This window comes from Protopterus annectens, chromosome 13.part0 (genome assembly GCF_019279795.1).
Source record: "Protopterus annectens isolate FY-2018-M chromosome 13.part0, PAN1.0, whole genome shotgun sequence".
NCBI lineage: Eukaryota > Metazoa > Chordata > Ceratodontiformes > Protopteridae > Protopterus > Protopterus annectens.
The window spans coordinates 993,368,338-993,440,426 of NC_056747.1; the positions used below are offsets into that span (position 1 = coordinate 993,368,338).

General features: G+C 40.8%; 1 pseudogene; it reads left to right on the plus strand.

Moving 5' to 3' along the window:
* The first annotated feature begins 7,984 nt into the window (after positions 1-7,984).
* Positions 7,985-59,831, plus strand: LOC122788008 (annotated as a pseudogene).
* Positions 59,832-72,089: the final 12,258 nt, after the last annotated feature.

Here is a 72,089-nt window from a genome sequence, read left to right on the forward strand (position 1 = left end):
AAAGTGGTTTAATTTATGTAAGTCAAAAAATTCTCCAATTCCCTACAAGAACCCTTCCAAATTAGGCATATATCATCCTGGAATTGGAGATATAGCCTAATTTTTGGGAAATGACCTGAATGGAACACATACTTCTTCTGCCAGTATGCCATTACAACATTGGCGAAAACCCCCTCACATGGAGAGCCCATGGCCACCCCTCTGCTCTGTAAGTAATAATTCTTGTCAAAAGTAATAAAATTATTACTGAGGACCAGTTCTAAAAGTTCAGAGATTAAAGTAGTAGTGTCATGGGTTACCTTGTGTTCTAAAAGCATCTTGTTCACCCATTCCAACCCAATGTCTTGGTGAATGACTGTATAAAGGTCTTTGACATCAGTGGTCACCAAGGTGTCATTGACGGCATAGACAATTTCATTCACCTGTGCTAGGAAACTCCACAAATCCTTACAAATCTGTTGTTCCTTCTCTATAATTTTTTTAAGTTCATAGTCCAGATAATGGGCACAGGATGAAGTGTTGGAATCCCTACCGTCCACAAGTGGTCTCATGGGAGGGTTAAACAGACCCTTGTGAATTTTAGGGATGCCAAAGAACACAAGTACTCTAGGTGTAATAATAGTTTTTTACTTAATGCAAATATATTTTACATATTTTCAAATATTTGCTCATATTTAAAAAAAGCACAATTGGCTTAGTGGTAACTTGCTGTGGCAATGGTGTGCAGGACCCTTGGTTCAAGTCTTGCAAGATAGATGTAGTTTGTCATTTTTAAGCTATGTTCTCATGAGATGTTAAGCTATTGGAATTACATGCAGTTTTTTAACACCAAAATACGGTTTATAAAAATGCTTATTAGAAAAACGTTTTTAGCATTGGTTTTAGACTGTTTATATAAGTTGTTAAATTAATTTTACTGTATATTTACTCATAGTTTATTTATAAATTCAATAATTATAAGTAGTAGTAGGCAGATGCAGTTAGAATGAATAGGTGCTTGTGTTTTTATGTATATGCGATGGATTTTTAAGTTATATTAATATTAATGAGGTGTTTAACCAATCAACACTAAAGGAAGTTTATAAAGGAAGTGAACATGAAACTAACAGTTGTCTGATGAAGTTTAACACTTTGTTTAAACAAAAATGCTAACAGGATATCTCATTTTAAAGAATAAAGGATTTGTGTGACTTACCTGTTTTGAGATTGTCAGCCAGTACTGTTAAGGTGGATGACATCAGCAGGTGCTAACAGGGAGGCCAATGCTGAGTAGGACGCTAGTCGCAGGGCCATAAAATGATTGACCATTGCACAGATGTAGGCCAGATGGGCATGTCTGTACTGCTGTAAGGGCAATATCTACACACACACACAAGGTGGCTGATGTGAGATTAGTACCCCTACTTACCTACTATTACACATTATATCTCACAGTACTTATTGCACATGCCAACAGTTACATCTGGTATATATGTGGCTGCAGCCACAGTACTTGTGGGCTACGCAAGGTGGCCTTGTATTACACAGCATGTTTGGCCTGCAGAGTGAAACTGTTTATCCCATTATTGTATCTAGTGTCCCAGCAGTGGGCTACCTGTTAATACCCCTGCTATGTATGTACAGTTACCAGTTTCACTGTTTTTGGCTGGTTGCAGTTTGCTAGGTGCACAATTGACCAGTGACAATATGGCCTGTCTAAGTCCTGCTTACAAGCCATTGCACATTACACCACCTGCTCACCATTGCCTCTCTACAGGGTGACATTCCACAGGCACAAGGTTCTGTGGTTGGTGGATTATGTCATTATGTGGCCTTGGTCTGTTACCATTGAATGACTCTTGCATGTGTAGCTACATTTAACCTCTGCATACTGCGTGTAAGTTTGCACATCCGTACATCCCCACACACATATACACATTTATAGCTATTCTCTGAACATTCTACATTTGTTTGGCCAGTGATTAATCCTTCTTATATTTGGGTCTTTGTCCCATTAGTTTTCAAGGCATTGTCCAGATTTCCTGCTCTAAATGGTTGTAGATATAATGTACATGGGGTACATGATGTAACACCACACACAGGATGACCGTCCTCACACCTCTCACTGTACATCTTTTAGCAAGATGTCCAGCCTTCTGCCCCTAAGTCTGCTCTGTTCCTCATGCAGTTGTGTTTTCCAGTAATATAGTGCTAAATGGAGCCCACTGAATTGTTGTAAGTACTGACACAGTTAAGTGATGGCCTTTACATCCTGCTGCTACTCTGACTTGTTACAGCCTTCTGTTATACTAGCCACCTTCTATGTTACTCAGAACATGCATGATGTCTGTAGGTTTAGCCTTCAGTCTCTCCATTCTCTCTGGCTTTTTCCAGCTTTCTTGCAGTCACAGATTGGCATATTGACAGTCTGTGAGACTCCTACCATAGGAGTACCTCACATGCAAAAGTTATACTTGCAGCAAGTGTCAAACCATGAACATCATCACCCAAGCTAATGTACTTAGCCAACTGAGCCACACCAGTCACCACAAAGTGAGGTTTAATTCCTCACACTATCAACAGCAGACAGACATACACTTTGACCCTTGCATATGGTGGAAAATAGAACATGTAGCCAAGTTGTTTGAGACAGCCCTGGGATTGTGTGGTCTACTGATATATCCATGCAAAACATACTGTTACTGCAATTGTATGGCAAGAGTGATGTGTTTGGGGTAGGGGGCTCTAGCACTGATAGTCAGACATCTGTCCTATGACCCTGCTGTTTGGCATTTCCCTTGCATACGGCAGTGGGATTTGCTGCCTTGTGTCCTAATGCATATTATGGGGCAGTCAGTATTGGACAGAGTACCTGTTGTCCCACATAGCTGTTAGTTCTTTGCAAGTAGCCCAGTAGCCCACTCTATTCCTTACATACATGCAGCAGGTCCATACATATACTACCTTAGTCTAGTATCCTGTACAGTTGTTATAAAGGAGAGTGACTTACCTTGTGAATGCAGCAGTTGAGATACCTGTTTTGCAGGGCTGAATCTGTCTGATGCACAAAGTACACAGCCAATACATGATAAGGTACAGGTTGTGTGGTGTAGTTGGCATCCTTTTTACTATGTATGTGAGTTGGAGTAAGGTGTCAGTCCTTGGACCCTAGGTTGTCAGTGCATGTGCTATGCGTTGCCTCTTTATCAAGGCGAGAACATACTGGGCATGCCTATGTCTGCCTAGTTACAGCCTCAGGGGGTTCCTCCTCTGAGTCCCCCTGTGGGTGTGGCTGTACAGAGCTTGGCAGTGGAGGAGGAGCTGTGTGTCCCTTCCCTGTGATGATCCTGCCACAGCTGTTTTCACAGGGTCATATTGTGTAGCATGGCACATGCTGTGAACATCTGTGCCCATGTGGCTGGAGAGCACTGCAGGGCTACACCAGATATATCGAGGCACCGGAAACGTGACTTGAACAGCCCAAACACATGCTCGATGATGTTCCTAGTTTGTGCGTGTGCCTCATCATGGCATTTTTCAGTAGGTATGTGTACGTTTCTAATGGGTGTCATCATGCACGATTCAAATGTGTAGCCAGCATCCGCCAGTAGATGGCTGTACGGGATGACTCCCTGGCAAACATCTGATACAGCTGTAATGGGTGCCAGATATAGGAGTCATGATAACTGTCAGGGCTGCCAGCACACACATTCATGATAAAGCCCTGGGCATTGTACACAACCTGGCAGTTGATGGAGTAATACCCCTTTCCATTGACATAGACTCTACCCTCCTCACCGAGAGGTGTTTTGATGTGTACAAGTGTGCAGTCTATGGCACCCAGTACCTCAGGGTAGTGTGCTACATGGTAGAAGAGATGCATACTGCTGGCCCTCTTTTCAGGGGTGTGGGGTAAGTAAATGGGCTCACTGCCATGTGTTTGCATGGCAGCCAGGAACTGGTGGAGTATCCTGGATGATGATGCCTGTGACACCCTCATCATGTCCCCCATTGGTCTTTGAAAAGTACCTAGTATTCTAAGGGCTGCACATCTTTTTTCCACTGAGATGGGTTCCCCTCTGTTGGCTCTGGGTCTGAGTTGAGGGTGGCAAAGCTTGTTGTGTTCTTGTAGTATGTCCCTGTCCACCCTGTAGCGTTCTGCAGTATTCAGCTCTTGTAGCTTCTGGAAGGTTACCCTGAGCTGAAACACTCTTTTCTTCTTGGTCTAGACATATTGTCAGCAACAGCATCAACACTGACCTCAGCATCTCACACATACAGATGAAGCAGAGCAGCAGCAGCCCCTAGCATTCTGTCAGTTAAAATTCCCATGTCTGTATTTCAATGGTGGAGAGTATGGGGAAAAAATCAGATTGCAGGGTGTATGCATAATTTGTAGTGGTCTGCTGCAGCCTGTGAGATTGGCTAACTATGATGCATTCCACCTTCTAGGTACATCATTGAGGGGTTTGAATGGCCCAGTGTAAGTGGAACAGGATTCCTATTACCTCACCAAAAAGCCGTAATATCGAGTAGCTTCTCATTGAACCGGAAAAGTTGAAAGCTAAAAATAGCGAAAACGCGAATGAGCAAATTATTTCCCTGGAAAAGAAATCGCTTGGCCATCTTTGTGAGTTTGCCCTTTTCCCCACTGTAGTGTGATCTCATAGTTGGTATATTTAGTTAGGGGGATGATTTGGAGTGTGGGTGGTGTGCACCCCATTTTGTTATGTTTAGATTAGTGTGTAGTTGGTGATAGAGCGATTTCTTTCCCAGGGAAAGAATTCACTCATTCGTGTTGTCGATATTTTCAGCTTTTGGCTTTTCTGATTCAATGAAAAGCCATTCGATATTACAGCTTTTTGATAAGGTAGTATAGACCTGTGGAACAGGGGCATCAGCAATTTACACATGATTGGCTTTCACAAGCTATTTCCTTTTTTTTAACTGCCTTCTCTGCTAAGCACTGAGGAGCAGTGTGCATACCTGCAGTGCTGGTAATAAAAAACAGTTAAACAAAGCTTAGCAGCACTGGACTCATCCCCTTCTTAGCTGAGCTTCGTGCCTCGCAAACAGGTGCCACTGAGCGCCAATGTACTTAAACAGATACTGACACACCCCCTTTTGGTGTCAGCTAGCTCTACTGTGGACACCAACATGGTTCTGGGATTGTATAGATTTTATCTGAGGACACGGTAACCCATTTTTGTTATTCAGTAACCCCAGCTCATTTGCATACAGATCAGTGCAGACAACCTGGACACTACACTATTCCTGGGTCTGCCTCTTTTGCAGCCACAGAAATCTACCATTGTACTTACTCCATGCAAGGCCCTATAATGCATTATTTTCACATATTTATTTTTTTCTGTTTTTACACTTTTCAATGTATATTTTTTTCATAACGGCATGTTTGTGCGCTTCTGCGTGCCACACAAGCATAATATGGGTATTAAAAAAAAGCGTCTATATTATGCTGTCGAAAACTCAAACTGTCAATAGCGTAATAAATGAGACGAAAATGTCAAAACCCACGAACATCGAACACACACAAAAAACCCCCCACCCAAACACAACACAAATTGCTCTATGTAGGGGCGGGGGCAAGTCTGCCCTGCAACCCCCACACTCCCACTACTTAAATATACCAACTCCGAGATCGCACTATATTGCAATAAATGGAAATCTCCCCTTACGGAGATTTCTGTTTACACATGCGATGACTTTCGCTTTCGACATTTTGGTGCCGACAATATCAATTTCAATATTGTCGGCCTTCGACAGGGTGAAGTAGACCCCAAAAAATTATGTTAAATTATTTTGCGTTATGTTTTTGGACACACAGGGCATAGTTTTGCACTACTATTTAATTTCTGACCTTCTACATGAGCTTTTGCAGCCCTTATTCAATTCTTATTTTCTTGTACATGGATATTTTCCATGTACACTTCAGACACCAAAACGGGGTCTGCAGGACTGCCCATCTACTTGCTGGATCACTCCAGCACCCTCATTTGCATACAATTAAATTGAATTTGAGGTGATCTGCATGCCATGGACACTTCCATATTCGCACGCTTGTACACGCCCCTCTGCTCTGTTTACTGGATCGCACGGCTGCATTTTTCCTTGTAAGCTCTGTGCCACTATGCCTATACAGAAAATCACTCCATGTAGGGTTTATTGAATTCCCCCTTTAATATTTTAAGATCAGTTCCCCTGTAATGGAGAGGAATTCCCTGCTGTAGGATCATACCATAACAGAGGCAACGAGGGTGATCTGGATTGTCTGCATATGCAGCTTCTCTGTTTAATGAAAGCACATCTAGATGCCACAGTGGTTTGCATAGAATGTTCTGTACACCTGACCATTCTACGGTCATAGCATTCTAAATAGAAAATCCAAACTGGTCACAGATAATGACTTACCAACATCCAACTTTTACCTTGTCTGTCTGGATGATACCAGGCAGAATTATGGACTTAATGGATCCATATGGAGGGCTAAATTATCAGGGCATGGAAAATAACAAAACAAATAATAATAATAATAATAATAATAATAATAATAATAATAATAATAATAACAATATGAGCAGCATATTGTTTTCTTTATTACTGGACATCTATTGCACTATGTAACAAGACGTACTTATTTTCTCCTGTTGCTATATACTTGAAGCATACTTTTATATCTGTGAATCTGACAGTGGTCTATGTGTGGATCAGAACTGTTTATATACTGATGATTTGCTCTTTATGGTGCAGGTTATGGCAAAATATTCCATTGTTTCAGTCTAGCTTCCTGATTATTAATTAAATAAAAGAACATTGCATAAGGTTATATAAAAGATGTAAACAGACTTATTCCCTGAACTTTGTTCAACATATGTTATTTGCCTTAAGGATAATATTACAAAATCTTAGAATGTTAAAGGCTACTGAGTATTGTGACAATTGCACCTTGCCATTTCCCATGCTAGACTGTACATTTCATTTCAAAGAGGGATAAGCCAGTCAAATCTGGGTGAATTTATGAATATACCTCCAATTATCTAGGTCCCACTTGATGTATACACCCACAGAGACAGAGGCAAAAACACACACACACACACACACACACACACACACACACACACACACACACACGCACGCACGCACGCACGCACACACACATACACAGATTTAGCAGATTGTACTTGTGAATATTAGGTTTAAAACGGGTATATAAATGGAATGGTGAATTCTACAATTTATTCTCTTTTTTCAATTACTACTGTGGTCGCTTGTTTGTGTGTTTTTAATAAAGAAGATTTGACTTGAACTAGCTTGCGCTTCCCTGCTTTCATTAGTGGATTTATACTTTAGAAAGTTTTTAAAGAAAGTATTTCCACCACCTGTTATGAGGTGGGATATTTAGAGTATGCTTTTTATTAGTTGCCTGAACTCTAAGAATCTCTTAGGAATCTTAAATCTTCCACACAGAGAAGTTTCCTCATTGTTAGTTGTGAATATTACTTTAACATTTTTTTCTTACATCTCTCCTTATTTTTCATGACTTTATGTCTGCATTGGAATTCTTTACAATGAGCTAATCTGGGATATAGTTATTATACTTTAAATCTATAGAAACAATGTACAGCTTTGTGTCGATCAAAAAAAGTGCCTAAGGCATTGGGAGTCTCCTTTTGCTTTGCAATCAGCCTTAAGAAAAAAAAAAAAGACTCCAAACCTTAAGAAACAAAGCAATGAAATATGATACACTCCAGTTTAGTCAAGTCCCGTTTCCCATAAAAAGTAATCTAAGGATCCTGACCACACCTCCTTATGTACTGTGTATATCTATCTATCTATCTATATATATATATATATATATATATATATATATATATATATATATAGAGGGAATCTAAAACTCAGGTAGTGCACACTAATTGCAAGATCTGTCTTTGCTTGAGGCCAGAGTTCTTTCTGTACAGACGTGTCAGTTTTTGGCAGTGAAAACATGTCACTCCATTATGCAATGCCAAGGTAGTCTGGATCTGTTAGAGGTCCAGATAGTCTACAGATCTCTAAAATTTCCTCTACATCTGCCCCTATTGTCCACAAAGCTATTAGTATATATGCAGAACAGGTGGCTGAACTCTTGCTTCAGGGATAGCATATGGTAGCAGCAGCCTAGTATCATCATTCTTTGCTGGTCTGGGGTCTGCAGCAGTTGGTTTGGGTGGGCAGGTGCAGATTTTGGTAGTTTTACTGCAACCTTGGCCAGTGGGGTCTATATCACTTCGACGAAACAGCAGAAGTTCGAACACCATATGTTCGAAATTCTAACCTCGAAGTGCAAAACCATCGAAGGCTTAGAACAGCGATTTTTTTTCCTGGGAAAAAAAATCGCTGTTCCAAGAAACACACACACAACACAAGCACACCAAAAAAACAGCAATCCACACACATACACTTAAAGTCCTACATCTAACCCTACACTAAACTGTACATACACTACTATCTATCCACTTACCTTAACCCAAACCCTAACCCTAAGGTCCGTCACTATCGCACACTCACCTGACCCGTGCCCTAACCCTAACTCACCTATCCTGCCCTAACCCTAAAGTCTGTCAGTATTGCACACCCACCTCACCCGCGCCCTAACCCTAACTCACCTAACCCACGCCCTAACCCTAACGTCCACACAATCGCACACTTACCTGAACCTGACCCATAACTTTCCACCACAGTGCTGAAAATAGAGGAGCCACAGAAATGGCCCACCGAATTCTTTCCCTGGGAAATAATTTGGTGTTCCGCGGCTTTGCGATAATCAGTTTTCGAACTTCACAGTTCGAATATATGGTGTTCGAACTGCTGAAGTTTCGATGAACTGATAGGAACCTGGCCAGTGCAGGTGATGCTGGCTTGCTTTGTCGAAATGAAAAGGCAACCATGCAAAACCTGAATGACCATCTGGCTGCCTACCTGGACAAGGTGCATAACCTAGAGAAAGCAAATTTTGAACTGGAGCAAAAGATCAAAGACTATTACCTCAACCAATCTCAGGGTGGAGAAGCAACAGGCCGTGACTACAATCAATATTTAAAGATAATCTATGACCTGAAGGATAAGGTAAGATATGCGTTACTATGATATGGGTTGGCTGACTTTTTATGGCACTTGATGTTGGCAGACAATTTAATGTTACTGAACTGCCATTGATCAGTGCAAGACAGTTAACTGCTGTGTTGATTTGTGTATATTTTAACCTATTCTTGTAATTAACATGTAGTCATTCTGCTTTTAAAATGCACGTGTACTTAATTGTAAATCCACATGTAAATAATAAGAATTTTAATCATATGCATTATGCAGTTATTTGAAGGCATTCTGGTGTTGTTCATTTGAATTACTACAACTTCTGCATCCATTTGCTTTAGCCTGAGGTATGATTTGAACAAGTGCAAACATTCTACAAAGATTCCTTAAAGAGATGAGGCTGTCAGCAATACATAGCAAAAAGCTGTGAAATAAAATGCTTAGACTGCAGTGACTGAAGAATTTTAAAATGTGTTTGTTAGTAACAGGAAACAAACTTTTTGTGTCTCAACATTGTTGACTCATTTCTTAAGAAATAGATATACATTTTCATCACAGCACTTCTTTTATATTTTTGCTTATCTGGCATTATGTGTTTGGTGTGTGCTGAGAGAAAGAAAGTCCTCTGGCAAAAAAAAATCAGTTTTAAGGGTGTTGTACTTTTTTTTTTCCCAAACGTCTTTAATGAGGTTTGGAACAGACCGATTTGCCTAGGGACATCTTCAAGTGGGGCTACATAAATAGAGTAGTAGGAATTAGGAGGATAAGGGAAGGATAGGGTTAAATAGGAATGAGGCATGATTGGGAGGAAATGAGGTAAGGGTAGGGTGGGGCTTAAAGGGCTTTAAGCAAGTATAACTGGAGTAGGAGTCACATTTCTTGGCGTGAACTACACTTATGAATAATGGCAATGGTTAGGAAGGAGCAAAGGGCTTTAAATGGCACAAAAATTTCAGGTATCAGCATAAACATTTGTTATGTTAAACTGAACTTCATGAGGATGTTTTTTCAGGATTCTATATTTAATAGAAGTCGGATGTGTTTTGAACAGTAATATAGAGAGACTGGTGTACCATCGTCATGTTTTGGCGATCTATTTGCTTCATCCCTCTCAAGTTATTCTCTTTATTTAATGGTCCCTCATACAATTCTTGATTTACATGGTGTATCACTTGGGATAATAGGCAGTCAGTAAAGCCAGAAATTAGACTGGAGTGCCTTTAATGTCAAAAAAATATATAAATATGTTTTGCGAAATTTCTCTTAACAATTTAGATGAACTAGAGTAAGATTAGATTTTGTCCCTGGTTGGGCCGCTTTGGTTCTTGTATCTCTACTGGAAGGTACTTTGGGATAGGTGTGAAGTGGGTTGAAATGGGACCATTTTGGTATGTATTATACTTTCTGTGGTAGTTCCTCTGTACTGTGTTTGTTTACCTGGTCACGAGAGCAGTGGGAAAGCTTGTTTCTGGGCTGAGGTGGCAATAACGGCTGATGGAACTCGTTCATGGAGGAAGAGGTGGCAGGTACGCGTACCGGTCATAGGTCAAGATTTTGCAAATGGTCCAGGTTTTGCCCATGTCCAGATTTCTGTCTCATGTTTGGTCTGTTTCTCAAAAAATTTGTGATTTCTGGAAATGACTGGGATTGTATATGACGACTAAAGCCACTAAGTAGTGATTACATTTGAATTTCAGACTTTTGTCCTTTCAAAAAATGCATGCTGGAACATAATCTCTTATTCTTGCAGCTTTCTCAGTTTATAAGAGCTACATTTTAAAACCTGCCCCTGTCCTGGGTCTTTGTCCTCCATTCTCAGAGGCTTTGATGGTCGGATGGCACAGGGAAAAAAAATTGTTGGTGCGACGGTTCTCCTTGGACACAGGGCAGGCTCAGATTCCAAGAATGGGTTCATGAGTAGATGCCACAATCACTGATGTTTCTGATTTTTATCTAGTTGGAAATTGGGGCTTGATATTGTCGTTAAGGGGGAAGGTTGTCGCCTGGAAAGGTCAGCCAGGCAGGGCTTAGCTGTGCCATTTTGGACGTTCAGTTATTTTATTGCTAGTAAGTCGAGTTGGGGAGAGTCAGGATTTGGCCTCATATTTTGCTCAGATGATATATAAAAACAAATAATAAAAGTGTCAGAATAAGGAAGACACTAGATAACATTTGCTTGACTTGTATCCCTGTTTCTGGCACCTGTTGGCAGTGTGGCTGCGGATTAGTCAGGAGCAGATTGTGAGACTGTTTGTTTCACGGGTTGTCAGTTGCCTGCGAAGACTGTCAGCCAGGTGCGCATGCAGGGCCCAGATGCATGTTACTTGAGTTAGGTTGAAAAGCAATCTGGGTAACTATTATGGTGTGGCCTGTAGGTCCCCGTTTTGATGGACTGTGACTCTGCTGATCCATTAGTTGGAAGCTATACCTGCAGAGTGTTTGACAAGCAGAACAGAATAGGACAGGATAGCCAGACAGGGGTCTAAGGGATATGTTTTACAATAAATTTTAGGAGGTGTAACGGAGAAAGGTGGCTGCTTAGCAGTTTGGGATAATAACCCCATTTGAAATGCTGGTGAGAGTAGAATTTTTTCAATGCAGATTACTTATGTTTGGACGAAGTTGTTATTCCTTTGGAATTTGTATTTTGGTGCCTGCTGATGGAGGCAAAGATAGCATTGTCCCAGGGCTGTTTTGAGGATTGAGAAGTGGCTATGCGTATTGGCCATTGTTCGGTTATGCAGTGCGGTTTTAGTCGCTAGGTCAGGAGTTGATGGGAGCTTGTGTGAGTCCCTCTTGACAGGGGAATTTAACAAGTTGATTTGTGGTTGCCTGACTGTGTTTGGGTGTTGAAGGGCTGGGTAATGTACATGGTTAGGAAGATGTGTGCATGGAGGGCATTGATTTGGATTGCCTCGGTGGTCCTTGGCTCCTAAACAGTTGCTTACCTCTCAGCTGCACAGATTTTTATGAGTGGTCCAGATCCTGCCTCATAATTCTGGTCATTCCATACATCTGCTTTTCTGGTAAAATCCACCTTTCTAAGTAGTTGGTAGGTAGGATAGCAGGGACCAATTTTATAGTATACTTTTTTTTTGGCTCAGTCTGCCAGGAAGGTCCCAGTTAACCTAGTTCATAGGTTCATAGGTTAGTACTAAGCTAACTGCCCTTTCGAGCCATTTTAAGCTTAGCCAGTTATCCCTTGTGAGACTCAAACCCTGCACCTTGTGTTTGTAAGGCAAATACCTTAACCATTAGGCCACCCTCTCAACCCAAGTAAGATAAAACCTTCCACATCTTGTGCAGCACACATACCTACTCTCAGTATGCATGTCAGAAGCCAAACCTGTAACTTAGATGCTTGCATTTTAGGCAGTGTGAACAATAAGGCTGCAAATATATTTACAATGTCACTCAATATAGGGTAGAGGTAGTACCACCAAATTTCAGACAAGTGATCATATTTCTGGGACCACAGGGGTTATGAAGGAAGTATAAATGGAAACCCTTCAGCACAAATTATTTTATAGTGGCAGTATTCTTTAGGTTTTAGGTCTTAAATTGAATTTCATAGGTCACAGTAAACACAGTAACTGTTATTTGTAATATTTTGTTAACAACTTACAATATCTCAGCATTCAGTCGGGTTGCATGCATATTGTCAGTAGCATTTTCTTCAGCTAGCTGAGAACTTTCATATGAGACTAAGGAGTCTTGTCAGTGTTACTTGGTCATGGAGATATTTAGAAAATGTAAAAATTGTAGTTATATAAATTAATATCATAAAAACAACAGTTAAAGGGTCTGATGCCCATCTTTGTTTTGGGGTCATTGGGGTGGGGTTGCAGGGCTGGGCTGTATGCATGCAGGGAATGAATGTTGGTAAGACCTATACTTTAAATGAGTATGTACAGTTGTTCATTAAGGAGGGAAATGGAAAATATCAGATGTGAGAGGTAGGCATCTTAGCTGTATGCAGTCATGATTCGGTGTGGGGTATTTCTAACAGGAACCTATGAAACGGGAGGAACGGTTTATTTTTCTTTACCCTGCTTGTTTTCCTTCCATCGCTAGGATGAAGAATGTTGACAATTATAATGTGAAACATTTGGGTAAGAGGTGCAGCACTTAGTAAAGGCTCACTACAACATTAATTAGGAAAATCACAGATAGCTAAAATGTGATAATTTATTTATAGAAATAGTGGAATAATATTATTCACCCTATTGATGGCATTTAATTTATTCATATTGAGGTGATGGTTGACGTTAAAAGGGGGGCATAGTGATAAGGTGTTTGAGGCATAGTCACAAGAGACAGAGATAGATGTTCATCTTTATTAAATTTTGTACAGGCAAGTGGTTTAAATTTTTTCCATTTGCAGATCGTGGAAGTACGGAACTGGAGTGGGTATTGGTTGGTGACCTGAATGAAGGGGTCTGGAAAGAGGATGGAGGCTGCTTTGATGGATGTCCCAGTCTCTTGGGTGGTGTACTGTGACACCCATGCACTGGCCCAGTAATCAAGGAGCCTCAATCTTCACCACTAACACCAGTGAGGGGCATCAATATAGGGAAAGGATAATAAATACACACACAGTAAAGTACAATTTACTTTAAGAGCACACAGAGATCACGGTCAGTCTGGGGCTGGTTTCTCCCTTTCTTTCCAGGTGCATAATAAGACTCCCCACTGGCACAGCTATAGGGTCCAGATCTCAACCTAGTGGGCAAGCTAAAACCTCCAACACCCTCTCTGTCCATCCAGTGCTTTGTGTCCCTGCCCAAGTAGCTGACACACACACACACTTTGAGATAAGAGTTTATACAACCAAACAGACACTCCTGGGGAAGGCTGGCACAGGTTCTCCAGCTGTGCCCCTTTTACCTAGACTATATGGTAGAAATCACTGCCACCACCCAGCAAATATTTATCAGCTACTCAAAGGCCCTTATGAAAGGGTGTCTAATTATACTGTGCAATATTATTATCCAAATGCTAAAAGCGACTGAACAGTCAAGACTTATTTAGAGTGACTTGGCACAGTATCACTATATACATGCAATGTACTCCTAGAGCTTCAGTTATCTCTACACAAAACAGCCACCATTGAATGGTTTAAAAATATTTAATAATAAATAATAAAATACAAAACAATACTTCTACTACACAGTGCTAGTCAAGAGTTCAGAGATCACAGAGAAATACTTAAAATAACAAAGTAGAAAAGTTGTGACATCACAGAAAAACAAACTAGTCTAATCTTCCTGTTTTCTAGCTACATCTAAGAGAAAACACAGTTCTAAAATCCTACTTACATATAGACACAGGCAGAGTGGTGAGTTGGATGTCCTCAAGACAAATGCTCAAATGCTCTGATTCTTTCTGTCCTTAAATTGATAACACAGTAACACTGATTCATTTCAGATTACATCATTTCTTTCAAGTTCCCAGGCTAACATACTCTCAGAGGTTAATAGCCCTTGATCTTGCAGCTGGCCAGGAAGCCATAATGATAAAAGAAATTATACATGCAAATTCTAGCCATTAACTCTGGCCTCAAAACAATAGGCAAAATGCCTTTATCTAGACATCTCGGCTCTGAGTTTTGACACCAAAGAATTGACTTATCAGCTTTGTTACAGCAGACTGCACTGTTGTTACATTTTTGCAGTTCCACATTTAACACCAATTTTCCCATTTAAGAGAACAAGCTTGTGGCTTATATTAATATTTACAAATGAGAGAATTATCTACAAAATTCAATCTGGCTAGGCTGGCAGCCTTCACCTATCTTCACACATCTCCCCCCTGGAGAATTCAAGCTAGTTTTTCAAGTAACCCTTGAGAAACATTGCTAGAGAGGGTTGGGTCTATCTGAGTATACCTTTCCCATTCCCTGTCTTGAGAGCCTATCTGTGTTGGCATTGCTATTCCCACTGTGGTTGCAACCCTAGGCTCCATCTTAGCAACTTGGCATTTTGCTGGCTGGCTCCATTTAACCTTGTTAAGGGGTTGTGATCTGTCACAACAGTGCATTTTCTTCCATACAGATAAAGCTGAAGTTTCTGCAGTGCCCAAACTATGGCTAGACATTCCTTTTCGACAGCTGCATAGCATTCCTTCCTGGGTTGGAGCCTATGACTGAAATAAACCACTGGGTGCTCAACTCCACCTGAAGAAATCTGGCTAAGTACAGCCCCCACCCCATGGTTCGAAGCACCCATCTGCACAACAAATTATTTGTTGTAATCTGAACTGGCTAACACAGGGGGTCCTCCCAAAGCTTCCTTAAGTTCCTGGAATGCCTGCTCATATGCTGGGGTCCACAAAACCTTATCTGGCCTGTTCTTCCTTGTCAGATGTGTGAGACGAGCTACTATGGTACTATAACTGGGGACAAACTTTCTGTAGTACCCTGCTGTCCCTAAGAATGTCCTCACCTGCTTTTTTGTAAACAGGTGCAGACCATGCCTGAATGGCTTCTACTTTGGCAGGTTCTGGCCTGATCTTACCACTCCCCAATCTATGTCACAGGTAGGAGACCTCTGCCATACCCTCCTGACATTTACTGGGCTTAATGGTCAACCCAGCCCTCTGTAGTCTGCCTAGCACCCCCCATGACATGCTGAGGGTGCTCTTGCCAGAATTGACTGTAGATAGCAATATCATCTATGTTAACAAGGGAACACCCTCCTCCTGCTGCTAGGATATGATCTACCAGCCTCTGGGAAGTCACTGGGGCATTTTTCATCCCAAAGGGCATTTTTGTGAACTCATACAAGCCAAAAAGAGTCACAAAGGCTGACTTCTCTTTAGCACTAGGAGTCAAGGGCACCTGCCAGTAACCCTTGGTAAGATCAATGGTTGTAAGATACTTAGCCCCACCCAGCTGCTCTAGCACCTCATCTGTCCTAGAGACAGGGTACGCATCTAACTCTGTGTGACTATTTAATTTCCTGTAGTCCACACAGAACCTGGTGCTGCCATGCTTCTTTGGCACCAGCACCACTGGGGAAGCCCAGGGACTGTTGGACTCTTGAATCACCCTAGTTCCAACATCTCCTGTATCTCCTCCCTCAGAGTCTGTTTGACTCTCTCAGGCACCCTATAAGGAGCCTGCCTAATAGGCCTTTGGGGTCCTGTACCCACCTGGTGCTGCACCAGGTGGGTGCACCCTGGTTTCCCCGTGAACATGCCCCCAAACTCCTGTAACAGTGCTCGGATTTCTCATACTTGTGTGGGAGATAACTGCTGGGATATTGCTACCCCTTCCACTGAGGTGTAAGTCTGAGCCTAATTGAGGAGATCAGTCACCAGATCTCCCTTAGACTCCTCCTGCAATCCACTGCAAATGCTCAGCACAAGGGCCTCCCTATCATGGTAAAGTTTCATCATGTTAACATAATACAATCTGTGCCCCTGCCTCCTGCCTAGCAGTTACACCATGTAGTTAACATCACTTACCTTTCTTACCACCTTGTGTCTGACATGAATGAGAACCATTACCTGCTTCCCCACAGCATACACTCTAGCACAAGCATTCCTGCCATACCACACCTTTTTCTGTTGTTGGGCTTCTGCCAGGTTCTCCTGGGGCAAACCCATGAGTTCCCTGAGCCTTGTCTTGAGGTTCATGACATATGCCACAACAGACTACTTGTGAGGGTCACACTCACCTTTCCACTCATCTCAAATTAAATCTAGAGATCCCCTCATCCTATGCCCATACAGCAACCCAAAGGATATACTACCTGTTGATTCCTGGAGAAACTCTTTGCAAGCAAACAACAGATGGGGCAAGTATTGTCCCACTCCCTCTTAAACTGGTCTGCAAATGCCCATAGCATGGACATGATAGTAGAGTTTAATCTCTCAACAAGACCATTAGTCTGGGGATGGTAGGGGGTGGTCTTAATGTGCTTCCCCCCACAGTACTTCCACAGAGAAGCCAGCAGGTCTGACATGAAATTGGCATCTCTGTCAGTTAGTATTTCTTTTGGGAAACCTTCCCTGCTAAAAATCTCTAACAAAGCATTTGGCCACCTTTTCTTCCTCAATGGAGGTCAGAGCCACTGCCTCAGGTTATCATGTAGCATAATCCACTACCACTAGGATATACATTTTCCCTGTGGAAATTGGGGGTTCTCAGAGACCCCACAATACCCATAGCTACCCTTTGAAATGGCTCCTCAATCACAGGCAAAGGCATCAAAGGAGGTCTCTCCTAGTCTTCTGCCTTGCCTACCTTTTAACAATGCTCACAGGTCCTGCAGTATCCTGTTACATCTCTGGAAATTCCAGGCCAATAGAGGTTCTGCATAATACGTCTCTTTGTACGTTTTATGCCCATATGACCTGCAAAGGGAATATCATGGGCTATGGCTAGAAGCACCAGATGGTAGGCTTTAGGCACTACCAACTGCTGTATTCTCTCACCTTCTAGAGCTCGTTCAGGGGTCCTCACTCTATACAGTAACCCCTTGTCCCAGTATACAGATTCCCCCTTCCCTTGAGAATCAGGTGCCTCCCTAGCTACCTGCCTCAGGCCTTGTAATGCAGAGTCTAAGAGCGGAGCCTGTCTCAACTCTCTCTTTGTAACCCTTCCCAGCTTCCCTTCCACAGGAAGTCTGGCATCCTCTGACAGTGGTGCCTCACTGTCAGCCTGGGTACTACTGCTCACATCTACCTTTGCAGTCACTCTGTCCAAGAGAACATCAACACCCACAAGCAGCTGTGGCTCACATTCAGTCTCACAGCTACAGAGTAGCCCTCTCCCTGAAGTAACCACCTCACGAGTCCTGGCTGCAAGTATGCAGTCTGTCTGGGTCTCCCTGAGGCTACCAGACCCGCATCTTTGTCTCACAGCCTGAATGTGTGCAACGGTATAAACACATGGTACTGCCTCATCCAAATCCTTCCCTATCAGGACATCTGCAGAATGGTAACTTGGTACTCCCATTGTCTCAAGACAACCTACTATTGGCGTTTTGTCTTTCCCACTTACTGCCTCTCTCTCACCTTTTGTTCCCTACTTTGCCTATGTGAACATCTGTATGCCACATGGCCCCACTGGTTGCATTCAAAACATTTAACCCTAGGTCCTGGATGTGTACCTGGACTAGTGGCTTCCCCTGCTACTGGCAGATTCTATTGGGACAGTCTGTGCTGCCCACCATGGGTTTATTTAGACCAATGAGCAGCACTGGGTGTCCCTTTCCTGTGCAGGGATGCCTGGCTGGTTAGGTATAGGCCTCCTTTGTTCCCCAACTCATCTGAAGTAGCACATTGTCTATCAGCTAACCAATTCCGCATATCCTCAGGCAAAGTGCTAAGGGCTTGTTCCCTCACCAAAAGGTCTGCCAGCCTTTCAAAACTAGTGACCTGACATCCACTCACCCACATATGAAAATAAGTGGTCAGTTCAGTAACATATTCACATATCCCTCTACGGTAACCACTGCCAATGAGGATATTGCCTCCTTAGTCGGTAACACTTGTTGGTATGGTTACCGTAGAGGGAGAACACTTAGTTCATTTTGTTCACACTATAAGAGAATAGGTTCAGGTGGCATTATACATCAACAACTTACGATGACTGGTGACAAACTTTGGGGCACTTATCAATGCGGCAATTGTTCATCATGTCCATTTATATTCATATCCAAACAATTTTCCAGTAAAAACATGAAATTTTTTGGCAACTGTAATAGTGATTGGGTGGTATATCTTGCGACTTGCACATGTGGTTCATTTTATGTGGTATCAGACATCACGGGTGTTGAGATTACGCATGTCGGAACATCATAGTGACATTCGAACCAAAAGAGAAGCCAATGCTCTGTTCAGGCACCACACACAACATCATACTGCTAGATTTCAATTTTGTATTGTAGATGGAATTTTGGGTGACAGATCCAACAAACAGGGATGGCATTCCATTCTCAACCAAAAAGAGAAATACTGGATTATCAAGCTAGGGGCACTATTTTCTCCTGGTTTAAATTATAATTTATAACCAATTAATATATCCAATATTGAATGTATTATCATACTTATGTTTTATTACCATATTTCAATTTTGTATTGTAGATAGAATTTTGGGTGACAGATCCAACAAACAGGGATGGCATTCCATTCTCAACCAAAAAGAGAAATACTGGATTATCAAGCTAAGGGAACTATTTTCTCCTGGTTTAAATGATCATTTATAACCAATTAATATATCCAATATTGAATGTATTATCATACTTATGTTTTATTACCATATTTGCTATTTGGATCATCTATTTTTACTTGCTATTTTTTATTTTCTAGTTTGTATTTTTCCTTCCAGTTTTTCTTTCAGGCAGTATTATGGGTATGCCTAATATCCTTTGGAAGCACATCATTGGTCTATGGACCTTATTTAAACCTGCATTTGTGCATCATTTCCTGTTTGTACTTTTCTTGTTCCACTGAGGAAAGCCATGTTAGGCTGAAACCGGTCTGGATTATTGAATTGTTCGATATGAATTAAAACACTTAAGTTTTATCTTAGTGTTGCTGTAGTTTTGTTGCTGATATATACTGAGTTTTGTGCTGGCATTTGTTCAGTTACTGATAGTTTATTTTGCCTTGCACTTGGATCCTACTTGCAGGGCTTTTCTCTTTTTCCGGTCAGGAACTGTACCAAGAGCCTTTGGTCAAAATCATACTGTTTACCTACCCTCTCAAACATATGAATGGGTGGTTGGCATAATGATTAAGGTGTTTACCTAACAGACACAATGTGCAAGGTTTGATTCTCACATGGGGTAATAGGCTAGACTTAAAATGGCCCACTAGTGCAGTTAGCCTAGTACTAACCTATAAACTATCAAAATTATCCCCCTCTTTAAACTGCGAAAGAAATGTACTGACCTTTTGTGCATTTGGGATGCAGTTACTCCCTTCCCCATTACCTCCATGACTCTAGCGAAGACTCCGCATCTTCTTCTCATGCTACCTCTGCCTCTCCTTTTCCTCAGCTTCCAGGCATAGCAGTTTCTCATTTTCATCACTCTCTAGATGCCACAGTCTCTCAGCTGCTTCAATTTCAAAATGCCTGGCCTCCAACTCAAATATCTTTAGTTCCAGATGGATTTTTATGTCCTCTGCAGAAAGGTTCAGTTGTCCATTCTCTGAGGGTGGTACATCTCCACTGCCAGTATGATCATCCTCCTGGTTGCTATTTTCTGATGTAGCTGTGACCAAAGCTGCAATCATGTCTGCCTTAGTCAGGTTTCCATGCACCAGTCCCCTAGCCTGGCACATCTCAGCCAGCTGGCTCCTTGTCATTTTTCCAAACTATTCTGCTGACATGCTGCCTGCTCTCCCTGACTACCTAAGCTAATAAAAGAAATAAAACAATTGTGATCTGAACTCTGAGTATTCACTGCATGGCTGATTTAGAGTACAAAACACCTTCAGAGATCACTGTACATAAGCTACAGGAATTCACTCTACCCACACCACTATAAGCCAATTAGTATTTGTCAACCAATTAATATGTGGTGTGGATATCCCACCACTGCCAAACAATTACTATGTGATGTCCATGCACTGGTCCAGCAATCAAGGAGCCTCAGTCCTCACCAATAACACCACTGAGGGGTGTCCATATAGGGAAAGATAATAAATACACACACAGTAAAGTACAATTTCCCTTAAGAGCACACAGAGATCACAGTCAGTCTGGGGCTGGATTCTCCCTTTCTCTCCATGTCCCCAATAAGAATCCCCACTGGTACAGCTGTAGGGTCCAGATCTCAGCCCAATGGGCAAGTTAAAACCTCCAGCACCCTCTCTGTCCAACCAGTGCTTTGTGCCCCTGCCCAAGTAGCTGACACACACACACTTTGAGATAAAAGTTTATACAACCACACAGACACTCCTGGGGATGGCTGGCACATGTTCTCCAGCTGTGACCCTTTTACCCAGACTATATGGTAGAAATCACTGCCACCACCTAGCTAATATTTATCAGCTACTCAAAGGCCCTTATGAAAGGGTGTCCAATTATACTGTACAATATTATTATCCAAATGGTAAGTATGACTGAACATTCAAGACTTATTTGGAGTGACTTGGTACAGTATCACTATATACATGCAATTTACTCCTAGAGCTTCAGTTATCTCTACACAAAACAGCCACAGTTGAAAGGTTTAAAAATATATAATAATAAATAATAAAAACACAAGATAATACTTCTTACTACACAGTACTAGTCAAGAGTTCATAGATCACAGAGAAATACTTAAAATAATACAGTAGAAAAGTTCTGAAATCACAAAAAAACAAACTAGTCTAATCTTCCTATTTCCTAGCTATATTTATGAGAAAACACAGTTCTAAAATCCTACTTAAATATCAACACAGGCAGAGTGGTGAGTTGGATGTTCTCAAGACAAATACTCAAGTGTTCTGATTCTTTCTGTTCTTAAATTGATAACACAGTACCACTGATTCATTTCAGATTACATAATTTCTTTCTAGTTCCCAGGCTTATAGACTCTCAGAGATTAATAGCCCTTTTTCTTGCAGCTGGTCAGAAGCCATAATAATAAAAGAAATTATACGTGCAAATTCTAGCCATTAACTCTGGCCTCAAAACGATATGCAGAATGCCTTTATCTAGATATCTCGGCTCCGAGTTTTGACATCAAAGAATTGAATTATCAGCTTTGTTACAGCAGAGTGCACTGTTGTTACATTTTTGCAGTTCCACATTTAACATAATTTTTTCCCATTTAAGAGAACAAATCTGTGGCTTATATTAATATTTACAAATGGCAGAATTATCTGCAAAATTCTATCTGGCTAGGCTGGCAGCCTTCACCTATTTTCACCCCCCCCCCTCCACCGGAGAACTCAAGCTAGTTTTTCAAGTGACCCTTGATAAACGTTCCTTGAGATGGTTAGGTCTATCTGAGTATACCATACTCCATTCCCTGTCTTGAGAGTCCATCTGTGTTGGCATTGCTAATCCCACTGCGGTGCTGCAGTGGCATATCATATGCTTGCAACCCTGGGCTCCATCTTAGCAACTTGATATTTTGCTGGCTGGCTCCATGTAACCATGTTAGGGGGTTGTGATCTGTCACTACAGTGAATTTTCTTCCATACAGATAAGGCTGAAGTTTCTGCAGTGCCCACGCTATGGCTAGACATTCCTTTTCTACAGCTGCATAGCATTCTTCCCTGGGTTGCAGCCTATGACTGAGATAAACCACTTGGTGCTCTTTTCCCTTTGAAGAAATCTGGCTAAGTACAGCCTCCCCTCCCAATGGTTTGAAGCATCCACCTGCACAACAAAGTATTTGATGTAATCTGGACTGGCTAACACAGGGGGTCCATCCAAAGCTCCTTTAAGGTCCTGTAATGCGTGCTCATATACTGAGGTCCACACTACCTTATCTGGCCTGTTCTTCCTCATTAGGTCTGTAAGGGTAGCAGCTATGTTACTGTAACTGCGGACAAACTTTCTGTAGTACCCTGCTGTCCCTAAGAATGCCCTCACCTGTTTTTTGGTAACAGGTGCAGGCCATGCCTGAATGGCTTCTTCTTTGGCAAGTTCTGGCCTAATGTTATCACTCCCCACTCTATGTCACAGGTAGGAGACCTCTGCCATACCCACCTGATATTTTCTGGGCTTAATGGTCAACCCTGCCTCTGTAGTCTGCCCAGCACCACCTTGACATGCTGAATGTCCTCTTGCCAGAATTGGCTGTAGATGGCAATATCATCTAGGCAAGCAATCCTGCTGCTGATAGGATATGATCTATCAGCCTCTGGAAAGTCACTGGGGCATTTTTCATCCCAAAGGGCATCTTTGTGAACTCATACAAGCCAAAAAGAGTCACAAAGGCTGACTTCTCTTTAGCAATGGGAGTCAAGGGCACCTGCCAGTAACCCTTGGTAATATCAATGGTTGTAAGATACTTAGCCCCACCCAGCTGCTCTAGGGCCTCATCTGTCTGAGGCACAGGGTAAGCATCTGACTTTGTGTGACTATTTAATTTCCTGTAGTCCACACAGAACCTGGTGCTGCCATCATTCTTTGGCACCAGGGACTGTTGGATTCTTGAATCACCCCTAGTTCCAACATCTCCTGTATCTCCGCGTCAGAGTATGTTTGTCTCTCTCAGGCACCCTATAAGGGAACTGCCTAATAGGCCTTTGGGGTCCTGTACCCACCTTTTGTTGCACCAGGTGGGTGCACCCTGGTTTCCCAGTGAACACATCCCCAAACTCCTGTAACACTGCTCAGATTTCTCAAACTTGGGTAGGAGATAGCTGCTGGGACATTGCCACCTCTTCCACTGAGGTGTCAGTCCGAGCTTCACTGAGGAGATCAGTCACCAGATCTCCCTCAGACTCTTTCTGCAATCCACTGCAAATACTGAGCACAAGGGCCTCCCTATCATGGTAAGGTTTCATCGTGTTAACATGATACAATGTTTGCCCCTGCCTCCTGTCTAGCAGTTCCACCATGTAGTTAACATCAGTTACCTTTTATACCACCTTGTAGGATCCCTCCCAAGCTGCTTGCAGCTTGTTGTGTCTGGCAGGAACGAGAACCATTACCTGCTTCCCCACAGCATACTCTCTAGCTCAAGCATTCCAGTCATACCTCACCTTTTTCTGTTGTTGGGCTTCTGCCAGGTTTTCCTGGGCCAAACACATGAGCCCACGAGTTCCCTGAGGCTTGTCCTGAGGTTTAGGACATATGCCATCACAGACTCCTTGTGAGGGTCACACTCACCTTCCCACTCATCTCGAATTAAATCTAGAGATCCCCTCATCATATGCTCATACAGCAACTCAAAGGGTGAAAAACCTGTGGATTCATGGGGAACCTCTTTGTAAGCAAACAAAAGACGGGGCAAATATTTGTCCCATTCCCTCTTAAACTGGTTTACAAATGCCTGTAGCATGGACTTGATCATAGAGTTTAATCCCTCAACAAGACCCTTAGTCTGGGATGGTAGGGGGTGGTCTTCATGTGCTTCACCCCACAGTACTTCCATAGACATGCCAGCGGGTCTGACATGAAATTGGCACCTCTGTCAGTCAGTATTTCTTTTGGGAAACATACCCTGCTGAAAATCTCTAACAAAGCATTTAATCACATTTTCTGCCTCAATGGAGGACAAAGCCACTGCCTCAGGGTATCGTGTAGCATAATCCACTATGGCTAGGATATACTTTTTCTCTGTGGAACTTGAGGGCACTCAGAGGCCTCACAATATCCATAGCTACCCTTTGAAATGGCTCCTCAATCACAGGCAAAGGCATCAAAGGAGCTCTCACCTTGTCTCCTGCCTCACCTACCTTTTGGCACTGCTCACAGGTCCTGCAGTACCCTGTTACATCTCTGGAAATTCCAGGCCAATAGAAGTTCTGCATAATATGTGTCTTTGTATGTTTTATGACCATATGACCTGTAAAGGAAATATCATGGGCTATGGCTAGAAATGGCAGATGGTAGGCTTTAGGCACGGCCAGCTGCTGTATTCTCTCACTTTCTAGTGCTCCTTTAGGGGTCCACACTCTATCCACTAACCCTTTGTCCCAGTATACAAATTTCCCCTTCCCTTGAGAATCAGGTGCCTCCCTAGCTACCTGCCTCTGGCCCTGCAATGTAGGGTCTGAGAGCTGAGCCTGTGACAACTCTCTCTTTGTAACCCTTCCCAGTTCCCCTTCCACAGGATGTCTGGCATCCTCTGACAATGGTGCCTCACTGTCAGCCTGGGTACTACTGCTCACCTCTACCTTTGCAGTCACTCTGTCCAAGGGAACATCAGCACCCACAAGCAGCTGTGGCTCACATTCAGTCTTACTGCTACAGAGTAGCCCCTCCCTGAGGTAACCACCTCACGAGTCCTGGCTGCAAGTATGCAGTCTGTCTGGTTCTCCCCCAGGCTATCAGACCCATATCCTTGTCTCCCAGCTTGACTGCATGCAACTGCATAAATACATGGTACTGCCTCATCCAAATACTTCCTAATCAGGACATCCGCAGGATGGTAATTTGATATCCCTGTTCTCTCAAGACAACCTACTATTGGCATTTTGTCTTTCCCACTTACTGTCTTGCTCACCTTTTGTTCCCTACTTTGCCTCTGTGGACATTTGTATGCCACATGGCTCCACTGGTTGCATTCAAAACATTTAACCCTAGGTCCTGGACATATACCTGGACTAGTGGCTTTCCCTGCTACTGGCAGATTCTGTTGGGGAAGTCTGTCTTACACACCATGGGGTCCTTTAAACCCATGAGCAGCATTGGGTGTCCCTTTACTGTACAGGGGTGCCCTGCTGGCTAGGTATAGGTCTCTTTTCTTCCGGAACTCATCTGAATTAGCACATTTTCTACCAGCTAAACAATTCCTCATGTCCTCAGGCAAATTGCTAAGGGCTTGCTCCCTCACCAAATGGTCTGCCAGCCCTTCAGAACTGGTGACCTGACATCCACTCACTCACCTATGAAAATAAGTGCTCAGTTCAGAAACATATTCACGCAAACTTTCATCTGCCTTGCATCTATGCTCATGAAATTTTTCCTATACGTTTCAGGTATTAGCTTAAAACATTCTAACAAGCAGTTTTTAACCATAGTATAATTAATACAGTCAGCATCAGACATTTTAGACAACACAGTTACAACTTTACCATGAAGTAAGGGGGTCAGGAACTGTACCCAGAGCATTTGGTCAACATCATACTGTTTACATATCCTCTCAAACATATGAATGAAACTATCAAATTATCCCCCTCTTTAAACTGCGGAAGAAATTTACTGATCTTTTGTGCATCTGGGGTCGAGTTACTCTCTTCCCCAATACCTCCATGACTCTGGCAAAGAGTCAGCATCTCCTATTCATGCTGCCTCTGCCTCTCCTTTTCCTCAGCTTCCAGGCATAGCAGTTTCTCATTCTCCCCACTCTCTAGATGCCTCAGTCTCTCAACTGCTTCTATTTCCAAATGCTTGGCCTCCAACTCAAGTCTCTTTAGCTCCAGATGGACTTTTAAGTCCTCTGAAGAAAGGTTGAGCTGTCTATTCTCTGAGGGTGGTACGTCTCCACTACCAGTATAATCATCCTCCCGGTTGCTGTTTTCTGATGCAGCTGTGACCAAAGCTGCAATCATGTCTGCCTTAGTCAGGTTTCCATGCACCAGTCCCCTAGCCTGGCACATCTCAACCAGCTGGCTGCTTGTCAGTTTTCCGTACTATTCTGATGACATGCTGCCTGCTCTCCCTGACTAACTAAGCTCACAAAAGAAATAAAACATTTGTGATCTGAACTCGGAGTATTTACTGCGTGGCTGATTTAGAGTACAAAACACCTCCAGTGATCACTGTACACAAGCTACAGGAATTCACTCTACCCACACCACTATAAGCCAATTAGTATTGCCCAACCTATTAATATGTGGTGTGGATATCCCAACACTGTCAAACAATTAATATGTGATGCCCGTGCAGTGGCCCAGCAATTAAGGAGCCTCACTCCTCACCACTAACACCACTGAGGGGAGTCCATATAGGGAAAGGATAATAAACACACACACAGTAAAGTACAATTTCCCTTAAGAGCACACAGAGATTACAGTCAATCTAGGGCTGGTTTCTTCCTTTATCTCCAGGTCCCCAATAAGACTCCCTACTGTCTCAGCTATAGGTTCCAGATCTCAGCCTAGTGGGCAAGCTAAAACCTCCAGCACCCTCTCTGTCCAACCAGTGCTTTGTGTCACTGCCCAAGTACCTGACACACACATACTTTGAGATAAGAGTTTATACAACCACACAGACACTCCTGGGGAAGGCTGGTACAGGTTCTCCAGCTGTGCCCCTTTTACCCAGACTATACAGCAGAAATCACTGCCACCACCCAGCTAATATTTATCAGCTACTCAAAGGCCCTTATGAAAGGGTGTCCAATTATACTGTGAAATATTATTATCCAAATGGTAAGTATGACTGAACAGTCAGGACTTATTTGGAGTGACTTGGCACAGTATCACTATATACATGCAATGTACTCTTAGAGCTTCATTTATCTCTACACATAACAGCCATGGTTGAAAGGTTTAAAATATTTAATAATAAAAAAAAAACACAAGACAATACTTCTTACTACACAGTTCTAGTCAAGAGTTCAGAGATCACAGAGACATACTTAAAATAATACAGTAGAAAATTTCTGACATCAACAGAAAAACAAACTAGCCTAATCTTCCTATTTCCTAGCTATATCTATGAGACAAACACAGTTCTAGAATACTACTTACATATAGACACAGGCAGAGTGGTGAGGTGGATGTTCTCAAGACAAATGCTTAAATGCTCTGATTATTTCTGTCCTTAAATTGATAACACAGTACCACTGATTCATTTCAGATTACATCATTTATTTCTGGTTCCCAGGCTAACAGACTCTCAGAGGTTAATATCCCTTGATCTTGCAGCTGGTCAGGAAGCCATAACAATAAAAGAAATTATACGTACAAATTCTAGCCATTAACTCTGGCCTTAGAACAATAGGCATAATGCCTTTATCTAGACATCTCGGTTCCAAGGTTTAACATCAAAGAATTGACTTATCAGCTTTTTTACAGCAGAGTGCACTGTTGTTATATTTTTGCCTTTCCACATTTAACACCATTGTTTCCCATTTAAGAGAACAAACCTGTGGCTTATATTAATATTTACAAATGACAGAATTATCTACAAAATTCTATCTGGCTAAGCTGGCAGCCTTCACCTATCTTCACATGCACAATGAAGTCATAGATGAGGGAGAGCTGAGTGAGCAACTTTCAGTGTCCTGATGGAGGTGGATTTGAAAGGTAATAAAATCTGCTTGGGTGCATGTTTTGGTTGCTGGAGTGGTGTACAATGAGGTCACAGGTAATCTTTATTCAGCAGTTTGAGGTAGTGTGGGGTCAAGTTGAGGTTGATGTCTGTTTGTGTTTGGGTATGGCAGGGTTGGGGATTGTTATAGAATCTGGGGTTTCCACATGTGGGGTGATGTCACAACAATCATAGGATCATAGGAATTTACTTATAGTTGGGGGATTGGTTGTTGCCTTGGCTGTCAGAAGAGGTGTAAGATGGCAATGGAGTGGTTGTGCTGTCTGTTTGCTGAAGGTGTATCACAACACTTTAGGGTTAAAAGGCTTGCTGCAGGATTTTGGGGCACCTCTTTATATGCAGTTAGGCAGAATTGGTGGAACTCTTGTGGTGCATATTCAGTTACCCTTCCAGCTTACTGTGTTGGTAGAGGGCCCATGATGTACTCTGGTGATAGCAAGAAATTGGTCATAGGGCATGATAGCTATTGGTAATGTTATATACTAGGTTAGGGTTTAGAAGGGAGTTCAACAAGAACCGTTTCATTTATGCTTGAGTGAATTTTGTACATAGAGTTTTAGGAGTATTGTAAGCATGAGGGTGTGTTTGAGATATTTTAGGAACAGGGTGTTTAAACAAAGCATGCTTTTGGAGTTTTCCAGCAGTTGACCATATTGTACTTTACTAGTGGCATAGGTAGCATGGGGGTTAAGGTTAGTTTTGAATGTTGTGGCTAGGGTTCTAGCCTGGATTGGCATTAGGAGGTAGTGAATTTTGGGGGTGGGGTCAAGGTTATGTAGGTGTTAGGTTTTATAAGTGGTCAGCACCTTAATCCGAAGCATAGTGTTGTACTATTGCTACCCTTCAGACATGATATGTTGCAGGAATTCTTTGTTGATGCACATCATAGGGTTTTCAGGAACTAGTTCATGGGGGGCTCGGGGAAGCTAGTATATTTCTACTGTACAGTTTTCCAGGATGTCTGAATTTTGGCTTTATAATTGGGTCTTTTTTCATAAAATGTTGGTTTTCTGGCAGTTAGTGTCAGATCATTGAGAGTTAGAGTTAAAAAAAATTTTATCCCAGTAAATTCAGGTCACTGCAAGTCTGTTTTATCTTTCTAAGTTTGTGATGGCAATATTTGAAATTATTCTTATTGGTATGGTTTCAGGTGGCATTGTAGCCCCTTACAGTCTTTGTGGAACATTAGCAAGGTAGCAAGGTGTGTAAATCTGGAGTTAAGGTTGAAAAGTTAACAGAGGATCAGTGATTTAAGGAGGTGATTTCAAGTTAAGGGTGTTGTGTGGTTTACTATGTTTATTTTGGTCTTTGGGAAGGGCTTAGCAGTTCCGTGCTTCTGCATGGTTCAAGTGGCAGTGGGCTTAGTTTTTGGTTGTCTAGCTAGCTGGTGCTGACTTAAGTATCATTATGAATTTTGTATTGGTATGGTAGTTGGGTACATTGAGTATTGCACTCATACACAGTGGGTATGCCAGGTTATGAGGCTATGGTTGCTTACTTTAGCATTGGAGAGGGATCAGTGTTTTGCTTTCAGCTTCTTAGGCAATGGGCTAATTTTATTATGTATCTGATAGGGATTGCAGGTGATGGCATGGATACAGTTTGGTTATGCAGGATGGGGTACACCAAATGATGTTTGGCTTAATGCCTTTTAGTGGTGGTTAGGTTGTTGGAAGTTTGGTCAGAGAGAGGGGGAACAGCCTGGTCAGACTGGTGGTTGGAGAAGAGGGGCAGGTTTGCCCTCTTTTGTTCCCCTCTGGTGGTGGATGTTCAATTCAATAAATTGGGAAAGGCAATTGAGTGGTTGTGCTGCTTGATAAGGAAAGGCAAGTGAGTGGTTGCACTGCTTGATAAGTAAATAAGCAAGTGGAGGTAAGCTGGTTATTTGGTTGGAGGTGTTATTCAATAAATGGTAACTGAAGTGAGTGGTGGTACGCTGCTTCATAAGTAAGTGAGTGGAGGTATCGACGCCGCTTACTGATCAGGATGAGCAGGGTGACGCTGTCCTATGTTAATGTTATATGGATGTTATTTTCACCTATATCATGTCTTGGTTGAAATTAATGAATATTGGTTAACAATCATTTTTATGAAAGTTTAATAAAGGTCGTCAAATGTCATTCGGTATGATATTTTTATTGAAGGGGACCGGGACAAATGAGATTTGGAACAGACTGATTTGTCCAGGGACATCTTCAAGTGGGGCTAGATAAATAGAGTAGTAGGAATTAGGAGGATAAAGGGAGGATAGGGATAATAGGAATGAGGGATGATTGGGAGGAAATGAGGTAAGGGTAGGGAGGGGCTTAAAGGGTTTTAGGCAAGTGTAACTGGAGTAAGAGTCACATTTTTTTATGTGAACTTGCTACCCGCCCTCCCTTCCTTTTAGTGGGGATTGCGGGTATTTTTCAGTTTGAGTAGAGTGGAGAAGAGGGGCAGGCTTGCCCTCTTTTGTTTCCCCTCTGGTGGTGGATGTTCAATTCAATAAGATGGGAAAGGCAAGTGAGCGGTTGCGCTGCTTGATAAGGAAAGGCAAGTGAGTGGTTGTGCTGCTTGATAAGGAAAGGCAAGTGAGTGGTTGCGCTGTTTGATAAGTAAATAAGTAAGCAGAGATAAGCTGCTTATTTGGTTGGAGATAATTCAATAAATGGTAACTGAAGTGAGTGGTGGTACGCTGCTTCATAAGTAAGTGAGTGGAGTTATGGATGCTGCTTACTGATCAGGATAAGCGGGCTCACGTTGTCCTATGTTAATGTTACATGGATGTTATCTTCACCTATATCATGTTTTGTTTGAAATTAATGAATATTGGTTAATAATCATGTTTATGGAAGCTTAATAAAGGTCATCTGTCATTCGGTGTGATGTTTTTATTGAAGGGGACCGGGACAATTAAATTTACACATGTATAAATCAAAAACCTAAAAAACAAAATCACTTTAGTTGTAAACAGTTTACATCACAGACATCAATGAAACAACTGTGGTTGTAAACATTGTACATATCTTGATCTGGAACTGTGACTAAAAACTACCACCACCTGAAACTTGCCTTTATCATTTCATTGTAAGAGGTAGCTGTATTTAATACTTCACAGATTGTGCAGCTGGTGTCCATGCAATTCCACACACTTACTACAAATAATGTTTTGAGCTACCCGATTCTGCAAATTAGCAAGAGGTTTTAGTAATGCAAAATGTGTCATATTTTGTCAAAGTGAGAACCACCTTTAAACTTAAGGAACAACAAATGATTTCTGAAGAAATTTTCTCCCTTTTCTGTCTGAGTATTCCACCTAGGATCTCTCAGATTTTTTCTTAGTGAAATGATATACCACACATTTCTTATTTTGTTATATTTACTTCATGGCCATGTATGAGTTGATAGGTCCATATATTCAGTTCTATACACAGTAATACTTCAGAGTAACAGAGAGCAGGATTTATAGACTGCTAATGGTACACCACGCAGGCTTTGGGAAAACTCTTGAATTACAGAATGCCAAAGTCCAAAAAAAAATAATATATTTCCTGTCTGAGGAGTAATGCAGGATGCAAAGCATGTTTATATAAGATTTCGGTTAAGGACTCCTTGGTTAATAAAGGAATTGCTTTATGTGTGTGTGTGTGTGTGTGTGTGTGTGTGTGTGTGTGTGTGTGTGTGTGTGTGTGTGTGTGTGTGTGTGTGTGTGTGCACAAGAGCACACTCTAGTTTTGCATAATCTGATTCTTTTGGCTTTTCCTGGATAGGGGTCGACACAGCAGAACTCCAGTCCACTAATGATTGGCAGTGAATTTTTACAGTGTCAAGTTGCCAGCCCGGCACCCAACCTTCAAAGAAGGCACATGCACTCACACTCGCACCTACCTGAATGTCTTTAAATTCACTCAACTGCAGGGAGGACATGCAGACTCCACACAGAAGGCACTCCAGCTAAGAAACGAACCAGAGAACCTCTTGATGTTAGGCGACAATGCTAACAGCTGCACCACCGTGGTCTAGTTTTGCGTAATCTACTGACCCAAAACATTTTTGTGATTCAGGGCAAGACTACCTATTAAGTGTCCCTATGGAGTTGGTGAAGTGTTACTGTGACTGCAGTAAATAAGACCTTAACTACAGAGCAGCGCCAGAATGAATGAGTAAACCAGCTTAGCTCATTTCCCTGTAGAGCTTACCTTTATAAACCATAAATGGCATCATCTGTTCCTTGAAGACTTTTTTAGTATTTCAACACAAAATGAAGGCTGTTATGCTTGATAAATTAAAAATACAACAAAATACTTATAAAGGCTAGGGACTTTAGCTTATCCTTTCATTTTTTTAATTTCATTTTAATTTTATTTATATTTTTTACTTTTCCAAGTATGTTCATTAATGGACTCTGATGTTTGAAACTTCAGTGCTATCTGTTATAGATGTTCAATAAATAGGACTGAAAATTATGTATTAAGTTTTAGTATGCATAATTTCCTTTTGTGTTGCCTTGTAAAAACATGGTCCGTGACTTAAAAATGGACTCAGTCATGACTTCATAGTGACATGGAACATAGCATGGGCCAATTCCATGAAGGCATGGCCCTGCAAGTCCAGGGATCCATTGCTCACATTTGATAGCTACTTATCTCCATAATAAAAGGATTAATTAATTACACTTGTATATTTCAGAAGACGTCCCTTTAAGGGAAGATAAGAACATAACCCATTTGTCAATCACAGCATTGATGCGCATGGACCCTATTCAGATTCAGCTAAGGAGTACTCTCTTAATAAAGGATTTTCATAGAAAAACACAGTAGTCTTAAAGAGGCAGCAGGAATCAATCCTTGGATTACAGGAAGCTGTTCAATACCCTAAACCCTCTGCACTAGTTGTCAGACATCTATATCTGTAAATCTCAAACCTTTCTTATACAAGTCAGGCTTACTAGGATAGGCTAGATGAAACGGCTTGAAGAATTCATAATTATTTTTGTATTCCTGTTTCAGCACATCAGTATATCTAATTAGTAGAACTGCAGCTCTGTATTCATTTTCCTTTGGTTGAGGTTTTGAGATGCAGCCAAAAGAAAGAAGGAACTCCTGTGCAAGGTCTGTCATAGTAAGATATGGTAGTGATATTCATCCTAATATTCAGTCTAGCGAGACACTAACATTTTTCACATAAATATTTTCATGAGTGTTTTCCACATTCTAAATCGTGTATTTTGTCACAAATAAGAAACAATATACAATTATAATTACTCAAGTAAGTGAAGAGAAAAACTGGTTACTTCATTTATTATTCCTAATAAATCATCTTATTCAAATACGTTTTTCAAAAGTAGATTTTCTTAACAAAAAATCATGTGGGGTAGTCGCTCCTGCCTAATTTAGATAAACAAATTCCAGATCACACAACCTAGAGGAAAGGGGCCAGTGCTGTTTCATAAATAGATATAGCCCAGACTATGGCACAATTGTCCTGCATTCGATTAGCAACTTAAGCATTTGTGGCACTGTCAGGGAAGGATGGGTGTGCCCATACTTAGGGAAAGATATGCACAGTAATCTAGGGACACATGGGGAGGTGTGGCCCTTAAGGGAAATAGGTGGAGGACATTGGCTGAGTCGCCACCAGTGCAGGAAGATATGCCTACATGACCTCATTGCAAGCCTCTCCCCTAGACACTTAATAAGTGTATCTGCAGGACAGGGAAGGTTAGAGCATTGCAAAAATGCTACCTGCCTCCAACATGAGGCTGCACCAATCTAAGACAGACCATGTGGACAAGGAGAGGAGGGGAGTTGGAGGCAGCTGATGGTTAGCTGACCAGAGCCAAAAAGAACAAAAAAATCATGACAGAGACAGAGAGAAACATCGTTTAAAATTAATTATTTTTTCCATGAATTGCATCCTCAATAACTTCAGATTAGATAAGTTATTACTTTTCCATATATAACATAATTTATTATGCAGCACTGCAGAAAAGTGACAAGATTTATTGTAATGACCTATGTTAGAAGAGCAGTTTGTAAGCTTCAGAGACTGAAGGTGGTGGGATGAAGCATCCAGCCATGATTAATAAAAAAAAAAAAAAAGAAATCTTCGTGCCAACAGCTGAGTGATTATCTTCAGGAGATGTAGCTCCAATCTGTACTATCATTGACCAACCTTTTTTTTTTAATTTCTCTCACCCACATATATACTGTTCTCAGTTACATCAAGGCTGAAAATCTGAGACATTTACAGTCAATCAAACCCTAAAAATATACAATTATTTGGATGATTGGGCACAAGCAAACAAGGGCAATAGGAGCATCCAACAACATAATAATTCTGCAGGGCATAGATTCAAGATGGTGAGGTGAGGTCACCCTCCTACACTGTTGTATGCTGCTCAGACCACCTCTAGATAACAGCTCACAGTTCTGAAGATCTGACAGTGCAAAGGGTGTGAATCATTTAGAAATTACGCAGAAGAAGATCACATGGGTCATTAAGGTGATGGAAAGAAAGGAACATAAGCAAAACTTGGGAAACAGGTACATAGGATGCTACATGGAAATGTGAAGGGATGGAACAGTAGTTCACAAAGGGTAGTAGCTAACACCTGCTTCACTTGGAAGGTACTTTCTTTAGTCTGGATATGAGAAAGCATTTATTTTTTTAGGAGAGAGAACTGTGGAAAGTTGGGATTGGATAACTTGAGTGGGAGTTCACTTGTAAATCCATGAGTTCTTCAAGAGGAAATGAGACAGCTGGAAGTGGTTGTTCAATTCCAGGTAACAGGACACAGCAGCTACAGATTAGATATACTCAGATGGAATGAACTAATAAATAAATTATCTCCTACTAGCTAACGACATGATGTTGTGGAAACATTTAAGTGCTTTCTTTCATTCTTTGACCTCTCTGTTTTTTTTTTTTTTTTTATTTTTCAGGTCATAAATGCAACTGTTGAAAATGCCAGCATTGTGCTGGGTATTGACAATGCTAAAATGGCTGCCGATGACTTCAAACAAAAGTTAAGTATGTTTACAGTGAGTTCCAGCTCAGACTCACTGGTGATGTTTAAAATGTTCAGTTCTATCATTCTCAACAGGCTGCATGTTCTCTGGGATAGATTTACCATGACAACAGTTATGTCATAACTTATTTTTTGAGTAAAAACATCTCCTTCTGTTGTTTATGTGGCTTTGTATTAGTGTAGTACTGCTCAGGCCGTTCTCCACAGATGTAGGTGTGTTCTTAGTGATTGAAGGGGGCATGTCTTTGTATAGGAAACATGCATGACTGACAGCTATGGTGATGCAGCATGAATATTCATTTTCTATTCATACTTTACCCTTTTCCTCACTGTAGTACGATCTCAGAATTAGAATATTTAGTTTGTGGGGGTGTGGGGAGTGCAGGGGGACTTGCCCCCCTGCACAAATGAAGGGAAAAATAATATTTGCAGTTATAGTGCTATTATTTTTCCCTTTGTTTTTGCAGGGGGCAAGCCACCTTGCATCCCATGACACCCCCACAAATTAAATATACCAACTCTGAGACCGCATTACATTGAGGAAAAGGGTAAACTATGAATAGATAATAAATATTTATGCTACCAACGGTATGAATATTACCTAAGTTTACTAAAGCGTCACAGATTGTTGGATGGTGGGCAGGGTTTAGGTGGGACTTGCTACTACGCACTATTACAAAGCCGTTTTATGTATGGTAATATATATCTGTATGCCATTTTCTTATGGAGAAGGTGGACATTTAAATAAAAAATGTACTTTACTTAGTAAAAATGCTAGTAAAACAAAAGGAAGTTAATAGCAAGAATGTGAACATGAGTCTGGCTCGGAAAGTAAAGCTAGAAATACCTAAAATGAAAAATAGTAAAATGAACAGAATACATGCAATAACAGTTTAGTAAACGGCTGTGGTATGCAGTACTTTCTTTTGTATTTGCATGTTTTATAACTGTACATTAAATAAAAGTGTTATATATCATTGAAAAACTTACTGAAAGTGCAGCAAAGCTCTCATGCAAAATAAATTCAAAAAGAAAAAAACAATACAGAAAAATTAATTGCATTGTACATTCATTGTTTATAATATGTAATATAACAGAATCCCTCTTCTGGGAAGCAGTTTGCAGCAGATGGTCTAAGAAGTAGTAAATTAAGGATCATAGTACACTAAGCTTTCATTATAGCTGTGCTAAGCAGGGATCCTAAGAACTATGTTTTCAGACTGAATTAAAATGATGTGCTAATTTATACTATAACTAAACACTTCTTATAACTACTATAAACTAAATAATGTGGACTGAGTGGTATTTGAATCAAGGAACCTTTTCATTTGACAGGTATGAGAATGAGCTTAAGCGTTGAAACTGATATAAATGGTAAGCGTAAAATCCTGGATTACCTGACTTTGGCCAGGGCTAAGCTGGAATTAAATGCTAAAGGAGTCAGAGAAGAACTTGCTTACCTGAAAAAGTACCATGCGGAGGTAAGCATCAAAAGATAATGTAAATGTATCTGAAAAATAGAAATCCAAACATTTTGACTTGACATAAACTAATAAAATGAGTTTAACTTTGAATAAGACCACATACGTCTGAACTAGTATCTCTTTACTTAGTGCCAGCTGTTATAAATCCTTTTTTTCTGTAAACTGGATGCTCTGTGCTGAGGATTGCTGTACAGGGCCACAAAAAGCTTAAAACTTAGACAGATGAGCATGTTATACAGTGAGTGGAATCCTGGGGGTAGCCTGACCTATAGATTCTAATAGTAAATGAGGTTATTTCAGTAGAAATATATTTTTTTTAATGAGGCACCTCCTTGGAATGTGTTTTGGTTGAGGAATTAGACTGATATTACATGAAATACAAAATGAACTGGCACCTCACCTAAGTGTCATATTTAATCATAGCCTCACCTATGTGTCATGTTTAATCATAGCCTCACCTCAGGCTTCTTGCCCACTGAGTGGCGCACAGCTACAGTTATCCAACTCCACAAGGGGGGATCCACCTTGGATCCCGGGAACTACTGCCCCATAAGTCTGATGAGTCTGATCTGCAAGTCCATGGAACATATTATCATGGAACTTATAAACAAAGACATTGGCAACCTTCAAACACTGGACCCCACCCAGTTTGAGTTCGTGAAGGGACAATTTTGTCTCCTGAGCCTGAGTGACTTCTTCGAATCAGTCTCCAGAGCCGTGGATGAGGGTAAGGTGGTCCACACAGCCTATCTGGACCTCGCCAAGGTCTTTGATACCATCCCCCACTCTGGAATCATAGATAGACTTACTAAGCTGGGCAATAATCCCTACGTCACTCAAGATGGGTTGCCAACTTGATTACTGACAGAACTCACATTATAAAAGTAGCCAACTCCAAATCCAGCTCCAGACAAGTGACAAGTGGAGTACCTCAGGGTTCAGTCCTGGGAACGCTCTTGTTTGGCATCTTCTTCTATGAAATACAGGCCAACACTAAGGGACTCGGGCTAACAAAGTTCGCAGATGACTGCAAACTGGGAGCCATTATTGAATCCCCAAATTATGTGAATACTCTACAAAAAGGCCTTACAGAAACAGATGCTTGATGCCAGAGCCATGGGCTAAAGCTCAATGCCAAGAAATGTATAGTTATCCCCTTTGGGAAAAAAACATGTACCCATGAATTACCAGATAGGTGGCAGTACAATAAACACCAAAAGTGTGATAAGAGACTTAGGGACACAGGTAGACAGGAGTCTCACCTTCGACAACCACATCACCACAACAGTCAGGAAATCCTTCTATGTGGCACACCTCATCACTAAGGGCTTTTCATCCAGAAAAAAGGAGGTCATTGCCCCACTGTACTCATCCCTCATTAGACCCATTATAGAATACAACGCCCTGTTTGGTATGTACCTCTGAAGACATCTGCAACAACTGGAAAGGCCGCAGAAATACCTCACTAAAAAAAATCACAGGCCTAAAGCAGATGCCTTACACTGACCGCCTTAAAAAACTCCAGCTATACTCTGTCACATATCTTCTACTCAGAGGTGATCTCTGCTTAACATACAAGGCCATGTCAAACCCAGAGCTATTGGACATGCTACAGTTAAAGAAATCCCATTCCCTCAGAGCCACATGCTCCAGGGATCTAAACCTTGTCACCACAATAAACAAAACATGATGGAGGGATAGGTTCCTGACCCAGAGACTCCCCAGACTCTGGAATAGACTGCCCATACATGTCAAGCAGAGCACCTCTTTGGCCATCTACAAAAGGAACCTTGACAATTGGATGGGAGAAAAGAAATTCACCCCAGGGATCACGTCAGTCACCCTGCTAGACAGGGGTCCAGGGAAGTAAATAGTGTGGGAAGAAATAGCCAGGGAATTTTTATGGCTAGGCATATATAGGCCCAGGGCCGATAGCCTAGTACCAATCTATGAACCTATGAACCTATATATGGTAGTGAGAGAAAAAATATCATAAGATACTTGGTAGATTGAAGGGATAAAAGATAGAAACATGACAACCTATAAATGCAAGTGAATCTAAATGAAAAATAAATACTCATACTATGAGTATAGCTGGGGTGGAGGAATGAGATCATAAGAAATATACAAATAGAAATGATATCACAGTAGCTGTGACAAATGGCAGTAAATTTAAAAATGACAACAATGTGAATAAGTGATGTGGCGATGCATAAGATGAGGTATCACAAGTAGAAAGCAGTAAGTGACCACCACCATAGACAGACAGTTCATTATACCCCATCTGGAGAAGTGTATGCAGGTATAGAGGCACACTTCGGTAAAGACACAAGATAATTAACCCACCAGATGGGATAAAATAGCTCAGGTGCTGCAGCATAAATCATGCGAAGAGACACAAAAATGTCTACACTTTAAAAAGAGAGAAAAAAGATGGGAATTCTCAAAAACATCAATTCAGGTTAATTTCAATCATGATCAAGATGATGATGATGATGATGATGATGATAAATTATATGAGAGCCAGAGTGGAGCATCAAAACAAAGAAATATCTGCAGTTGATTTTCATAGGGAGGGTAGTGGAGGCTATGATTTCAAAAAACACAGAAAGAATGGAAAACTCCATGGGAAGTTAACAATTTATATCCTCTCCATCTGGAAGTGTGTGTGTTTCTGTCTCTGAAATGATCTGTGTATCATTTGTGTGTGTGTGTGTGTGTGTGTGTGTGTGTGTGTGTGTGTGTGTGTGTGTGTGTGTGTGTGTGTGTGTGTGTGTGTGTGTGCATGGTTGGTTCCAATTTCATTATTTAATTAGCCAGCTTAGAAAATAAAATAATATTTTAACAATGAAAGTGTCCTTTTTTTCCGTAAACCTAATCCAGACTAATCAAGGACCACACACCTACTGTAACCTTGTCAGAGAATTTAGCCACCCACTTCAAACTATCAAACCCATCTCCACTCCCCTCTCCAATCTCCCAGATACCCCTCCCATCATTCCCCTATTCCACTTCAAAAAACATCACATAAAATATTAGTAACCTATTTAAAAACAGGCCCAAAGACCCCCTCACCACCACCACCATCCAGGGTCAGACGACATTTTTCCCTGTTTTATCTATGGCTGCAAGGCATTTCAAATATCTCTTTAATCTTTATCTATAATCTTTAATTTTTGGCTGACATAAAATATAATGCCAAACATTGGGTAAAATGGTCACGGTGTGCCATCTTTTGAAAGAGGAATGACAATATAGTGGAAAAAATCTTCTGTGGAAGAAAGGGTTGCCTTTTGTCTGCCTTCAGCTGTTAAAGCAGAAGTGTCATACTACCAGGTTTTTCTAAGGTAAGGTGTATGTTTAGGGGGAGGTTTAGTGGTACTATTAGGTTTAACAGGTATTAGTAAGATATTATGGGGGACTGCGAAAACTTGTAGTTTTACTTTTCTCACTGATGTTTTGGGAATTTGTTCATTTTACTTGTAGAAATAAAGTATTTGGTTTAGTTTTAGACTAAATATTTGTCAACCAAATGATTTTTCTACCAAATTTGTTTTCTACAAATGTTCAAATATTTTCTTCCATCATTTGTTTCTGTAAGTTACTATCATCATTAGTCATAGATTAATAGATGGATAAATAAGTTTGTGTGTGTGTGTGTGTGTGTGTGTGTGTGTGTGTGTGTGTGTGTGTGTGTGTGTGTGTGTGTGTGTGTGTGTGTCTGACAAGAACATTATATATAAATAAACAAAAACTGTATACTGAATAATCAAAAAAGAAAGAGAAAAAAAACACACTGGAATCGACACTCTTTAAAGTTAGCGCTTTCGTTTACTTGAATGTTGTAAACTTCTTCAGACCAAGAAAAAGTTTACAACATTCAAGTAAACGAAAGCGCTAACTTTAAAGAGTGTCAATTCCAGTGTGTTTTTTTCTCTTACTTTTTTGAAGTACATTATATATGCATATCATACCACCTATGTTTTTGATGAAAAATATAACCTTACTGTGTAAACAAAAAAAAGAATTTTAGAAGGAACAATAATTTTAACAGTAAGATATCTGTTTTGTTGTTCACGGAAATGGACTCAATGCGTACGCAGATCGGTGGTCAAGTTAATGTAGACGTTGATGTCGCACCAAGTGCTGACCTGACAAAAGTAATGGAAGACATGAGAGCTGAGTATGCTGCTATGGTAGAGAAGAATAGAGCAGACGCTGAAGCATGATTCAAAGACAAGGTACAGCAAAGCTAAAACTGTGAAATGACACCATACCGAGGCAGCAGCACATCTGTTGTCAGGACATATTGTTGTCAGGACTGTTTTTTAACTTGGATCTAATGCTCTCTTTATGATTTGCCTTTTTCCTACTTCTCAGGCTGCAGATCTGAATAAGGAAGTATCTACTGGCACAGAATTATTGCAGACACACAAAAGAGAGATAACAGACCTGAGACACACTTTACAGGGACTAGAAATTGAACTGCAGTCTGCTTTAGCTTCGGTGAGATTATACTTATGACCAATATAATTTCAGTCTGCTGGTCATGGGATGACAGATGAAGTAGGCATTTGTGAGAAGGTCATTTTTTTTTTGTTACTGTCTTATTCTTATTCTTTCTGAGATAAAAAAAGCTTAAATCCCCCAACATTCCTTTGCCATGTTATTTTAAGTGGAGAACAAAGCCCATCTGCGTAGTGTTAAAACTACTGGAAAGAACACGTATTGTGCTGAGGGAATCCTGGTTGAAGCAACACATACTTATTCAGCACCATTCATATAGAACATGCACACAACACATTCCAGATATTTATATTCAGCTTTAAACATAAATGTACACTTTGCACAGGTTGGGGGCAAAACATATTTTGTTCTGAGTAAAAATGGGTCTAAAAAGACTTGTCTACAAATGCTTAATCAGTCTTTTGAATGATGACAGTGTTCACCATGGTAAAAATGCAGTACGATATCTGCAAGTTAGAAACATATACTACTTATCCCAAAGCATTTCAAAGCTTTCTCCTACAAACTATAATGATTTAGAGATATCTAGCATCTAGCATTCCTTTCATTTTTTTCACATATCACTTATTATTATTTCAGTGCAAGTAAGTTAAATATACCGTAGTGCATCATCAAAACATGTTTATTCAAAATGTTGAGTCTTGATCATTTGTACTGAGCATATCAAATGAATTTATTTGAATAACTAGCAAATATTTTGGAAAAATAAGCTGTTTAAATTGGTTGGCTACTTTAAATTATCCTTTGATCGTCATAATCGAGCATTTATCAGCCTCCCCAAACATGAAGCTTTTGGTGCAGTGCGATTTACTAGTAGCAAAAAAACCCAAAACAACAAACTCTCCTCTAGGCTGTATCACCAATTGCAATGTAAAAAGGAAATAGAGAAGGAATGTCAACAACCAAATGCCTGGGTGTCCAGATAATAAAATGGACCTATGATATGTTGGAGTTCACCTCAGAGCATCTAATATGCTAATAAAGTTGCCCTTATATTACTGTGTTCATTTCTGGGATTCTCAACAGTAAAAGCAGATTATACCAGCAGCAAGATTATAGGAAAGAAGTACACATTTTGTAAAGGAAATTAAGGTTTGAGGTTTGAGGAAAAGAGGAATAAGATATCTTAGGTTTTTTTGTACTTATGAGCAAGAATGCATGATACAGTGACTTGTTTACTTAATTCGTTCAGCTTTACTAGTGAACATTTTAGATTAGGTGACATACTGTCCCGCATAAGGCTTGTAGCAAATAAACACTATGGACTCATCACACTTGCAGGAGGTAAGAAGGACAGTGCTGAAAAATAAAGAATGAGAACAGACGGTGATACCTGGCACCTAGCAGTACAGAACACTACAAGGAAAATCAAAAAAGTAACCTGTCATTGAGATTTTATTTTTATTTTTGTGTTACCTTAATTCATTGGTTATTACATCGATCTCTCTTAACCAAATGCAGGTACAATGTAGGTATATGAATTCAACAAAACACAATAAAGAAGAGCTTTTTACAGTACATAGTTGCAGGCATATATACAGAAATGTTTACAATCTGATGTTAGAAGCGTCTGCGAACACAATTAAGAATAAAAACATGCTACAAGATAAAATTCAGACAAAAGAAGTTATGAATGAATAAAGTACATGGTAAAGATGTGGAAGCTGTATCAGAAAATTGGGTAATTTGTCATTTGATAATACTGGAATCTTAGAACAAGGGAGATGGTAGGGAAGGCCACCTACTCTGAGTCAAGCTGCAGCACCTGTGTGCACTGCCTGCCCGGTGTTGGCATTTTGGTGGGGCCCCCTGGACACTATAGTTTAAGTATCAACCTGTCACATCTACCCCATCCTAAGCAAACTTTTCATTTATGCTACAAACTTTTAGGAGTAGTATGCACAGACTGACCTGTAGCTACAGTACTCCTACAGTACATCATGCCTGTGTACCACACTATGTTGGCCCATCTCACAAAGGAATATTCACAGTTATTGACATTTAGTTGTAACAATGAAACATTACAACAACTATATGTACATAAGAAAACTTAGGTGAAATGGTATCCTTGTCACTGCTTACTGTTTTATCCTCCCAACACACACATGTGCGCATGTGCACACACACACACACACACACACACACACACACACACACACACACACACACACACACACACACACACGCACACGCACATGCACACACACACACACACACACACACACACACACACGCACACACACACACACACACACACACACACACACACAGTCAAATACTCCCCTGCCTCCCACCCCGATTTTGGGCTCCACACACCATGCACATTGCCTTTTTTCTTCATTTTCAGGAAAGAGTTTCAGTCTTATTTTTTTTTTCTTTCCAGGAAGACATAAGTTGTGCCCAAAACTTAATGTTCAAAGCTGACAAAATAGTAACTCACAATAAACAAGCCAATTCTTGTGAGGTACATAGATCCTATCTGGAAATATTGCCTGCCTCCCTAACTCTCCCTCCCCACCCAGAAAAGACAGCCAGTGCCTGTATGTCTTTCTAGTGTTAGATTGGGATGCAGAGGTTCAAGTGGCCAGAGTCATGTCTTTCAAATGACTGTTGTCAAACATATATATAGCATGCCTCCTCACTCCTAACCCCCAAAGGCAGTCAGGTATATAAGTGACTGATGTGTGGCTGTGAGGAAAGTGAAAAAATAATGATTTTATAGTAATGCTTTCCAATTTGTTGCTCGTAGACAGTACACTGCCCCTATACAAACTATAGTAAACTTCATTGTACACCTCTGAGGTCTGTGCGAAAAGTAAAAGAACCAAAGACCTCACTGCCCCATCTCAAACATAAGCTATAATAACCTCCTGTGCACACCTCTAAGGTTTGACTGTGATGAAAATTAAAGAAGTGATGACCACACAATCCACAGCCACCTCTGTACGTGCACACACACACACACACACACACACACACACACACACACACACACACACACACACACACACACACACACACACAATCTACAGAAACCTGTACACACAGATCTGAACAGGGCTGGTTTTAGAATGGGTGTGGTTGAGAGCAGAGGCTACCACTAAGTCTATGTCAAAATCCCCTTAAACAGTCTGGGGTGTGGGGGCCACCAGACTCCTAGAAGTTCTAAGTGTCTGAATTTTCTGTGATACATTGTATGCCTGCACAATTGAAGTATGTATGTGTCCAGGCATTACTAGGTCTGTGAAAAGATAAAAATCAGTGATTTTTTTTTACACACACAAACAAGCATAAGCCATAGCAATAGCAGTTTTGCATTTATTTCAGCAAATAGTAATATATTGTGCAACACTGGTACTGCCATACCAGATCAGTCACCGTTGTTTAGCAGTTGCCAAACAGCAACAAGAAATGTCACTTTTTTCCACCATTGAGGAGTAATGCATGCATGTCAATGTCCCTGATTTCACAGACCATCTCTGATTTTGCCTCATGAGTTTGATATGTCCTTTGTAAAAAGCTTGATTTACTGGTAAATCATATAGGATTACAAACAGTCAGTAAACCTAGAGATCAGAGTTTCATAATTGTTATTGTCCAAAAAATGCACTTTGATGCAAAATGTGTTATTCTATTAACTTTGCAAGTGAATTAGAGGAATATGTAAAATGTGTTCATGATTTTGAGCTTTTATTCTGCTATATTTTTTGGCTTTGCCCTGATAGCTTGACAAAGAAGCTGAAAGTTATAATATCTGATGTTCTGGTAATACTTATAAAATTCCCTGAAACAGAAAACCATCTCTGAAGGTTGGAAGCATAATCTCTTCTTAAACTCTAAGATATACACCGAGATCAGCCACTCTGGGCTGCTGATCTCTTGTACTTACGTTGCTTATGTGCATTATCAGCTTTATTCTAACAAGGTCATATCACAGCCCTGCTAAGTTAAAATCTGTAATCAGAAAATGAATACATTTTTTCTCCACAATTTTCTACAACCAGAAGCAGTTTTGTGGGCCACTTTTCACTCATTGATGATTTAAGCCCCCCTTTCAGCCATGGGTATTGCAGATGCCTAAAGATAACTATGTTGTTACTTTTATACCTTTAGTGAAAAGAATGTTCACTAGCAAGATTTAACTAAGCCAGAGGCACAATATCAGTGGTAAAATGTTTAATGGAATTTTGAAGTAATGTACTTGCCAAAACACTGTTACTATAACCAGAGATATCTTTGAATTTTAGAGGAGATAAGTGTTATTATTACCCACCTAATTTGTTAAGTACAAAATATTGCTGTACTAGCTTTTGTTGGTTTGATAGACATGTTATAAAATATCAAGATAAGATAACTTGCTGCTGTTGTATTTGGAGGCCCCTCAGGACTGCAGGGTTCACTGGTACCTAAAGTCAGCTACGGTGCACTGGATAAAGCACGTTTCCTATTATCAATTTCCTTGTATATAATTATAGCCACATAGCACCAAACCAAGGGAGTCACTATTAGCTATATTTGTAGAATTAGAACCATGAACATTTGTTTGAACCATACTATATTGTATTATACTGACTGGAACTAAAGATTTTAAAAAAGTAAAAATGCTGTCTGTTTTTATCTTTTTAGAAAGCTTCTTTAGAAGACATATTGCAATATATCCAATCATCCATCTACGATATTGAAGGAAATTTAGCTCATCTGTGGGCAGAAACTGAATGCCAGGCACTGGACTACCATACTAGGAGAGGTGGACAGGTGAGTTCAGAATATACCTGTTGCCAAGGAAAGGTTATGTGAAGCCAAGCTTATTGCATCTAATATGATTTCACAGTGGACAGGCAAGGAATTTGATGTCTGATAGAGACTTTTAGGTTGCTCAGGAGAATAAGAATAGTTCCAATTAACTTTTAATGAAAACCCGTACTGAGAAACAAACAGGCCAACATGAGAAATGCTAGGGGAGTGAATGAGAAGTTTTAATTTGCCAGGAGTCAGGCCTACTTCATGCCAAAACAATTAAAGATTTTGAGGTAGATAGAAAAGACAGACTAAACAGCTCAATTTAAAAAAATGTAACAATAAAATAACAAATTATGCATATATGTTATTGTATTTCTGTGACTTTTTATTGTGTGAAATTGCTAATCAGTTTGATAAACAGACTACTGTCTGTCATAGACAAGCAGTTGATATTGAAATACAAGTGAGTGAAATGGAGAACTTGGTCATTTTCTGCAAACAAACCTACCAATATTTCCAATATAAGTGACATCTTCACAATTTGTAAGATATATAAGGGATATTCAGTAATATACTAATCTTCAGTAGGAAGCCATGTTGCTTGTATGTTTCTAGTTTTCACACTTTATTTTTGGCCAACAGTTCTTGACATTTAACAATGCACAATGAACACAATGGTGTGAAAGCAAACCATGACTGTTTGCAAAATGACTAATTTATTTACAATTTTTATAACATAAATTATAACAATTGTATTAAAAATGATATTTCTGCTCAGAAGCCTTAAGTTCAGACTTTCTACACAAATCATTCTACCAGGATCCAATTATTCTTCTAATTAAATTATAAAAAAGTATACCAAGATGAAATGGCAATGTATTGCAGACTTCGATAAAAACTAAAATAAATGGTCAAACCAGTCATAATTAGATTTATTAAACAGTTAAACAGTAAATGCTTTTGTCCAAATGATATCTGATTACAGTCAGCAGAAGTCTGTTTGGATAAAAACACTTACTGCTTTAACGGTTTAATACATTTAGTTTTGGTTGTTTTGACCATTTCATATTATTATTATTTATGGCTTTAATTAAGACTATCAAAAAATAATATCAGCAAATAAGCAATACTTTAACTCATTTTGTCAACGAAAATCATTCATTTTACATTTGTATTCTTTTGTTAGCAGCATATTTTGTTGTGTTTTTGTGTCTGTATTATAAGTTGTAGGTCATAGACATTATCTAGTCACAGGGTGGTCTGCAACCAAAAACTAACTCATAATTTAAAAAGTAAATTAGGCACCTGATCTTGATGTAAAACATGAAAAAATATAATTGACAAAAATGTAAAATTTGATATTTTAGCTGTAATACTTATTTTTTTTGTAGCGGTGGTGGTGCTGCGGTAGCGTTTTAGCCTCACAGTAAGACGTTGTCCTGTTCGATTCTCAGATAGAGCGTCTTCTGTGTGGAGACATGCGTGAATGGGTGTACCTTCGTTGAAGGTTGTGTGTCAGAGCTGGCAACTCGGCACGTAAAAATCGACTGCCAATCATTAGCAGACCGGAGTTCCGCTGTGGTGACCCCTAAATGGGAAAAGCCGAAAGACACGACAACAACTTATTTTTTTGTAATTAATACCTTTTTATCAAACAATTAATTTTTATTTTAACTAACTGCACACTTTTTACTGATTCATTAGTTCTAATACATATTTTAATAAGATATATAATTTTTCATTCTGTAATTATTTATAATACTTAATTTGATAATTAGTTATATACTTTTTCATTAATTATGCAATATAGTTTAATTTTGTGCATACTTTTACTGATTGATTAGTTTTAATATTATTAATTAATTTATACTTTTGTAGATCAGAGTGTATGTGCTGTGTCTTTAAGAAGCATGTCAAAGACTGTACGTGCACATATAAATGTCAGGCACGTGCAATTCCAAGTGCTATTTTGAGAGAGCAGCCAGATAGTGAGCATGCATGATCGCAGTTGTTAGTTTGTATATGTTACTTAAGTTAAAGTCAGTAAACGTCTATAATGATGTGTTTGTGTAAAATAAAGCTGCTTGAACAGAACCCACAAAACCTTCTATTGTGTCCACAGTAGGAGAGCGACATGGTGTCAGAACCAGGATCGCAGAGAATATTATTCAGAGTGATGAGGTGCAGAGATGACAGTGAAGGTAAACTAAGAGAAACGAGCACGAAGAAGAGCCAGAAAAGAATCAAAGGTAATGAGAATCACACAAACTGCTTTTTTTGTAAAAAAGACAAAACAGGGCATTACAAGGACACAAACCACATTATTAAACAAGCGGAAGGCACAAAAGATTTATTAACTAAGAAAAATGGTTAAAATAAAGCTACATGATGAAACAATTAACAGAAAAGCAAAACGAGTGTGTTTAAGCAAAACGGGCATGTTTAGAGTAAAACGAGCACAAGAAAAATACAATGGGCACGAAAAGAGATTAAACGAGAAAAAGGAATGTAATAAGGGCAAAAAGGAGCACATTAACCATAAATAAAGCAAGGCGACTGCATGTTTTTGGCAAAGTGCTATGTTTTGGCATAACTACGACTTTGCATTATGTCAAGCCATAATTAAGTTATTCAAAGTATCTCAAAAATGTTTAAAATTGCTTACGGTGTGTGCTTATTACTGTGCATGTATTCCAAAGAGTTTACTGTGTGCAAAGTGCAACTATTTCATGAGTACTGTCAAAGTATAGCCATTTCGAAAAGTTTCTTGTGCTGGCTGTGTCTATTCACAAAATGTCAACATTACAGAGTGCTTCTTGCACAATAAAGAGTTTCCTAGCAAGGTACTGCCATTTGGGGAAATTTCACCGTGCTGTGTACAGTTTATTCACAAAGTGCAATTACTTTGAAATGTTATTGACTCTGAGCTTCTCTTGCCTAGTTCATTCACATCATGCAGTTATTTATGTTTCTTACACTGATAAGAGGTGATTTCTTACAATACAATAATTTGAAGAGTATTACAATGCCCATGAGACTTATTTCACGTAGTTCAGTTATACAAAGGCTTTTTGTGCTATTGGACAAAGTTACAAATACTGGCATAAATTTCTGGCATATGTGTATGTGTATATGTTTGTGCTTATTTGCAAAACCCTTCACTGGTATGTGTTAATATTGCAGATGGATTTCAAAAGCCTTTACCTCTTGTATTTGATCAAAATATTGCAGAGAATTGGAGAATATTTGAGCAAGAGTATGATATTTTATATAAGCAGCTTATGCAGACAGAGATGCATACACCAGGACATTCATTTTGCTAAACCTATCTGGGTCAAAGGCCATAGAAAGAAAGCGTTCATTTGTGTATGCACCAGCAGTATATGAAGGAGAAGGTGAAAACCATCATATTGTTGTGCAGGCTGAATCAGGGTTGACCCCAAGTGTTTAAAGCGCAAGTTCAGAGAAATGTGTAACCCCCAGACAAATATTACATTAGAGAGGCACCTGTTTTACATGAGAGATCAGTAACCATTGGAGACTTTTGCAGCTTATATAACTGACCTGGGAAACAAAGCTAAAATGTGTCAGTTTGGTTACTTAAAAGATGAGCTGATAAAGGACAGGCTCATGTGTGTGGTATTAATAATGCTGCTGTGAGAAAAACTTTGCTTTGTGACTGTGATTTAAAGTTGAATAAAGCCATAGAGATTTGTCAAATCCATGAGGTGACAGAAAAACACAGAAGTATGTTAGCGAGTGACAAGAGCATGGTTTAAGCAGGCTCCAGAACAAATATAGATAGTATGCAACATTTGGCAAACAGAAGTAGGCCTAAGCACTTGGCAGCCATGACCCCTGCTGGCTCACCAGGGAAACCTCATAGCTTTCCAGCAAGTTCTAAGAAAGGAGGATGCTCAGCCTCAATGCAACACAAGTATGAATCAGCAAAACCCAAGTCTAGCTTTATTCTTAACTGTCACAATTGTGGTGCAAATCATGAGTCTAAAAGAGAGAAGTGGTTAGCATTTGGTCAGCAATGTCACAAGTGTAAAAAATTGAACCATTTCCAAAAATTTTGCAAATTAAGTAAACCTCACACAGTTGTAGACACTGGTTCAAAGTGTAATGTTATATCAGTGGACACATTTGCGAAAGTGAGAACTAATGAACAACTTAAATTAGGCAGTAGTACAAAACTTGATACTTATGGAGGTGAAGAAATTCAAACCGAAGGCTCAGTGATGCTTTCATGTTATTCGGCCAAGTACTGTTACACCTTGTTATTCTATGTAGTTTGAAGACCAGTACATTCTTTACTGGGTCTCAAAGAAAGCTTGAGAATGAATATGCTTTCTTTTACCAAAGAAGTTTATCACATAAGTGTGTTTCCTAGTTCTAATTTTTCTGAAGCCATTTTCTCAGAGTATGCTGTTGCTTTCGATGACAATTTGGGCCAACTTCCAGTTGTATATTCCATGAAGTTAGTTCCAGAGGTCACTCCAGTAGTTAGATCAGTAAGAAGAGTTCTGATAGCTATGCAGGATAAAGTTAAGTCTCAGATGGATAAAATGTTGCAGCAATGTGTGATTTGTCCAGTTACAGAACCAACTGAATGAGAGTCTTCTGTGGTAGCAGCTCACAAAAAAGGCTCTGATGAAGTCAGAATATGTACTGAACCAAGAGATTTCAACAAAGCATTGAAGAGACCATGTCATCCAATGTGCACAGTCGAAGACGTCACAGCCCTAATACCGGATGCCACTGTTTTTTCTGTCTTGGATGCAAAGAGTTCATTTTGGCAAGTGATGCTTGGTCACAAATCCTCATTACTAACCACTTTTGGTACTCTGTTTGGCAGATACAGATCCCTAAGGATGACATTTGGAATAAATTCTGTAAGTGAAGTCTTTCAGCATGTAATGGAGCAAATTTCTTCACGTTATCCTTGTGCATAATAGTAGATGATTTATTGGCTGGAGGCAATGGTGAAGTAGAGCATGACAGAAACCTAAAGAAAGTTCTAGACAGAGCATGTGAAGTAAACTTGAAGCTCAATCCTCTGAAGTGCAAATTCAGACTTCCAGAAGTTACATACGCAGATCATTTATTTACCAGTACTGGCTTGAGACCAAACCTGACCAAGCAAGCAGCTATTCTTGAGATGTCAGCACCAGACAGTGTTCAAACTCTACGGCATTTCCTAGGCATGGTCAATTATTTAGTCAAGTTTATACCAGACTTCAGTGAGTTGACAGCAGCTTTAAGAGAGCTAATGCACAAAGATGTTGCGTGGTCATGGTTAGAACAGCACCAAAAGGCATTTGGAGACCATAAGCAGAAAATTGCCACCCCACCTACATTAAGATACTATGATATGAACAAACCAGTCACTCATTCCTGTGATGCTTCAAATTTTGGTCTTGGTGCGGTTATACATCAAGAGGGCAGACCAGTATCCTATACATCTAGAACACTTATCCAAACTGAAATGCAGTATGTTCAAACTGAGAAAGGACTTTTGGCAATAGTATTTGCATGTTCCAAGTTTCATGATTATATTTATGGTGGAGCTATTCAGATTGAAACTTGCCAGCAACCTCTAGTTACTACTCTAAAGAAGCCTATGTATTCCGCACCAGCGAGATTACAAAAAAATGATGCTCAAATTGCAAAAGTACAACTTCAAAATGGTCTGCACGAAAGGCAAACTGCTCTATCTGACTGATATCCAGATCACCCAGAAATATGATGGAGCAGCTTGACGCAGAGAATTTTGACTTTGATGTGATGGCAGTGTGTTATTTTCTACCACTAGGCTTGATGAGTTAAGAGATCACACAAAGACTTATCCAGTTTTGCAAAACCTCAATCACTACATTACTGTTGGATGGCCGTCAAAGCAATCTAGTGTACCAGCTAAAGTGCAAACCTATTTTCCTTACAGAGATGAAATGTTGACAGAAGATGGCATTATTTACAAAGTTCCTAAAATTGTTGTTCCTGCTTCCAAATTCCAAATAACAAGAATATATCCAGATTTTGCATCATGGTCACCCAAGTTCTGCATCCAGTAAGAGAAGAGCGAGAGAATTAGTATTTTAATCTTCATTACTGAAAGACATCAATAAAGTACTTTCTTCTTGTTCAGTATGCAATAGTACTAGACCACATTTGCAAAGAAAACCACTGCAGCTAAGTCCAGTTCCTGAACCACACTGGTCAATAGTAGCCACTGGTATCTTTGAGTGGAACAATTAACACTACTTAGTATTGGTAGACTCTTATTCAGATTGGTTTGAGAATGATCTACTACCTACCCTAACATCCACTGCTGTTATTACTAAATTGAAACATCATTTCTCAGTCCATGGTAGCCCACACACTTATTTCTGACAATGGTACTCATTTTACTAGTCAGTTGTTTCAGAAATGTGCAAGAGAATGGGACTTTGTACATCTCATTAGCAGTCCTGAATATCCACAGTCAAATGCTCTAGCTGAAAGTGCATTGCAGAATTAAGGTCAAAGCGTGACAATACCGATGTGTTCTTGAATTTGCTTAATCTCAGAAACATACCCCATGACGATATTCAGGAAAACAGAGCTACACTACCTATTAGTTCCAGTTTACTGAGGCCTAAAGCTAAGAACAATAAAACCATCAAGGCTCAACTTTTCAAGAAGAGTACTATCCAGAAGTCCAGTTATAACAAATCAAACAGATTTATTTGTCCATTGAGGGAAGGCTAGACAATGAAAATGCAAACGGTGAAAGGTTTCATTAATATTAGTCAGGTTACAGGTATATGTGCCAAGCCAAGATCCTACCTTATAGACTTATAGACTCCGAGGGTGTGGAGTACAGGAGAAATTACAAACATCTTATTCCTGTACTAGAATCATTATCATCATCATCACAATATTGTTTCTGTGATGTAGACTAAACCTGAGAGAGAACTAAATGTTGTTTCCACCCCAGAGTGTGTTCGAACCACTGATTCCATTCCTGAAAATATTTCAGATACTTCATAGGTTGAATATTTTGCAGAGACAGCTCCAGTTGCTAAATCCATTTCCCAGTTTTATGTCACACAATATAGATGACTATCTAAGCCAAGTGTGAAATACGCAGCAACGTGGACTTAACTGTATATATAAGTACCTAGTCTTGTATAAATGCATGACAAAGAACTACCTGTGATATCTGCATGCCAAATAGACTCATAATGTTGCATGATCTATTTCTCAAAGAGGGAGGATGTAGATCAGAGTGTATGTGATGTGCCTTTAAGAAGCATGTCAAAGAATGTAAATGCGCATATAAATGTCAGCCACGTGCAATTCCTAGTGCCATTACGAGAGAGCAGCCAGAGAGTGAGCATGCATGATTGCAGTTGTTAGTTTGTACATAAGTTACTTAAGTTAATGTCAGTAAACTTCTATGATGATGTGTTTGTGTAAAATAAAGCTGCTTGAACAGAACCCATGAAGACTCTTCTTTTGTGTCCAGAGTAGGAGAGTGACAACTTTGTTGATTGGGATAGTCCCATTAGGCCAAAGGTGCCTTTTCCGGTGAGATCTAAAGTGGTATTCAAACTGACTAGGGGAAATTTGGCCAGGACACTGGGAAACTCTTTTTTTCAGTAAGTGCTGTGGGATTTTTTACCTCAACCTGCTCTGCAACCATCTCAGACAGATGGGGCCTCAGTTTCATGTGTCATTCGAAGGATTGCTCAGTCAGGAGTACACTACCTTCCTTGTGCTGAACTTCAGTGTAAATTATTAATTTCAAGTTCCCAGCTGTGTTACTGCCCAAGGTTGTGTTAGGAACAGTGTGGTCATTTCATTTTAACTATTGCAACAATTCTCTCTGCAAAGTCTACCTACAACCCCTGACCCTCCAGTATCCCTTTTACTCCATTTAGTTTCTCTGATCTCTCTTTAATTGTTATTCATTTTCAACAACCAAGTAAATAAAGTATTGAGACAACAAATAAAAAGGTATTAAAAATTCAAAATCCTTTTTGGTGGACTAAATTTTAATTCTTTTGAAACTAAATTGCATTTCCATTTTAGGAGATTACTGAGTAGCTATAAATGTATCAGTTGCGACTAAAAATGCGCTGCAATTCATAAAACAAATACCTCTGGAATGAAACATGAAGTCATTCAGCATGTGTGTGTCATAATTAGATGCAAGTTAAAAAGATTTCTAGAGGAAAAACAGGTGATGTGGAACAAAAACTACAATAGAAATGTAGGATTAGAGAGACAATACCACAGTTGCAGTCCTTGAGATATTTTATCTTTTTAGTTTGGAATGCTTTAACTTTGTGGAAATGGTCAAAAATTCTAATGAATTATCTCTTTATTTTTGCAGAAGCCACAGCAGTACCACAATATCATCAGGTAATCCATTTGTTTATTTTTCCTTTTTCAATTTTTTTCAACTGTGCAGTAAATTAATTAAAAAAGCATGCAGATCAGTTAGACAAGGCATTCATCCTTGTATGGCTATACAACATACTTTGATTTTTCCTGACCCTTATTTGTAATTTAACATTCTGCAAATATTATATAACTATCCTAAAAGTTCCACAGAAATTACAATGAGTCCGTATTAGCTCTTCAGTCAAAATAACTTGTAGATACTGTTTTAAATGGGACTAATCATAGGATCGTAGGATCATAGGAAGTTACTAGGCTATTGGCCCTGAAGACCTTACAAGCCTAGCCAAGAATTTACTCCATGTTCCAGCAAGTCAGCATCCAATGCGCCTGTCCAGCAAGGACACAGGTAGAATCCCAGGGGTGTATTTTCTGTTCCCCATCCAGTTATCCAGGTTGCTCTTAAAAAGGGTTAATGAGGTATTCTGCTTGATGTGGTGATGGTGTCTAGTCCACAGAAAGGGGAGTCTCTGGGACACAAATTTGTCCCGCCAACAAGTCCAATTGATGTCACAGACCAGGTTGAGGTTGCGTGTGTGGTTTACCTGAGTGGAGCTTGACTTGTGGATATGCAGCAGTCCCATCAAGGAAGGGTCTGAGATTGCTTTGTATGCCAGACAGAGGTCACCTCTGTGGAGATTGTATGAGACTGACTAGAGTGACAGGGCTTTTAGCCTATCTGTGTAGGATAGCTGTTTGAGGCCCTGGATTCTCCTGGTGAAGAACCTCTGTGGTCTGTTCAGCTGCTGCATGTGCTTTGTGAGGTACATACCAAAAGGGGCATTGTACTCAATAATGGGTCTTATAAGGGAAGAATACAGGGATGCTATGACCTCCTTGTCCCTAGATGAGATACCCTTACTAATGAGGTGAGCCATGTAGAAAGCTTTCCTTACAATGGAGGCAATATTGTGGTCAAAAGTCAGTTTGCTATCAACCTGGGTGCTGAAGTCCGTCACAACTGATTGAGTGTTTAGGACCTTATTAATGTGATAATTTGTGGGAACATTACTCTCTCCAAAGGGGAAGATTATGCATTTTTTGGCATTCAGTTAGAGGCCATGTTTCTGGCACCAGCCATTTGTTTGGGTGAGACCCTCTTGGAAGATGTCCACATCACTAGAGGAATTCATGATAGCACCCAGCTTGCAGTCATCTGCAAACTTGGTCAGCCATAGCCCATTGGTTTTGGCCTGAACCTCAGAAAAGTATATCCCAAACAACAGAGGCCTCAAGACTGATCCCTGGGGTAAACCACCCATTACGGGTCTGCTGTTTGATGTGGCTTTCCCTATTTTGACTAGGTGGGTTCTATCAGTGAGCCAGTTTGCTACCCATCTGGTAACATAAAGATTGATGCCTAGTTGAGAGAGTTTATCTATTATACCCGAGTGGGGAATAATAACGAAGTCTTTAGCCAGGTCAAGGTAGGCAGAGTGCATCATCTTCCCCTCATCCATGCCTTTGACTGTCTCAAAGAAGTCAACCAAATTTAACAGGCATGACCTCCACTTGATGAAACCAAACTGTGTGGGATTGAGTGTTTGAGGTTGCCAATATCCTTGTTAATGAGGTCCGTAATAATCCGCTCCCTAGCCTTACAGATGAGGCTAGTTAGGCTGATTGGTCTGGTCTATAATTTCCTGGATGAGTGGATGCTCCACCTTTGTGCAAAGGGATGACACTCGCTGTCCTCGATGCAGTTGAGATGAAGCCAGTACTCAGGCTTTGATTGAATAGGGTGCCCAGTGGCACTGCAAGTTCCTGCCTGAGTTCATGTCGGATGCAGCCTGGGATATTATCGGTTCCCATGGAGGCTGTATTTTTTTTTTTGCCTTAGAGATGGCAGTGATGACTTGCTCCCTAGAGATGAGAGGAGGGGGGCAGGTGCTGGGGATGTCCTGATTTACTGATAAGGTAGACAGAAGGGTGACGTTTTCACTGAACCTATCTGCCAGAAGGCTGGCTATATCTACAGCATTTGTGTATGTCGTGTCCTTGACCACCCGTTCTGAGCAGATAGGAGTGCTTCCATTGAGATTGCAGACATATACGAAGAAGGCCTTGATTGTCTTTAGTAGATGTGGCCAGTTTGGACTCAAATTTTGCTTTGGAGGATTTTACTAGTGCTTTTATTTGCTTGTTATGGGTAAGGAGAGATTGCTTCAAATTAGGCACTTGCTCCTTCTTGGTCCTGGACAGCAATTTTTTTCTTTTTATTATAGAGTTTATTTATTGCAGATGACCATCAGACAGGTTTACTCTTCCATGAGGAGGAGGAGGAGGAGGATTTTGCCCTGTCGGGTATTCCTGATTCCATGTAGTTATATAAATGCTCGTATAGTACTTTGATGTAGGTTTGGACATATGTGCCAGTTCCTATGGAGGGGAGGGGGCTGTGAAGCTGTTTATACCTTGCCTGAGCAGGTTGTAATCCGCTTTGGAGAAGTTTTTTGTTTGATTCTAGCTAGGGGTGTCAGGGAAGATGGTGACTTCAAAAGTGACTGCTCTGTGATCAGATCTTATGAGGGAGGATGACACTGTATGATTTCTGCAATGGTTACTTATGTTAGTTAATACCAAGTCCAATATATCACCTCTTGTGGGGGTGTCGAGTCAGCTGGCCCAAGGCATTTACATTGATGAAATCAAGGAATCTCTGGGCATTTGTGTTTTGGCATTAGTAGTTCTTCCAGTCTATTGTTGGATAGTTAGCCACCCATGATAAGGGTAAAGGGTTGAATCTTGATAGATTCAGAGAGGTCCAGATAGGTGGAGTGGACATCTTGAATCAAAGTTGGGGGCCTGTAGCTAGCTATGGTTTGAATAGGAGTTTTGTCAATGGTTAGCTGCATCTGGAGTGTCTCCTATGCATCATACTTTTATATATATTGCAACTCCATCTCCTTTTTCTTTGCTGCCCACAGTTTGTAGTCTGAATGTATGATATGATGAGTAATTTGGTATGGCTGGGGTGCTCTCTGCAGCTTTGAACCAGGTTTCTGTGACTGCACAAATGTCAGCATCTTCCAGGGTTAAGAATGCTTGCAATGAGTGCCATTTCATGTTTAGGCTCCTAGCATTCAGCAGCATGACCTTTAATTTACGTTTTGATGAAGTTTTCATGTTGGTAGTTTTGACCTCATGGCATTGCCTAAAAAGGCACTATGGGGGAGGCAAGAGGCTTTGCCAGGAGCCTGAAGCCCAAGGGAGACAGTGATGCATTTGATGCCAGTAGCTCCACCTTTCCACATATTGTTATCCATTTGATGCCAGTAGCTCCACCTTTCCACATATTGTTATCCATTTGGCTTAAAAGCTTTCACCACCCCCATCCCCTATCCCTTTTAGGAAAGCTACAGATACGAAATAATAAAACAAGCTTGGCTGCTGCTCATAATTTAAATGTATTTTTTATTTATGCCATTGAAAAATAATTTAATGGTAAATGCGTTTACCTGTGAGAGCTTACTTCCGTAGAATGTACCCCTTTATTTACTGATATTGCAACTGTCTTATAAATACTTTATGTGCAATCTGACTTGTACTTCATGAGTTTTGTATTTGTTGCTGTAATGTGTTGCTTTCTGCAAATCACATGTTTCAGTCACTGTATCTCATACTGGCAGGGAAACGAGTTTCATCTTCATTTGCCTTTTCTGAAAACACATTTAAGTGCTTCTTTTTTACACCCATGCATCATATACTGGCTAGTGAAAAAAATCCCTAACACTAACCTATATTTTAATAAAATGCCAGCAATTCATTGATATCAATTAGCTCTGATCAACTGCATATGACACTACTCAGTAGGTATGTGTTATGCAGATTATATGATCATTCTGGTTTTCTGTATTTTTTTTCTTTCTTTGCCCTCCCCTTTGCATGCTCTCCAGTTGCCCAACAACAGCACATAATGCTCCTGGTACTATTCCTTGGGATCGGAACCACAAAACAGAGCAGCATCACATACACTGTCCTACACAACAGGATTTGTTTTGGGGGGTACGTCCAAACTAGATGGAGCTATTGGCATCAAATGCATCACTGTATGTAATACTAGTTAGTTCCACTCCCAACTCATTACCAAAATGCTAATGGGAATCTGTTTCACAATTTTGGTATAAGCCCATCACTGTGGATGTGCCTGCTCATGAGCAGATAATTATCTCTCCCTCCCTCCCTCCTTCCGCAAGTGGGTAAGGTGATGGCAAAAAGCCCTTCCTTCTTTGCTCCTTCCCCCCATTAGTCAAGTTTGTGTCAGCTAGATTATAGTCAGGCATCCAGTTCTGTATGCCATGGAGCCAGTCTTTGTGATTTTCAAAAGTAATAATGAAATGTGATAAGGGCAGCTGTACTAGTCATATATTATTGCTTGCTCCTTACAAGAAAGTTATGCTGTGGGACTTACTTACTACCAAGAACTTACTGGGCCATGCTACTAATAAAGGACTGGGGATTATGAAAGTTTCACAAGATGGATGAAGCCTGTTAATATAGTTGCTAAGTAAGAAGTTTACAGTGGTAACACATCTTGAAGCTATTTCAGGGCTCACTAATTAGATACTGAAGACTGACCATCTTATACTCTATAAAGGATGTGAATCACAGTTAAATCAATGCGAGGTCAGTACTATCATGTGAGGTAAATAAACACTTAGACAATGACTTTTTAAGTTATCTTTTAATGTAACTAGCAAACAATTAAGAGTTATTTCTTATAATTTGTATGCAAGCACATGTGGCTCTGTGTTTGACAGATATCATTTTAGAACTGGCTTATACATTATGCCTAGAAAAGGCTTTTATTGTATACTTATCTTACAAAAGGCCATGCCTCAGCACATTCTGGATCTGTGAGAAACATTTATGGCTTTTAAATAAGGTATACCTTGAGTGGTATTACATCAAGAAATACAAAATTTGTTTTCAGGACAATTTACAGGAAAAGTATTGGATCAGAAATAGTGCATCAATTTTATTTATGCGACTGATAGAAAGCTGTTCTACAGAAAGGGAAAGAAAGCAGGTTATTAATCAGCTTGGATAAAAAATTTATCCAACACACATAATCTAGTAGGTTATGTCATCCAGGTAGGTCTTAACTGCTGATGAAGTCTAAGTCTGTTATCTGTCTAGCTGTTTAAGCTTCACTTTTGTAAAAATACATTTTTGTTCAACTATTGCTTCATATAGTCTAACAATTGAATATACTCTTCTAAACAGGTCCACAGACAAGTGTACAATTCAAAACAATTGAAGAAGAGTACAAGGATGGAAAGAATGTCTCAGAGAAGGAGGAGAAACGTAGACATCTGTGAAACAATGAAAACTCTTGTAGACACACTTTACATCTGACAGGCAAATAAAATAGTGTAGAGATGTTAAGATTGTACTAGAAATTGAAATCAGTGAAAGGAATGTTACCAGGAAGTTTACATCCCCAAAGACCACAAAAAACAGGAGAAACTAAAATTCAGTGAAACACATCAGTCAGTGTTGACTTGAGGCCTTACCCTGGTGTCTTCTCTTACCTACATTGTGTCATATTTCTAACAGTAAACTATTTCTAAAACTCCAGTGTTGTGCCTATCTTAAGGGTAAATGACATAGTAGGAAACTTAGGACTATTAATTTCCCTGGATGGAATGAGTAATAAAAAGGTTTTCAGAGCAGTATGCTTAGAATAAAGCAACAGATAAAATGTTTCTAACTTTTAAATAAAAATACTCTGGGAAATAAGGCATTCAGTAGCTGTTAATTCTGTATAACAGTATTCTCTTCTTAACATAGTCAAAAGTGTGTCTACCTATATGCCCATCTTATTTATAATTCATTTTGTTCTGTTTTTATGCCAATCTAATGCTTGTATTTTCTTGCATCACTGTGAATTATGTAATACTACCAAATGTGTAACTTAGCTCACTTCAAATGTTTAATAAAGCAATTTTCTTTGGCATTGTAGTTATGTCCTCATTTATTTTCATAGCACTTGTTTATAATTGTTGAATTCTCTAAAAAAGTTCAGCACTATACAGAAAGAAAGATGGAAAAAGAGAATGAAATAAGAGAGAGAGTACAGTGGGATAGAGATGTAAGGGAGTAGATAAGTCGTACTGAATGCTGAGATGGGAATGGCATAAAGACCATGTTGAGAAAGGTAAATTAGTAGCAGGCACACTTTCCCCCAGATTCTGCATGCCTTGCTTGGTGTGCAGGATTAGTGCAGGAGCTCTAGCAGGAAATATGTCTGCCGTGCAATCCAGGAACAGCCTGCAGAGGTGTGCACAAGCGCTCCTGCACTAGTCCTGCACAGACTAAGCCCCTGTATGCAAATCACCCCATTTGCAGGAGAAATTCATGCAATTGTAGTGAATTTGTGATCCAGGAATCTTGAAACTAGCCGTGCATGACTAGTGTAATCTGTAGAAATGTACTCGGTTAGTAACCGAGTACATTTTTGCAAAATCCAAAACGTAGCCATGACAGCTCCAAATAAAGGTTGCATATCAGTCAGGAAGCATGCCAATTGTCAAGTATAAGGCCATTGGCATTGCAAACATCTTAAAAAATAAAAAAAAATCAACTTTTATTTTTTTTTTAGCCGATGTCTGCTGTTTAAGCGTAGGGCAGCGGCACGCAAATGGGATCGGGGGGAAATAATAAAATAAACCTAAAATAAGCATTCTAACTAAAATCACTAGTCTGCCATGAAAGTCAATGGGAGGCAGAAGACAACATGGCCAGTGAGTAGTGGTTGCTAAGGGGGGGAGGCTCAGTGTGAGACATGTAACTATGCATTAGCAGGCAATCCTATGCAAATGAGGGGAATGATAGTGAATCCCAGTTTTCCCCAGCATGCTAGTCAGGTCCCAAGAGTGTAAGAGTAGGAATAGCTTGGTGCAAGCCTAGGAGTTAGCTGACATCATGGGGTATGTCAGGCATACTGTAAGCGGATTGGAGCCCTGTGGCTTGGGTTTGCTCCTAGTTTAGCACAGCTAAGCAAGGGGGTGTGTCTGAATCCGTCTAGCACTCTTTATATTGCCTAAGCAGGTGTGCGCGGACCACGCACCAGGTTTTAAAGAGAAAAAAAAGTTAAACCAGGAAATAGCAACACTGTGCACATTTGAGCACTCTGTTTGCACAGCACACCCCCAGACATACACAGGAAGGCAATGGGAAGGGAAAACGGCAGTAGGAAGGTAAACAAGGAGAACTAGCATAGCTGGAGGGTGAAATGTATCAGAATCAGCCAATTACACAGGCAGCAGACCAGCCCAGCTCAGAACACTACTATAAACTATGCAAACACCTTCTCCTTTAGTTTTCCCATACTCTACACCACCAGTGTACACAAGCGGGGAAATTATACCAAGCAAAAGCAACAAAATGATAGGGGCTGCAGCAGCTCTCATAAATCAACATGTGGAAGAGGCTGATGGTGGTGAGGATGTGAATCCTGCTGATCAGCCCACAGTGAGGAGACAGAGAAGAGTGTACAGACCCAGGGTAACCTACTAGGGGCTACATAAGCTGGAGATAGTGGAGCGCTATATGGTGGGCATGGACCTCCTACAGCAAATTGTTGAGCTGTGCTGGCCACACCTGACACACCGAACTGACCGAGGGAACCCATCCCAGTGGATACCAAGGTATGTGCAGGCCTAGGAATACTAGCCACAGGTAACTCCCAAAGCTCATTTGGGGAAATCATGGGGATCTCACAGGCATCAGCATCCAGAGTATTAAACCAGTTCCTGGATGCCATGTCAGCACATGCCAGTGAGCACGTACATTTCCTCAACACCTATGAGGTGTTGGCCAGCAATATGAGTCTCTTCCACCAAATAGCAAAATACCCTGAGGTAGTGGGTGCTATAGACTGCATGCACATATGCATCAAAGCACCACCCAGTCATCAGGGTAGGGCCTACATCAACTTCAGGGGCCTCCCCTCCATCAACTGCCAGGTCATGTGGGATGCCCAGGGCATTATAATGAATGTGTGTGCTGGCTAACCTGGAAGCTATCATGAGTCCACATTTGGCATCTGACTCAGCTGTACCAGAGATTTGCCAATGGGGACATCCGCTATGGTCACCTAATGGGGGATGCTGGTTACACACTGGAGCCGTGGCTGATGACACCCATCAGAAATGCGTACACACCTGAACAAGAACGCCATAATGAGGCACACACAGACCAGGCTTATAATAGAGCATGTGCTTGGGATGCTCAAATCACAGTTCTGGTGTCTGGATACATCTGGTGGAGCCTTGCTGTAATCACCAGCTACATGTACTCAAATTGTTATGGTACATGCCATGCTACACAATATGATCCTGCAGAAACAGCTGCAGCAGGAACAGTACGGGGCAGGGCTACACAGCCCACCCACCAATGCCAAGGCCTGCACAGGCACAGAGTGACTCGGAGGAAGAACAACCTGAGCCTACCCCAGTAGGCAGATGGAGGCATGCCCAGTATGCCCTGGCCATGGCAAAGAGGCAATGCATAGCATATATACTGACACAGTGGGGACCCAGGGAATGACACCTCTCTCTGACTCGCACATACAGTAAAAGGGATGCCAAACATGACACTACCTGTGCTCAACCATGTATAGGGAGTGTACTATGTGCATCCGACATAGTCAGCCCTCCAGCACCATCCTCAGTCCTGGCACCCCACAAGGTAAGTCAATCAACCTACCAATTGCCAAGTGGAGTAGAATGTGTCATTACCTGTATCTATGGTATGGATGTGAGCATGCAAGGGAATTGGGTGGCTGAATATTATGGCAGCAGATAGTAGACATCCATAGTGGCACCATGACATCTGTAAAACATACTGGAGCCAACATAGTAGCCAGTACAACACAAGGTGTCAAAACCCACTGCAGGAAATGTGTTGGGTGACATGTGTGTCCATATGACTCACACATGCCATTCAGGGAGGTTCACATACCCAACAACAGTCTCATCCAGCAGGATGGGTGTAGACAAACCCAAACAGAGCCTGTGCTATGGCCTCTGAATGATGCCTATGGGTTACCTCCCCCCCCAGGCCTACACAGACAGACTACAGCAGGTCAGACAGTGGGATGTTAGTTCTGAAAGGTAGGAAGTCAGACCCTAATATGTAGGGCAACCAAAGCTAAGACCTGTAGTACACTGATATGCCTCTAGTCAGTATGACAGGTTAGAATACAGAATGAAATGGAGTACCTGACATACAAGTACAGTCATAGCAAATGTGTGCAAGTGCCAGGTGTGCCCCCCCCCATCCTTTGTAGATATGTAGAAACAGTAAGGTGTGCCCCCCCAATCCTGTGTAGAAATGTAGTAACAGTCAGGTGTGCACCCCCTAATCCTGTGTAGAAATGTAAAAACAGTCAGGTGCCCCCCCACAACCCTATGTAGAAATGTAGTAACAGTCAGGTGTGCTCCCCCACTCCCATGTAGACATGTAGAAACAGTCAGGTGTGTATCCCCTCAAGCCTGTGTGGAAATGTAGAAACAGTCAGGTGTCCCCCCTCCCACAATCCTATGTAGAAATGTAGTAACATTCAGGTGTGCCCCCCACGCCTATGTAGACATGTGGAAACAGACAGGTCTGCCTCTTCTCCAGTGTAGAAATGTAGTGACAATCAGGTGTGCCGCCCCCCCAATCCTGTGTAGAAATGTAGTAACATGTATGAGTAGGTATAGTACGAGTGGAGCACAGATGGCCAGAGGCGGTCAAGGTAGCAGGATAGGTTGTAGCATTTGCACAATATGCAGGTCTGTGTGTGTTAGGATGGTGTGTGTTTTATAATGTGTGAGAGTGGTCAAGTATGTATGCATGTTGAGGTAAGACCTGGTGGCCATTGCCCACTACTGCTGTTAACAGGGACACACCCTCACAACTGCAGTACCAAAGACAATCCCCACCAGTATAACACATGCTAGCAGTAAGCCATTGTAAATGTATGGTGGTAAAATGTGCCACCATCTGAAATATTGACATGGCTTGGCTGTTGGGCTAGATATGCAAGCAGTACACAGGGGAAAGTACCTCAAATATACAGGTTATATTGTGGCACTGTGAAGTGGTGACACCCTTGGATTTGTACACATTGGTATGCATCACAGGAACAGGACCTGTAGTAGGGGATACCGGTGATGTCTGCCTGAACACCTGCAGATCACAAAGGAGGTATGACTGATGTATTGGGAATCAGCTGATGTACCTGCACATGCCAGCATAACTGTAATGCCCCATGCATATCTGTGTGTCAGATGCAAGATCCATAGCACACATGCACCCAGCCATGCAAACACTACCCACAGGCACTTCTCTGGCAATATCCCTGCTGTGGGAAAGAGGTACAGTATGACCCCACCTGTATATGGCAATAGCGGAAGACTGCAGCATGCAGTGCAGGTGTCCCATGCAGGTGTGTCCCTAGGTGTAGGCAGCACTCTGCCAGCATCCACACCATCTGATCAAGACTAACAGAAGGTATTGGCATGAACAACTATCACATCTACCCTGTCACCCCAGGGGAATATGCTGTATGGTAGTCTGGGACTGTAGGACATACAGAATGCAACAGCCTGCCACATCTGGCCTGTACCAACACCTAATGCCCCACAGGCACCTGCCAAAGGCCCATGTCTCACACGTTCTGCCAATGCATGTTATGTCATGGACACCCAAATAACAACATAACACACTCCATAGAAGCATATGCAAGACCATGTGGACAAACCACAGTAACATGTCCACCATGTCCCACTGCATGAACTGTGGACCAACACTAACACACTAACACACATGTGATGTGGTGATGCCCTCAGGGAAAGTATCAGAGAATGTAGGCATAATGTATGGAAGAGGTTAAAATAACAAAGTGGGGTGTGGGAGCATGGGCAGCATTGAATGTGCAGGGTCCAACACCAAGCTGTGTTCACACACTATCCCTGGCTGCAAACACATAAATAGATGGCTACACACCTACACCACAATAGGGTAAATGTCTTGACCCATGGTCCCTGCCTCTGGCTAACCTGTGCAAATCTGTACAGCTGTGAGGCATTGCCACAGCAAGATAAGGCCATACTGCCATATTGATAGGCGGACACGTATGGGATCCTCTGCTAGCACTGTACCAAGGTGCTGAACTGGATATACAAACCCAGCACCAAGTGTCTGCAGCTCCCTCTCCAGAATGGCATAACCTACCATGAATACATAGGTGTCTGCCGACAATACTGGACACAACTGCACTCACCCTTGTCTCCCAAGTCATCACTGTGAGCAAGAATGTCCACCTGACAGTACATAAGGACAGAAAACATCACTGTGTATAAAAGTACACATGTCTGAATATCTCTGCTAACAGCAGTACCATGCAGGTGAAGCAGCACATACACAATCACCTACAGTACACACTATCCCCTGCACAGTTTGTCCCCATATTGCCAAATGATCAACACATACCCTGCAGAAACAGTATGCTACCTGTAGGTGTACAACACAAAGATCTGCACTGCAGTACAAACTACCTGTAATCGATCAACACATTCAATACAGAAGGGCATACTGGGCATGCTCACACACTTAGAAAAATGAAGGCAATGTCAGCCAACAACATACTGAAAGGTCATACTGGGCATGCTCATATACTTAAACAAATGAAGGCCATGTCTGCAAACAACAGTGGACCAGACATATCTAATATTTGCAGATGTTAGTGCAGACACTCCTCAGTATGCAGTACTCATGCTTTGCATACACACACTGGCTATGAATACAGACATATATCCAAGGAAACACCATAATAAGCCAAAAGTAGATGTACATAGATGTGTGGAAAAGAGTGACTGTCCACAAGGGGCCATCCATTATGAGGCCTGTCCCATCCAGCAAACAGCCAAATGGCTACAACCACATGAAGTTCGAATGTCACTCACTGTAGACCTTAGTCACTGGTATCTGTCAGCATTACGGACTATGTGGTGCAAGTGCTAGCTGTGCAACATGACTGTACAAGGAAGTAGTCATCTAGTAGCTGTATACACGTACCTGTGGAATATAACTTTGCATGTGCCCACATGTGGTGTGTTAACCTCTAGATGAATGGGTTATGGCCCATGTACACACACTGCCCTCTCCATAGCCATACTATGAAAAGCCTGCTGAGGTCATCCACTTTGAAACACACCCTAGTGAAAGGTGTAGGCCAGTGATCTCCATGGCACTTCCTATAACTGTGTACTACTGTACTGTAATAAACTAGTTAGGTAGGAGTTCTAATCCCAGATATGGCAAGTGTGTGTGTGTGTGTGTGTGTGTGTGTGTGTGTGTGTGTGTGTGTGTGTGTGTGTGTCTGTGTAGAGAGCAATGCTTTTTAGGCTAGTCACACTCACTACAATTCAAATGCCCTACTTTGTCAAGGCTGCTGATGTCATTCATTGTGAAATGCACCTTTATTGAAGGAGTACTAATCCCCGTGGGTGTGTCCTATAACAGCTTCATGCTGTAGTGTGATATAGAACTTTGGTCGGGGTTATATTCCCACACATGTTAGTTGTGGATGTTTTGTGTGTGTTTCAATGTCTGTGTGGGGAGCAATGCATTTTAGCCTAGCCTCACTCACTACAATTCAAATGCCCTACTTTGGCAATCCTGCTGGTGTCATTCATTGTGAAATACACCTTTGGGGAAAGAGTAGTCCAGTAATCCCCGTGTTGTATCCTATAACAGCTTCATGCTGTAGTGTGATATAAAATTCTGGTAGGGGTTCTATTCCCAACATGTCGGTCATGGATGGTGTGTGTGTGTTTCAATGTCTGTGTTGGAAGCAATGCCTTTTAGCCTAGCCACGCTTACTACAATTTGAATGCCCTACTTTGGCAATCCTACTGATGTCCTCCAATGTGAACTACACCTTTAGAGAAGGAGTATTCCAGTAATTTCCATTGCTTGTCCTATAACTGTGTAGTGCTGTAGTGTAATAAACTAGTTCAGTATAAATTCTAATCCCAGGCATGACAGGTGTGTGTGTGTGTCTGTTTGTAACTCATATCCTGTGTGGAGGTGGTTGTGAGTGTGTAACAACTGAGCTCAATGTGGAGCGGGTTTTGCAAATTTCTTATATTGTGGCCCTAGTATATATCACAATGTCCACCATACAGGGATAACAGATGTGAAATAGCTGAGAGGCTGGGGTGAAAATCCTTACCCATACATGTGACATCAAGGCCAGGCAAACAAAGTTAGCAACCCTAGTATTACCCAGAGAACACTCTAAACCCATGTCTCATACACACACACACACACTTGCCTAGGCAACAGTCGCAATGTTGGTAGTACCTTGCATATTGCCCACTAATAGTAACTATGGTGTGATTGCAGTGGGCTACAGAGGGCATGGCACCCTGTCCATCTGTCCAATAGGCATGTACATGTCGACAGTGCACCTTTCCCATGTTCCCCACTGGACACTTGCAACACCTGTGGTGCCATCAGATGTGACCCACAAAGGACATACTATGCCTGAAAACATGCCCTGTATGAACAGATGCCATTGACATCAGGGAATGCCAGTATCATGCTATCAATGTAGGTGCAGGGTAAACCTGCTGTCCCTTACCTGTTCCCACCACATGAGGCCAGGACTGGCACATATGATGAAAATCTGTGTACACAACATGGGCCAGACACACCAGGTACAGTTCCACATGTCACTGTACATGCATGTGGGAGGTGTGCACATCCCAGACACCATCCATTTCATGGACTAATGAACACATACATGGCAAGCAATGCACAGCATTTTCCACACACAACAGTCACCCAGGTGAGTGGATGGTGAATACAATACCCACCTGTGTGGGCAAATCCAGAAACTGCACTCCTGACCCACAGTGCAGACCATTGTCATGTGGGCTGATGCTATGGTAAACCCATCACCTAGCCTTGTATAGTTGTCTGGCACAGTCGACCAATACACACCTGTGAAGCAATTTACCCATGCATATCAGTAGTGGCACCCTGTTTGTGTGTGTGTTGTATAATGCGTATGATCACATTCACACTCACTACAACCCCCATTGGCATACTGAAGCATGCTGTCCAATGCCAGACACCTCCACATACTCTTTGCCCATATATCCTTTGTAAGACCCCTGTGGTGCATGTGATACCTGCACAGTAATGTGTTGTGGCAATCTCACTAGTGATGAGCTGTATTCTTGACCCTGTCATGTGTGTCAATGTGTGTGCATCCTTGTGAGAGTGCGGTTGTCTTGATACTGGCACCTGTTCATGCGGACAGGCACATGTACTACACCTACTAGCTACCATATCCCTGTTGCAGATGCCACTCACCATCACATATATGTTTTGAGGGCACCTCAACATGTAACCTATGTGGTGCATCAGATAACTGCATAGAAATGTAATAGTGCTACATAGTTGTCAGGGGCTTGATACCCTGTGCTGGTAGGTGTGTGACACAAACATTCTTAAGTTTTACTCTCCCACCCCTCTCTGACTTTACTTTTCCTTCATCTGCCTCTCTCACTCCCTTTCTGGTGGATGTAGAGACCTACACCTGCTTTGCTTAGGCAGCAGCATGTGTATTTAAATTGATGCTCATGATCAGCTGATGGCCTTTGCACAAATTGCAGCCCTTCTCTAGCTGATTGCATGTGGGACAGCTGTGGTAACATTCCCATTTCCAATTCCATGGAAACACACTCCAATATCTAGGAACATCATGTTGGTGTTGGGCCTTTTCATTCACTGTGAGCAGGAACTCGTTCTGTAGTTTGGCAAACAGCATCTCAGATGGATTGGGGATTTACCTCTAACAACATACACTGTGGAAACAGGGAAACACACAGGAGGAGGATGTGCCTGTCCTGACTACAGTCTGTAAGTGCTGCTATACTGCATTTCGAGTAATGTTGGTTTAACAGGGTGTGTGTGGATATGGCTGTCCTACATGTTTTAATAACTGACATGTCACTGCTATGTTTATGAGGGAACCCCATCTGTAGGGTCATCTGCAGACTGGGCAGTGTGTGGCACCTTTTGTTTCATGTGTTACCCACAGAGCACCTATCTGTGGACTGCAGAAGGTAGTGTAAGGATTGCAGTCTGTAGATGGTGACAGCCATGAGAGTTACTGACTTCACATCCCTCATAGGACATATGTTGCAACAAACCTTGTTACAACAGTAAATGTATGAGGTTATCACAGCAACATGTCAATATTGGCCCTGTGTATGTGCCTCCAGCCACAACTCTGTCAACCTTTGTACATATGTCATGCAGTAAGAGGTGCATATGTGCTGTACACCATAATTAGTGACATCATAACTGATAACAAGCCAGTGAGATACCAGACTGCTACACATTATGTATGGTAGGGGTTATATCTGATGCCATTACCTGGACATTCTGTGGTTGTGTGTACAGTACTGAGGTCTGTGTATGTAAGGTGAATGTCAGTGTGTGTATTGATAATATGTACTTTGGACTGTGTACAGACTGTGGTAGATGTCATTGTTCTTGGTCCCATTTTATATGATGGGAGCTGAGGTAGGGCTACACACTCCTTGTTCAGGACATCTGACGAAAATATATGTATATATAATTATCCAGATATATATATATATATATATATATATATATATATATATATATACATAACATATATAGATGGATATGTATATGTACATATATATGCATATGTATATATATATATATATATATATATATATATATATATATATATATATAAACACCCAGATATATACATATATAAAGCAATATATGTCTACACATATACAGATAAAGATACATATGCATATATACGTATGGCTATCTACATATATATTGACAGTAGTAGATATATCAGAATAGATATGTATGCACATATAGTTACAGATATCTACATATATACCAACATAACTAGACATATCTGTACACATTGGATGTGCATACATATATAGCTATATAGACATATATCTATATATACATATACGTATACCTATATATACACATTTCTCTATATAAGTATATATGTATATATATATATATATATATATATATATATATATATATATATATATATATATATATATATATACACACATACAAAGAGATGTACACATGGTCATATATATGTAGCACTGTACATATGTGTATACAGACATATGTACGAGTATGCATTTGTATGTACAGGTATACATATATAGACCTATTATATGTATACAACCATATTCCTGTCATGAGTAAATGTCACAGTTGTGTATACCCTCCCACATGTATCTCACCGTATCTATCTGCTATGTGCACATTATGATAAAACAACATATGTGATGCAACAGTCATATTAATAACAAGGACTACACAATTTAGGAACTAAAGGCAATTGTTCAATACTACTCAATATGTGTATTGACAGCTATATTGGTAAAACAGCTGTCTTCACAGTGGTCATGGCATAGTGGTTTAATGCTGCGACTTCAGTGTAAAGGGTCCTGGGTTCACGACTTGCAATGGCTGTTAATTTTGTTGCTGGGCAAAACAAGGGCTGTCAGATACAGAGTGGTTAAGCAGTTTTGTGCTGCTTTAAGCGGGTTTGCATGGGTTTGCGTGAAGATAAGTGGTGCTAAGCTATGGGTAAACATAAGGGCACTTACAGAGTGTACGCAGCACTTACCAGTGTGCAAATCAACTTAGCTGTTATATTGCAGCAATGTTGATACTTGCTAAGCATAGCTTAGCCCTGGTAACCAGGACACACAACCCAGACTGATAACCTGTAATAAGTGTATGTAATGCCATGTACAATACACGCACCTATGTGTGTCATTACCGTAGCAAGGGGTGTGAGTGTCATGTGTGGGACACAGACATATATGAGGCCTGCAAAGCACTTTTATCCATGTGAATGTGTTACATAAAGATGTAGTAGCCCAGGGTACATGCTGTCACACTGGCATGTATTATATCATGGCAGTACTACTGTTGACAGTGCTAACCCAGGCAAGAACAGAGTGCTTACTGTAGTACTGACAACAGGCACATCTGCGAGCATGGCTGTACACCAAGGCCTCCCTGTTGTATCCCTGATGTGTGAGCTGTGTCACAGTATATAACCCTTACTGGGTAATGATCCATCATGTGGAATGTAACTGTAGACAACTGTCTGTACAGCACATGTTAGTGAGGGCATCTGACATGTAGTTATGGCATACATATTGCTGTCAGACATCTGTCAATGCACTCATGCTACTGCATAGCTACTTGCCAAGCTGATGACTGTCAGTCCCTGTAAAATGTGCAGTGCAGATTGCAGCATGGCTTTACTAGGTGATGCACATGATCAGGTGATGGCCACTGCACCAATCAGTGTCCTTCACTGGATAACTGCATGCAGCTTGCTGTGTAATACTTCCAATTACCACTGTCATGGCAACCACCTACTATAAATCCCTACATCATGTGGGTGTGGTCCCTTTACCTTTCCTATGTGATGGACATCCTTCCTGTGTGTGGGCATCAGTGTTACAGACATTAGGTAGCAATACCTCTTACAGGAGAGCCTATATCTTCAGACCAGCTACATATTTGTAGGAGATTCCAGAACTACAGACAGAGTGTGGGTAGAGCTGTGTTATGCTATGTATAGTACTGGTGTTACAGGGTTTGTGTGTACATATTAGTTTACCTTGGAATGCAGTCTGTCTGCATAGCTCTCAACTGTGGGCCTATCCTCTTGATGGCCAGAGGTGTGCCTATCATGTTTTGTCTGTCCACCACACAGGTCCTGTGTCAGATATGTCACTGGCAGTGTGTGTGTGTGTGTTGAGTGCTATCAATACATGGCTACATCTATTTATGC